The sequence below is a fragment of the Nylanderia fulva genome, unplaced genomic scaffold (assembly GCF_048542155.1).
Source record: "Nylanderia fulva isolate GAGA-0341 unplaced genomic scaffold, ASM4854215v1 Scaffold206, whole genome shotgun sequence".
Classification (NCBI taxonomy): domain Eukaryota; kingdom Metazoa; phylum Arthropoda; class Insecta; order Hymenoptera; family Formicidae; genus Nylanderia; species Nylanderia fulva.
The window spans coordinates 119,587-191,675 of record NW_028190271.1 but is presented as its reverse complement, the minus strand read 5'-3'; the positions used below and the strand labels follow the sequence as shown (position 1 = coordinate 191,675).

The following is a 72,089-nucleotide window of genomic DNA, read 5'->3' as shown; positions in this document are numbered from 1 at the left end:
TAATTTGCCTAATAACATAAAAACAATTATAAATGTAGATACTGTCATAAATGTAAATACTACAAATATAAATGTACATACTGCAAAGAAACATAATGAAAAACAAGAACAATGTGAAAACCATGATAATGTGATTCCCGAGATTCCAGAAAAAATTGAGATTGAACCATTGGAATATATTGATGTGATTGAAGAAATTAACTGTTCAGATACTTCTTTATCATTTGAAAATTTATGTAATAATCTCCCTATTGTAAATGATTTCATAGTTAACGCTGTGAAACAATGGTTTTTAAAATACAGACATTTGCTTAGTCAATCTGCCATGAATGAATTGTTGGGTATTCTACGAGTGATATTTCCACAATTAGCAAAAGACTCGCGAACTCTTTTAAAAACACCAAGTTCATGTCCATATGAACTTAAAAGTGTTCCTCCAGGTTTCTATTGTCACATTGGCATAGAGAATGGACTACGTAGGATAATTAATAATAGTTTAAATATGCAAAAACATTTGATGCAAAATGTAGAAATAGTATTACCTCTTAACATAAACATTGATGGTTTACCGATATCTAATTCTTCAAAAAGTCAACTCTGGCCTATTCTTATCTCCATAGATCTAAATCTGGTTGATAAAAATATTAAAAAACCTTTTGCGGCTGGGATATATCACGGACACAAGAAACCAGCCTATGTAGACCAATTTTTAACTGAGTTTATAACAGAGTTCAAACATTTAGAACAAAATGGTTTTAACATAAATAAAAAAATAATAAAAGTAAAGGTTGGTAAACTTCTTTGTGATGCTCCTGCAAAATCATTTATTTTATGTATTAAAGGTCATACAGGCTATAATGCCTGCACAAAATGCATTCAAGAAGGGACCTTTGTTAATGGAAGAATGACTTTTTTACAAACAAATGCACAATTGCGGACTGATTTCAGTATCAGAAATAAATTAGATGAGGAATTCCATAAAGATACAAGTCCTTTCGAAAAGCTAAATATTGGTTTCGTATCTCAAGTTCCTCTCGATGGCATGCATCTTGTATTTCTAGGCGTAGTTAAAAGATTAATTATGTTTTGGATAAGAGGGAAAAAAAATCATCGTTTACCCGAGACTGATAAAAATGATATTAATAATCAATTATTGTTTTTGAAGAATTATGTGCCGAAAGATTTTCCACGCTTGCCAAGAAGTTTAGAGGACATTGAATACTATAAAGCCACTGAATTAAGGCAATTTTTATTATACACCGGACCAATTGTTTTAAAAAAGATTGCAAACAAAAATATATACACACATTTCATGGCCTTATCCTGCGCTATTCGAATTTTATGCAGTCCTGCATTATACAGAGTTTATAATAATTATTCATTGAAACTACTCGAATACTTTGTTCAAAAATATGCAATACTTTACGGAAAAGAATATATTACTCATAATGTTCATGGCCTTATACATTTGCCCATAGATTGCTTGCAACATGGTCCACTTGACACTTTCAGTTGTTTTAAATATGAAAATTATTTATTTGAGATAAAAAAAACAATTCAAGCTACAAGAAATCCTTTACAACAAATTTGTAATAGGTTAAAAGAACAAGAATATATGCAAAACAATGATAATGAAAAAACGTATCCAATTTTACGTCAGCAATGTACTGATCAATTTCATAAACAAGATTTTATATTCTACAAAACAGTAATCATTGAAAAGTTTGAACTAAGCACATGTGATAAAGATAATTGCGTTATGTTAAAAAACAATTGTGTATTTTGTGTCGAAAGTATTTATAAAGAAATCAAGACTTCAGAAATCTTTTTAAAGGGAAGAAAATTCATTGAATCAAAACCATTTTTCAGTTCACCTTGTTCCTCAGAATTATTTAATATTCAGCAAACACAACATTTGTCATATGATTTGTACACAGTCAATATTCACGACATTAAAGGGAAATGTGTGAAATTTCCTTACGACGATGGTTTTATCATCATGCCAGTGATTCATATGCAAGAATAATATAAAATATAATATAATTGCAAATAATAGTTTAGGTACTTTTAGTAGGTACGAGTATATCAGGAGACGCGGTAGCGTCTCGCTAAGTTATATCTTTTATTCGTCAAATTAAAATACAATCTACAAAAAAACAAAAAAAATATCGAAAGATATCGAAAAGATAGCGAAAATATCGAAACAATAGCGAAAATTATCCGTAGGACGCTACTGTGTATCCTTTACCGGACGTAACACGATTTTCGTAACCTTGAAAACAAAAATTTGAAATATTTCATGAACGGAAACATATTTTTCAAAAGATGACCATATCAATCGAAAGCGCGATTTTTTCCGAGTAAAATGAGACCTTAAGGAACTTGATAGCTCTATTGGTTGCGGAGATATGAATTTTTCAAGTTATTTTTTGGTCGAAAAGGTGTCACTTTTTTTTAAGATACGGCGTCGTACTTGTCCCGATGACCCATCCCGACAAAGTGATTCTGTCCGAAGCTGCTTTACCTTATCCGCGGTCACCCATCCTAGTATAGTGACATTTTCCTCAGCTGCTTAACCTTTTAAGCAACCAAACAAAAAATAAATTCTTGCTTTCTCTCACTCTCTCTCTCTCTCTCTCTCTCTCCCCCTCTCTCCCCCTCTCTCTCTCACCACTCTTTCACCCTTTCTCTCTTGCTTTCCCACGTCTTTTTTCGCTCTCTCTCGCCCTCTCTCGCTTTCTCTCGCTGTCTCTCGCTCTCTCTTGCTCTCTACCGCTCTCTCGCGTTCTCTCGCTCTCTGCCGCTCTCTCTCGCGTTCTCTCGCTCTCTCCCACTCTCTCTCGCGTTCTCTCGCTCTCTCTCGTCGTCTCTCGCTCTCTCTCGGTTTTTTTCGCTCTTTCTCACTTTCTCTCGCTGTTTCTCGCCTTCTCTCGTTCTCTCTCGCTCTCTCGCTTTCTTCCGGTCTCTCTCGCTCTCTCCCGCTCTCTCTCGCGTTCTCTCGGCCTCTCTCGCTCTCTCTCGCTCCCTCTCGTCTTCTCTCACTCTCTCTCGGTTTTTTTTCGCTTTCTCTCGCTGTTTCTCGCTCTCTCTCGTTCTCTCCCGCTCTCTCTCGCTTTCTTTCGCTTTCTCTCGCTCTCTCCCGCTTTGTATCGCTCTCTCTCGCTCTCTCTCGCCCTCTCTCGCTGTCTCTCGCTCCCTCTTGCTCTCTGCCGCTCTCTCTCGCGTTCTCTCGCTCACTCTCGTCTTCTCTCGCTCTCTCTCGGTTTTTTTCGCTCTCTCTCGCTTTCTCACGCTGTTTCTCGCCTTCTCTCGTTCTCTCCCGTTCTCTCGCTTTCTCTCGCCCTCTCTCGCCCTCTCTCGCTCTCTCTCGCTCTCTCTTGCTCTTTCCCGCTCTCTCCCGCACTCTCTCGCGTTCTCCCGCTCTCTCTCGCTTTCTCTCGCTGTTTCTCGCCTTCTCTCGTCCTCTCCCGCTCTCTCTCGTTCTCTCTCGCTCTCTCTCGCTCTCTTTTGCTCTCTCTCGCTTTCTCCCGCTCTCTATCGCTTTTTCTCGCTCTCTATCGCCTTCTCTCGCTTTCTCTCGCTCTCTCTCTCGCTCTCTCTCGTCTTCTCTCGCTCTTTCTCGGTTTTTTTCGCTTACTCTCGCTCTCTCTCGCTTTCTTTCGCTCTCTCTCGCGTTCTTTCGCTCTCTCCCGCTTTCGCTCGCGTTCTCTCGCTTTCTCCCGCTCTCTCTCACGTTCTCTCGCTCTCTCCCGCTCTCTCTCGCGTTCTCTCGCTCTCTCCCGCTCTCTCTCGCGTTTTCTCGCTCTCTCCCGCTCTCTCTCGCGTTCTCTTGCTCTCTCTCGTCTTCTCTCGCTCTTTCTCGGTTTTTCTCGCTCTTTCTCGCTTTCTCTCGCTGTTTCTCGCCTTCTTTTGTTCTCTCCCGCTCTCTCTCGTTCTCTTTCGCTCTCTCTCGTTTTTTTCCGCTCTCTCTCGCTCTCTCCCGCTTTCTATCGCTCTCTATCGCTCGCTCTCGCTCTCTCCCGCTTTCTATCGCTCTCTATCGCTCTCTCTCGCTCTCTCTCGCTCTCTCTTGCTCTCTCCCGCTTTCTCTCGCTCTCTCTTGCTCCCTCTTGCTCCCTCTTGCTCTCTCCCGCTCTCTCTTTTGGGTCCTCTTGCTCTCTCTCGTCTTCTCTCATTATAAATATAAAAAAATATACATTTATTTAATGCATTTTGTTTAATGATCTTTGCAAAAATATGTGAAATCCCACAAAAAAAGACATCACAGATGTAAAAAAAAAGCGCTAAGTTATATCTTTCGTCAGCAAAAATAGTTCTTTATAATAATAAAAAATATAATCTTCTCAAAAATTATGTTTATAGCCAAAATAATTCTTTGCAAAAATTAATCATTATCAAAAATATTTTCTCAAAAATTATATTTATAAATTATATTTTATTTTTGTTAATAATACTAGAAAAAAATTAAAATATTAGCATCAAAAAGTAGTGAAATCAAAAAATTGCGCTAAATAATTATATTGATAATACGAGAAAAAAGGTTAAAATATTAGCATCAAAAAGTAGTCAAATCAAAAAGTTGCACTAAGTAAGTGACAACATAATATATAATATTTAGATAAATTTCTTATAATGATACAAATGTATAATTATTGCTTTATTTTAAAACGTTTATAATATATACAATAACAAAATAAATTCAGTAAAATATATATATATATATTTATTCATCTTTATATTTAAATAACATGAATAATTATGTAATTAATTTAAACTGGAATGTATATACATTGTGAAGTTATTATATATTTTTATAAAATATTTAGATAAATAGATATATATAAAAAATAAATTATTTATCTCTAAATAATTATTTAATTCAAATATATTTAAACGTATATTCAAAAAAGGTAATATAAGGCACAAAGAATTAAATTTAGGAAATTAAAAAAATTTAAAGTTAAATAAAAATTTTTAATTTAAATTAAAAAATAAAAGTAAAAATAAAAGTAAAAAAAATGTAATGTACAAAAAATACTTAGCGCTGTTTTTGTATTATAGCCCTTTGACTACGAAACGTCCTTAAAAATGATGATTAGTAACGAAATGTGTATATACAGAATATATCACACACAGAAGTCGCATCCTATCTTTGGAGAGTGAAATGATGAAGTCAAAATAAGTCGAAATTAAAGAATCATGAAATTATATTTGAATCTTTTTTATAAAAAAATTCATAATGAAAATAATGCGCTTTAAACATCTATCTCGAAACTTTGATTGCGATCAGGAAAACATTGCAAATGCTTTAAAACATGTATCAGAATAAAGAAATTTTTATTCATTTATATTTTGATTGATCAATTAAACACTTTGAAATGCTCCATATACATTAATTAATATATGTATACATCAGGGTTGGGAAAGTTACTTTGTAAAAGTAACTAGTTACAGTTACAGTTATTTCATTGAAAAAATAACTAGTTACAGTTACAAGTTACCGATTTTAAAAAATAACTCGTTACAGTTACAGTTACTCTAAAAGTAACGAGTCGTTACTTTTCAGTTACTTTTTAAAAATAATTATACATTGTTTTAAATATAAGGAGCTTACATTTTATGCACAATTACAGTCAAGTATTTAAAAAAATTCTTGAATGTAATATTGATCGATTTGCTTGCGACTTTGCAATTAACATCAATGTATGAATGATCTTTATATACAACAGTAAAAATAGTTATAGTAAGTTACTAAATGGTAATCGCAAAGTCGCAAGCAAATCGATCAATTATTACCTTTAAGAATTTTTTTAAATATTTGACTGTGATTGGTCGATCTTAATTATGTGTTATATTATTTTATGTACACAAAATGAAAATTTTAGGTAAAAGATTAAATCATATGAAGATCCATATGCTACTGTTATCAAAATTTAATTTAATAATGTAACGGCTACCATACTTAAACAATACTTTTAGCGCATGTTTCCAAAAAAAGTAACTAATAAAGTAACTATTAAAATAGTTACTAGTTACTAAAAAAATGTAACTAAGTTACAGTTACAGTTACAGATGGAAAAAAGTAACGAAGTTAAGTTATAGTTACCGAAAAAAAGTAACTGTAACTGTAACTTCTGTTGTGCCTCCGGGAAGGCACGGAAAATTTTGGGGTCTCAGTCGACTGAAGGATGAGGATCCTAGGATCGGCGGGCGTCTCCACTTTGATTAACTTCGCTTGTGTATTTGAATAAATCTTTTATTTCGCTTATTTCTTCAGTTGGATTAATTATGTATAATCCCACCTGGGTGATTAGTTAGGTGTGCTCGCTCTCGATAATCAGATTACAGGCGATAGTTATATTCTGCGGCTTGTCTTCGACTCCTAGTTAGGTTCTAATTAGCGACTTGACTTTTTGGATTTTCGTTAGCGACTGACTTCGTCGCCTCGCTTTCCGTTCGCGGTGGTCTCCTGCTCTTTTCTACATCTTTCGGGGGAAGATGTAGAGAAGCTCTTTCATTGGCTAATTTTTATTCACACGCTTTTATCTAGGTGCAAGCGAAGCAGGTTGATTCTTCGCTTGCGATCCGCGGGTTTCGGCGTAACGCTTATATTTCATCGCGTTTGCGTCTTTTCGCGATAAGCGCTTCGCGAGAGCGTGAGAACGTTTCTCAAATAATTATATAATAGCTGACTTACTAATTTATTATTAAAACTATGTTAATATAATATAATATAATATAGTTATAGTCATTCGGACTATAACATTCCTCCCCCGTTGAAAAAGAAAAACGGAGGTACGAAGTTTTTCGTTCTTAATTTCTTAACTTACATATAATAGTGGTTTCCCGTTACAGTATAGTATTACAATCGTTTCTTAAATTCTAGTACTTTGACTTCTTCTTAGGATTGATCTCGGTATTTCGAAGTCAATATTTGTTGTAGTTTTCGGTTGTTTTTTGTTTTTATTTTTTCTTTTTATTATTATTATCCATGTTAAAATGAATATTGTAGCTACTGTCATTACTGTTCCGGTAAATGTCATTGGGTAGACAAATTGCTTCCGTGCATAAAAATTTTGTTCGTTGTTTTGTAAGTCGTTGTCTATAGTTTCTATTTTGTCTCTGAGTTTTGTCAATTCCAAACGATGTTGTGAGATGTTTTCTAATGTGTCCTGATCATGTCCTATTTTTCCGTCTCGTGGAATTGTTATATTTATATTTGGTAGGAAAGTTTCTAAGGTATTTCCGTACAGTTTTCCTGCCGTTTGTAATGTTGTGTCTGTTGTTGTCAGTTTACAATTTTCGTTTAATGTAATCTCGCCTGTGTTTTTGATTACTTTACTTTCTGTTCGTCCGTCGCATCGTATGGTTATTGTCTGTTCAGCGGAGGTCGAGTATAGCCAAGTGTCTTCTTGGTGTAAGGTTATCCATATCGTGCGGGACGAGGTATATTGTCTAACATTACATTTGTCCTGATCTTGAATATGCTTTCGTTTGCAATTTTTTATCAAGCAAGAGGGGCGTTCGGTCTATATGTCTCCTGTCGTCCCTTTAGTCTTATGACAACCTTTGATTTATTACTATTGTTGCGTCTTCAAAAAAAAAAAATGGTTGGTTCCGACATGTGGTTCGATTGTTCGCGATGCCATGTGGAGTTTGTGCCCTGGTGGGAACCGCTATGCTTCTCGTGTTTGAGATTTCTTCGATGTGTGGGCCCAGTTGTGGGGCCCGCATTGCCGACCGGCCGTTTCGAACGGGCTTTGGGGGCTGTCGCAAGATATGCGGCTAGCTCTTTTCCATTTTCTTTACACGTAAGTGTAAATGTGAGGTCTGGTGTGCGCGTTGTGCGCGAAGTTGCTTTGGTGCCTCCCGAGGAGGGATTTATGATTCCGGCCATGCAGACTTTGAGAGCTTTGCAAGAGGGGCGGCCTCTTCCTTTATGTCGCGAGGACGAAGCAGACAATTAGGTAAGTCCTAATTTTCAATAAATAATTTTAATCTATTTGTGTGTATGCGTATCGCTCTTCTTCCTTTTTTTACTGTGTAATTTACGCTTGAATTTTTTTCTATTATTGTATACGGTCCTGCCCATAATGCGTCTAATTTCTTGGATCGTCCGCGTCGGAGTGTCTCGTCGTATACGAGTACTTTGTCGCCTATTTTAAATTCGGTTTCTTTCGCGGATTTATCAAAGTATTCTTTCGATTTTATTTTTTCCTCTTTAATATTTTCTTTCGCAAGTTGATTTGAGGCACGTATTCTTTCCCTTAGTTCCTGTAGATAGTCATCGTAATTATACGTCAGTTTAGGCGGTTTTGTTAGTGCCGTCGGTAGTTCGACTTGTCGTCCATATATTAGTTCAAAGGGGGTATATCCCGTAGCTGAATGAGGAGTGGTATTATATGTAAACATTGCGTATGGCACCCATTCATCCCAGTCGGTTTGGTCAGCATTTATATATTGTCGCAAATATTCGGCTAATGTGCGGTGCGATCTTTCTAATGCTCCATTACTCTCGGGGTGATACGCGGTTGTTTGTATCTTTTTTATTCTTAATAATTTGCATATATTTTTAAATACTTCGCTCATAAAATTTGTGCCTTGGTCTGTTAAAATTTTTTCGGGAATGCCGTGTTCGAAAATTATTTTCGTAACGAACTCTTTCGCGACGGTATTTGCTTCCTGATTTGCGATCGGTATCGCTTTACTGAGTTTCGTCAGGCTATCCTGAAATGTTAGTGAATATTTGTTTCCGTTAGTGGTAACTGTTAACGGTCCGACGATATCTAATGCACATTTTTCAAATGGTTTATTCGGAGTATCTGTGATTACGAGGGGTGCTTTTATTCGGCGCGATAATTTATTTTTTTGGCAGGATTTGCATTTTGCGATATATTGTTCGACATCTTTTGTCAATCCTGGCCAGTTATAGTTTAATCGAATTCTTTTGATTGTTCGTTCGATTCCTTGATGCCCTCCTGTGGGTGCATCGTGATATTCATAGAGTATTTGTTTCTTTTCCTCTTCAGAATATTTCCTTGTATTATCTGCGAATTCTTCCTCTTCTTTTTCTTCTTCGTCTTCTTCTAACGTGAAGATTCTATTTTTTGTCTCCTCGTTGATATCTCGGGTTACTTGTCGACTTAGCGCGTCGGCATTCGCGTTTGCTCGTCCGGCCTTGTGTATGATTTCATAATCATATTCCTCGAGTTTCAGTCTCCAACGGATTAATCTAGACCCGGGGTCAGTTACATTGAATAGCCATATCAAGGGTTTATGATCGGTAATTATTTTAAACTTTGTGCCATAAATGTATGGTCGAAAATGTTTAACAGCCCATACAATTGCCAATAGTTCCTTCTCCGTAGTATTATAATTTTGTTCCGCGCGAGATAATACTCGGCTGGCGTATGCGATAGGTCTATCCTTGCCTACCGTTCCTTGTGATAGTACGGCTCCGATTGATAGTCCGAGGCATCGGTAGTAGTAGGTATACTAGGAGAGTTCTAACTCAGGGGCAATGAGGGGGGGTGAGGGGCGGGGGGGAATCGGTGGCGAGGGGGGAGACGTCACGCGGGGGAGGGGGTCTTATCAGTAGATAAGCTTATCTTTTGTTTATAAACATATCAGATAACCTGATAAGGGGATCATGTTACCTGATATATTTATAAACAAGATAAGATAAGGGGATCATGTTACTTGATATGTTCATAAACAAGATAAGATAAGATAAGCGGCGTCTTTGAGCGGTATCAAAGTTTTCATAAATTTTCTCCGAAAATCCAAGATAAGATAAGCTAAGTTTTCGAATCCAAGATAAGCGGCGTCTTTGTAAGGTATCAAAGATAAGCGGCGTCTTTGTAAGGTATCAAAGATAAGCTTGAGCGGTATCAAAGTTTTCATAAATTTTCTCCGAAGATAAGATAAAAATTCTGCGAATGGCTGCCGCCGTTTCAGAATCCAAGCTTGAGCGCCGACAATCGGATATCTAAGTTTGATAAGATAATTCTGCGAATTACTAAGAACAAAAGGTTCGCCGACAATCAAGCGGGTTGATCCGTACAGGTTGCGACATGTTTGCGCGGCGTGTCAATCCGACGGGGTGAAATTTATCTATGTATTTCTAAGAATTATCAGCGATATCTAAATTTTCTCCGAAGATATCACACAAATATTTCTCGCGAATTAACAATTGCATCATCATCCCCACGAACAAAGGGATGATCGGGATATATAATGAGGACCGATGCAGCTGCCGGGCCATAGTACCACTGGCGAGCGCACGCTTCATTCGAGGTGCAAGAAAAAAAGTTTAGTGTGCAAAGAAGTTTTTTTGTAATAAGTGAATTTTTTACAAAAATGGAGAACATTGAGCGCGACCTGTTGGAGCGTTCCCGCCAAGTTGCTAACTTGGGCGAATATTTCGGATGGTTGCAAGAGTGCGAAGAATTTATCGAAGAGCTGGAAGAACGCAGCCGTGCCAAGCGTCCGCGTCTCTCGATTGGACATAGACAATCTCTCGTGGCGAGAATAGCGCGACTCGAGGGTGCGAAGGTGCGCTTGCAGAGACAGTATGTCGGTGAATCCATGTTTAGTGGTGGATCCATACCTAGTGGCAGCGGCGGCGGATTCAGTGGCGGCGGCAATAACGCGCAAAGACTCGTTTGGCGCGAAATCGATACGGCGTTCGATAGCCGTATACTGACCGGTGCGGTAATTAACGCAGACCACATCGAACCGCGTCAGTTTTTGGAAAATGCCGCAGACATTGTAGTCGAGAACGTGGAGAATGTGCTACAGAGACACGCCAGTGTAAAAGTGAACACTGTTTTCAACGGTGAATTTGTGTCCGGTGACAAGCGCGCCAATAAAAGTATTAACACGAGAAACTTTGAACTCTTTCGCACGTCCGATGTACGAGAGTGGTACGAGCGCCGCGTAATCGAGCCCACGCTAGCATCGCTAGAAGAGTTCCAGGAACGCGATAGCGGTTGGGCATTGTCGCGGATAATAGATTTGACAGTAAATATCAACAAGTACAATCCAATGCGCGCGGGATGTCATGTCAAATTACCGCAAAAAATTATGGCAAAGAGAGCGGTGGTTAATGTGCAATCAGCGGACAATGCGTGTTTCGCATGGTCGGTGGTGGCCGCTCTTTACCCTGCTGAAAGAAACACGGGTCGAGAATCCTCTTATCCACATTACACAACAGTGCTGAATCTCCAAAACATTGAGTTTCCAGTGACTGTGAATCAAATTAAAAAGTTTGAACTTGCAAACGACATTTCCGTGAATGTGTACATCATCGAGAACGAGAACATCGTCCCGTTGCGTCTTTCGGAAAAAAAGAAGGACAGGCACGTCAATCTGCTGTACATGGAGGACGAAAACAGCGTTGGACATTTCGCGTGCATAAAAAATCTGTCTCGTCTCGTGAGCTCGTAACTGAGCAAACACACTGGTCAAAAATTTATTTGCGATCGGTAAGTATATAGTAAACTTAAATTATATTTAAAATATTTCTAATTAAATTTTTTATTTTTTATTTTTTTTTACAGATGCCTACATTATTTCAGAGCGGTGGATAAATTGCAGGCGCATATGGAAGATTGCGGGAAACTGAACGACTGCGCTATTCGGTTGCCGAGCGAGAATGACAAGTGGCTCAGCTTCGACAACTACACGAGGAAGGAGCGGCTGCCGTTTGTAGTGTACGCCGACCTCGAGTGTGTTTTGGCAAAGACCGAAGATGCCAAAAATCATCAACACCATCAAGTGTTCAGCATCGCATACTATTTACAGTGTTCGTACGACAGTTCGTTGTCCGCGTACAATTCCCGCCGTAGTGTCGATTGCGTCGCATGGTTCGCCGAACAGCTTAAAAATTTAGCAATCCGCGTAAAAAATATTTTAACGACCAATGTCCCCATGGTAAATTTAACGCCTGACGAGTGGTTAAAATTTCGCATCGCGACGCATTGTCACATTTGTGAAAAACCGTTTGACGAAGACGATACACGCGTCCGCGATCATTGCCACCTCACCGGGCGGTACAGGGGTCCTGCGCATTCAAATTGTAACTTAAATTACAAAGAATCATTTTGTATCCCTATAGTCTTTCACAATCTGTCCGGCTACGACGCGCATTTTATTATCGAGGACATAGCCACAGCGTTCGAAGGGGAAATCGAATTATTGCCGATAACAAAGGAAAAATACATTTCATTCTCGAAGACTGTTAAATTGACACAAGATAATAATTCGAAAAATTATATCAAATTACGGTTTATCGATTCGTACAAGTTTCTCAGTGCTAGTCTCGACAAATTAGCGTCATTTTTGGATAAAGAAAAACTAAAAATTTTACATTCGGAATATCAAAATTTAACTAGTGAAAAATTCAATTTATTGACACGGAAGGGCGTCTTTCCATACGAATACATTGACTGCGTGGACAGATTACAAGACACACGTTTACCGCCGCGCGACTCATTTTACAGTTCCTTAACCGGCGACACAGTATCCGAGAGTGATTACGCGCACGCCGAGACCGTCTGGAGCCGATTCTCCCTTCGAACGCTAGGCGAATATAGCGATTTATATTTAAAAATTGATGTCTTGTTATTGGCCGATATATTTGAGAATTTTCGCGATAGTTGTATAAAAAGTTACGGACTCGATCCCGCGTATTATTATACTCTCCCCGGATATACATGGGACGCCATGTTAAAACATACGAATATAAAATTTGAATTATTAACAGACATTGACATGGTAATGTTTGTCGAACGAGGTATACGCGGCGGCCTTAGTCAATGTTCAGGCCGATACGCACAGGCTAATAACAAATACATGCAATCGTACGACCCATCGAAACCCTCATCGTACCTCATGTATTTCGATGTAAATAATTTGTACGGATGGGCAATGTGTCAACCATTGCCGTATGCCGATTTTCGGTGGGTCGACGATATATCGAATTTTGACGTATCATCTATCGCGTTCGATTCGCCTATAGGCTATGTTCTTGAAGTAGATTTAGAGTATCCGCGGCATCTTCATGACGCGCACATTGACCTACCGTTTTGCCCGACGCGCGATAAGCCGCCCGGCAAGCGGGAGTATAAACTCCTCGCAACGCTTTGCGATAAGAAGCGCTACGTGATACACTATCGTAATCTACAGCAGTGCACGCGCCACGGGCTACGCATAACAAAAATATACCGCATACTACAATTCACGCAGTCAGCGTGGCTGCAAAAATACATCGAACTCAACACGCAGTTTAGAACACATGCGAAAAACGATTTTGAAAAAAATTTATATAAATTGATGAATAATGCGGTATTCGGCAAGACGATGGAAAATGTGCGCAATCATGTTGATGTAAAATTATTAACAAAATGGGACGGACGGTACGGTGCGGAGGCAATGATCGCGAAACCAAATTTTCATAGTACTAGCGTATTTTCGGAAAAATTAGTTGCAATTGAATTACGCAAACTCGAAGTTAAATTCTACAAACCAATCTACGTCGGCATGTGCATACTCGACATATCAAAAGTATGTCTTTATGAATTTCATCACGAATACATGTCACCGCTCTATCGTGACAATTGTAGAGTAATGTACACCGACACGGACAGTTTAATTTATCAAATTAAATGTCAGGATGTCTATGAAAATTTGAAACGCGATATCGCTCGATTCGATACCAGCGACTACGCCGCGAATAATGCGTACGGTATACCACTCGCGAATAAAAAGGTGCCAGGTCTGATGAAAGATGAGAATAACGGCGCGATAATGACCGAATTCGTCGGGCTTAGAGCAAAAATGTATGCTTTGCGGGTGGACGGTAAAAAGGACACTAAAAAGGCAAAAGGTGTCAAAAGTAACGTCGTAGCGCGTAGTATAACATTCGACGATTATACGCGTTGCCTTAATGACAAAATTGAAATGACGCGTCATGCATAAAATCGAAATTGCATAAAGTGTATACCATCAGCGAGACAAAAATTGCTCTAAGTCCCTACGACGACAAACGGTATGTCGTACCTGAGTCGACCGACACCTTGCCGTGGGGACATTATAGAATACCGTTGTAAATTATATTTATTATATTTATTATATGTATTATATTGTGAGGATGTATTAATGAGAAGTATATATTTTTTGTTATATATTTTTATATATTTTTATATATATGGTATAATATATATTATGTTATACAATGATTGAATAAAATACATTAAATAACATTGTTTTTATGTATCCAAGAATTGTGCGAACTGTCGAATCCCAGCCATTTCACGTAAACCTCGTCACCCCTCCTGCGCAGTATTTTCTCCACGAGGTACACTTCCGGACAATTTGCGCGATGCAGCTCGTGCTCGTAAAACGCTCCAGCGATAGATGTCTTGCGATAATCCTCGAGTAGATATGTTACGGGATTAGTATGCTGCACTTTAACAATCTTAAACACCTCGGTTGTCCAATTTGGCGTGTAACCCTTCTCGAAAAGTTGTTTGTACTTGCTGACGCGTACTTGATCACCTACTTTAAACTTTGCCGGGCCCGCGATTTTTACACGATTGTACACGGTAGCCAAGAGTCTTTCGGCGATCGCGGGGGTAACGTCGGCGGGTCGCATACCAATCGTTCGATGCTTGCGTCCGTTGTAATCTGATACGAGGCGTGGCAGTATGTCGAACCACTTGTAAGTGCCATTCAGCGTAAACATCTTCCACATGTCGTTCTTTAACGTGCGATTGAATCGCTCGACGACCGACGCCTTCAATATCGAATATGTCGAATAGTGATTAATGTCATGTTTTCGCATAAGTCGTTGCACATCGGCGTTGTAAAATTCCTTCCCGTTATCGGTTTGCATGTTTTTTGGACATCTCTTGCTGTCTCGAATTATCTCAGCGATTGCGTCAGCTGTCTCGCTTCCTCCTTTACTCTTGAGTGGTACAGCCCACGCATACTTGCTCAACACATCGATGACGGTGAGTATGTAGTGGTAACCTCTGTTGAAACGGGAGTACGGACGCATCTCGACAATGTCGGCTTGCCACAGATCATCGTATCCTCGCACTATGACATGCCTTCGAGGGAAATTTTTTCTCGCTGACGCGTGCAACTCGTTTACCAACTGCCTTCTCTCCAAACTATGTTGCTCGTTGTTATTTTCACTATTCATTCTCGTTCGTTCACGTTGTTTCACGTTGTTTCGGGGTTTGTTTACGTTGTTTCGGGGTTCGTTCACGTTGTTTCGGGGTTTGTTTACGTTGTTTCGGGGTTCGTTCACGTTGTTTCGGGGTTCGTTCACGTTGTTTCGGGGTTGTTTCGGGGTTCGTTCACGTTGTTTCGGGGTTGTTTCGGGGTTCGTTCACGTTGTTTCGGGGTTCGTTCACGTTGTTTCGGGATTGTTTCGGGGTTCGTTCACGTTGTTTCGGGGTTCTTTCGGGTTAGGTAGTCGTTATAGCGTTGTTCACTCCCGTCCTTGACCCATTCGAAAATCGTCTTTGACTCGTTTGCAGCCTTTTTCGCAGTCGTTTCTGATCCGTTCGCAACCGCTTTTGAATCGATCGTAACCGTCCCTGACCTGTTCGCAACCCTTACTGAGTTGGTGATAGCCTTGTATGTAACCTTTAAGGACTTGTTCGTAGCCTCGTTCGCAGCCCTGCTTGACATGTTCGTAACCTCGATCGTAGCGGTCGCGTTCACCACCGTTTCCAGGTCGTTCACTGCTGCTTCCGGGTCGGTCACTGCTGCTTCCGGGTCGTTCATTGTTGCCACTCATTGTTGTTTGGTAGCACGTCGATCGTAACCACTTCTTCTAGACGTTTGTTTGATGGACGTTTCCGAGCCAACCGCTCATTAGATGTCTGAGGTAGTGTTTGGTGCACGCAAAAGTTCTTTTATCGCAGTCTCCAACGCTCGTACATCCTTCTCTAACGCAGCCAGCTTCTCATCTAACTCTTTCTGTTGGACCATCAATGTTTTAAAGCACTCTTCCAGGTACAATTTGTTGACGGCATCGGTATCCGCCTCAGGTTGCGCTACACGGCGAATCTTGCGCGATCTCGCGTCATAATCTGTAGCGATGCGACATAGAGCGTTTTTACGCACACATCTTCTCATCAATGTGTGCCAATGATCGCCGGTTGTATCAATTCTCCTCTCGAATAATCCAAATTTATTGATAGACATTTTTTGCAATGCTTTGTAGAGTGTCACGCGATGGACTGAATAGATTGTCGGAACCCTTGTTTAATTTATAATAATGCCCGCTTCCCGCAGTTCCTCGATGATCGACAGGATCTCGTTGTCGTGCGCGTTGTTGCCAGCTTGGCGCGAAGCGTCGAGCAATCGTAGGCGATCCACTAGCTCGTTGGGGTCGTCCCAGTGCACGTAATCAATCTTATTGTTGGTTAGCGTCATAGCGCGAGGCATTCCAGTGCCAGATTTTGGGCTCTCCACCCGCGTCAACGGCGCGATTATATATTTGTACTTGTCCCCCTTGCTACCCTTCACACGACCTTGCGCATCAAAATTGCGTTTATGCACGTTTGTCGCCAATAATATGCGCTTGTATTTTTGCAAATCGTCATCCCGGTAATCGGGTCTTTTCTTGAAGATCAACTCGTACAATCCGGGCGTTCCAATGTACCGCGTGTCGCCTATGATTATATTGTCATCTTTGTCAATCACAAATCGCTTGCTGCCGAGCCGCATTTCATTCTCGCCAAAGTAGACTCCGTATACATTATCAATTTCTTTCTTCTCATCAGCACCGAGGAGAGCGTCCATGTACTTTTGTCCTAATGGCCCCCAATCTTTTCGCATCATTTGTCGACCTTCCGACGATCGTAACCAGTGTCGAAGGGATATTTCGGGCGGGTTACGCGTGGTTTCGAAAACATTTTCGTCTACGAGCACTTTGGGTATCACAGGTTGTGCGCTTATCGGTGTAGATGTTGTCGGCAGTGAAGCGTCCAATGGCTTCGAAATATCATATTTTCTCTTTTTCAATTCCTCCTCTTTATATCGCTTGATAATTTTATGTTTTCTCTTTTTCGGTGTCTCCCCCTCATACCGTGTCTCGATCTTCACACCGTCATCGTCGTCGTCGTCGTCGTCGTCGTCGTCGTCGGTGTTAGGCTCGTTTTTCACCGAAATCGTCGCGTTGTCGACAATCTTTTGTAGCGGCTCGATAATAGGTTTAAAGTGAGTTTTGACGGCGATATCATCATCGATCTTTTCGGTCTTCAGAGCGCGGTGTTTCTTGCGGATCAATTCGGCCGTCTTCGCAATCTCCTTGGCAACCTTTTCACGCTCGCGAATATTATCAGCCATCCTAAACTCTAGAGAGTGCTGTCGACGACTAATGGCTCTGCGGTATCGCGAACTCGTTAAATCCTTTTCTGTATCGCCCGTTCGTAAGCGAGCTGTCCTTGTCTATCACTAGAAATCCATACTTTTGTTGCCAGCATGTACGACATAACTCCCCGAAATCCTCATACGACATGTCGGTATTCACGTGATCGTTGTACACGTGCTTCAAATTGGTGGCGTCCTGTTTAAATAGGATTAGCAGGTTCGCGTTGTCGCGTATAAGATGTTTCGGTATTCTCGCGTATGTCTGACAGAGATAGAAGCAGTCGATGTTCGAGTGGCGCCCCATTGAGAAGTACTCTCTTATCGTATCTTGCTTGTCGCATGCCACGTCATCAAAGACAAAAATTGAATTTGGACATGCCTCGCTCGGTGGAATGACGTCACTGTTATTTGAGAATGTAAAGTAGCCGATTTCGTCAATCGACGTCAATAAATCTTCCAAATAGCGATATTTCGGCTGTTGCAGCGATTTCGAGTACACGTACACGTTCTCGAAACGCACACCGTGCGGACTTTCCAGCAGGCTTATCAACACGTTGGTTTTACCACAATTCGAGGGGCCGCAAACGATCGCGCGTATAGTTGTCGGCAGCATCGTACCGTGTTTGCGCACACCTTCGTTCACGCTGCAGCGTACTCTATCGTCGTAATTCATCACTCGTATCGTCAGAGGTTGTCGCACGAATTTCATTTTCTCACTCCCGATTTGACCTCCAACGTCCGCCTATTTATAGCTGCGCGGACTCGCGCTTTGCTCAGTATCGTCTAGAGATTGCGGCGGATGTCAACGAAAATAGGCACAGGTGTATTAAATCGTGCGATAAACGCACTTCCGGTCGAGCTTCATATCCCCGGCTATCAATTTTGCGGCCCGGGAACTCGTTTGGAAAAGCGATTGGCTAGAGGTGATCAAGGCGTCAACCCATTGGACGCGGCGTGTCGTGAACACGATATAGCGTACTCTCGGAGCAGCGAACTCACCGAGAGACACGCGGCGGATAAGGTACTCGCCGAGAAAGCGAAAACTCGCATTGTCGCGAAAAACTCGAGTCTCGGTGAGAGAGCCGCGGCCGCAGTTGTCTGGACAGCGATGAAGGCCAAGACGAAGCTCGGCATGGGCTTGAAGAAGAGGACGAAAAAGAGGAGGAGGAGGGTACTTTCAGCAGCAAAACGAGGCGGATTTTTGCCGATTTTACCAATGCTGGGCGCGCTTGGATCCCTGGTCGGCGGAGCGGCTGGCGTAGCAAAAACGGTAAACGACAATAAAGCCGCGCAACGTCAGTTGCAAGAGATACTACGCCACAATCGCGCCATGGAAGGCCGCGGACTGTATCTCGCCCCTTACAAATATGGACGAGGAGCGAGGAAAAAAAAAACGTCAAAAAAACGTTAAAAATGCCGCAAGGTGTAACTACAAATGTGCAATTGCTACAACTTGCAAAACGTATGCACATTCCATATTTTAAAGGTGTATTTATGCGCAATAATTTACCGATAAATGGCGCGCGAGAAAATGAGAGCGGTATCGTCAATCTGGACAGCACAGACGGTCCTGGCACTCATTGGGTGGCGTATGCAAAAAGGGGAAATCGCGCAATCTATTTCGACAGTTTTGGCAATCTTCGACCACCCGAGGAATTGGTGCGATATTTAAACGTGCCGAAATTGGAATACAATTACACCTCTTTTCAAACGTATGATCAGAGTATCTGTGGACAATTGTGTTTGCAGTTTCTCCGAGAGATTGAATTTTAGTTCAACTTGCAGCGAATTTAAAGACTGACATTGCGCTATTTAACTCAGTTTTGTCAACATGTCGCTAACACTAACATTGACTGGGAAGAGTAGCGTCCTCGCGGCGACCTACTTTCCGCCCATAGATTTGAGCGACGCGGACTACGAGCTCGGTCTGACGGATTTTGAAACTTATCACACTATATCGAATGTGAATTCCTCGAATAATAAATTTTACTACGGCAAAGACGACGCGGAAATTACGATTCCCGAGGGATCGTACGAGCTGCAAGCGATACATGAATTTTTGAAACGCGCACTTTCCCGAAAACATAATGCTGTTAGTGATAAAGGTGTCGACGATGAAGATTACCCAATCGTGCTCCGCGCTAATTACAATACGATGAGAAGCGAGATCAAGTGTGCCTACAGAATAAACTTTAGCATGCCCAACAACATTGGATCGCTGCTGGGATTCTCGAATCGTATACTGCAACCGCGAAAATGGCACAAATCGAACATGGCGATTAATATTATCAACGTGAACATTATCCGCATAGAGTGTAACGTGACCGCGGGTGCATACTGCAACGATAAACTCGTTCACACGATACATGAATTTTCACCGAGGGTACCACCAGGATATAAGATATCGGAAACGCCGGCGCAGATCATTTACCTGCCGGTCTTCGTACGGGGCATTACTGATTTAGTGTTACGCGTTACTGACCAGGAGGGACGATTGCTCGATTTTCGAGGTAAAGAGATAACAATTAGATTGCACGTACGACGGCGGGCCACCCTCGTGCAACGGGATGCTCGTGTTGAATAAAGACACGAAGAACACAATCAGGCCAGCAACAACATCATTCGCTAATATCAAATCAACCGCGAAGAAGAGACTCACCTCGTCAAACGTTGCGTTTTTACAATCTTTGGGATTTGCGGTGCGCGCCATCTGAACAATGACTGAGATTCTCAACATCGAGGAAGAGCCAGTCTTTGACGATCGCATCGTCAAGATTGAGACTCACACATACAACCCGTTTGCCAACACAACATTTGGATACAGCGACGAGATAAGAATACCCATACAACAACAGGATTTATATACGTTGCCGTATGAGAGTTTCCTCTACATCGAGGGTGAACTGCGGATAACTCATCCAATTGAGGGATCCAATGTGATGCTGGGAAATAATTGCGTCGCATTCATGTTTGACGAAATTCGCTACGAGCTCGATGGTGTGGAGATTGATCGCAACAGGAATGTGGGAATAACAAGTCTGCTGAAAAACTATGTGACAATGTCATCCGATAGAAGCGTGATTATGCGAAATGCAGGCTGGGATAGCCCGACTACTGTGAATGGATACTTTAATTTTTGCGTACCGCTGCACATGTTGCTGGGATTTTGCGAGGATTACAAACGCGTGGTTATTAATGCGCGTCATGAGTTGATCCTAATACGAGCGCGCAACGACAATAATTATCTGTATGGAAATTCTGCACTGGAGCCTGTGATCAACATATTCAAGATACAATGGCGAATGCCACACGTGTTGTTGAGCGAGATTAAGAAGCTGTCGATGCTGCGCGCTCTGGAAAGCGGACGTTACCTCAGCATGGGTTTCCGCTCGTGAGATCTATACGAATTTCCGCTATTGCAGCGTACGACCAAGCATTCGTGGGCCATTAAGACCGCGACTCAACTGGAGAAGCCGCGATATGTAATTTTTGCTCTGCAGACAGGGCGTAAAAATGTCATGTCCGAGGATACGAGTCGATTCGACAACTGTAAATTAACCAACGTGAAACTCTATCTGAACTCGGAATGTTATCCGTACGACGATATGAATCTGGATTTCGATAGAAACAGATGGTCGATTCTGTATGACACGTATGCGCGTTTCTGCAAAAATTATTACGGATACGAGTATCTCGAGCCGAGCCTCACCATCACACGGTTTTTACAAAACGGTCCGTTTGTGATTATCGATTGTTCTCGACAAAACGAATCGGTCAAGAGCGCAACGGTGGATGTGAGATTGGAATTTGAATGTAAGGAGAATATACCTAATAATACCACTGCGTACTGCCTCATCATGCACGATCGCGTGATCCAGTACAACCCGTTGACCAACGTTGTGCGCAAAATCACCTAAAAAATGTTTACACAACTACGCGTGTGAGGGAGGGGGAGGAGGATACATAATCATGATGATGCGAGATGTCTGATGTTAGTGAAATAATACCTCTCGACTGACTCACATCGAAGAGATCATGTCCGCACCAACGTTTGTCGACCTGCAAGGATTTATCCTAAACAAGCGATTTATCGTGAAGGAAGCGGCAATCCTGAGAAGAGGATATATCATGTCACACTATTTCTTCGCATGCCCTGTGCCGTGGAGCGTGCTTATAAAGTCGGAAAGGCGCCAGGCTTCATGGATAACTCAGCATCATCACAGCTTGCAATGGGAGGATGGAAATGTTCCATACTGCATGGTTCAGCGCTTGATCACGGCAGCTATCAATGGCATAAATGAACAAGACGAGGAGGAAGAGTCCTCTCTCGTGTATGTAAAAGGACTCGAAAAGCGAGAGTGGCTTGCCGAAATAGTGGACGATGCGTGCAGCGGTTTCATGATTGAGACCTTGGATGCCATATATGAAGATGTGCCTGCATTAAATAAATTAGATCCCACATATACTCTACGATGTAATAAACATGTAAAAAATTGCGCGTTACAAAATGTATTTAAATTATTCAATTGGTGGTCGGCTAATCGCGACGATCATCCGTTTTTTGAATAAACATATTATTTACATACTATTCTCTTTATTATTTTTCCTAACCAGATATTTCTAAGAATTCCTTTCTCCTAATATTTTAAATATTTCTCACGCAATCGTATTTCTAAGAATTCCTTTTACCCCCCACTACTTTTAAAAATTTCTCACGCAATCGTATTTCTAAGAATTTCTTTTACCCCCACTACTTTTAATAATTTGTCTTTCCCTCCAGATATATTTCTAAGAATCCCCCTCTCCTAATATTTTAAATATTTCTCTTTGTTCTTTCCCTCCAGATATATTTCTAAGAATCCCCTTCTCCTAATATTTTAAAAATGACCGTTACTCGATTATTAGTACCTTATTATACAATCAGTCTTTCGTCGACCGTTCTAACTGACGGTTCACTTTTTAATACCCTCGGTTCAAAGAAGCAGCAGCAGCATGAATTACTACATGCCGAGACATGAAGAAACGTGCGAGAAGAAATGCGACGAGTAAGTATAACTTTTTTGTATCTTTTATATTTTTAATTTTATTTTATATATTTTTTTTTTATATTCTATATTTTTTTTATGAGTTATAATTTCTTTTTTTCCTAATTTAGTTTTAATTTTCATCTAATTTTTACAGCGTTTCGCTGGAGCCTCGTGCGGTTCGCATACTTGGAAGACGATACGCATTGACGGCAACGGAATTCAAATTCCTCGAAATCGGCATCAGAGTGGATCCGCCGAGTTACGTGGAGATCGCCATAGGAGATCATCGGGGAAAACAGCTATTACTATCTCTCGAAACGTGGAAAGGACTCTACGAGCAACGCCACGCTATTCACAATTACCTGAACAATGACTCCACCTCCAACAACGATGTGTATAATTGCATAAGTGTCGGGCCGCTAACAGTGCGATTTCACAAGATAAACGGCACCAAGCTCATAAGTCTCGAATCGGCGGACGTGCGCATGATGATGGTCGAATCGACGTTACATCGTATGTTCGAGCTCGATTCATGTATCGAAATAATGTACGATCGATTGACGAGGCTCGTCGCAACGGTTGATATCAAATATACTCAATTCTTTAATATTGCATCCACTGTAACGAATGCGAGAGAATTGTCGAATGCGATACGCGCTAGCAATGCCTTCAACATGCACCAACTTGTCGATTGCGAGCTGGTGGCTTTAGTTTTTAATATGTAATAAAACTACATAATTATGTATTAAATATAAGACGAATAAATACTTATATGTATATATCATGGTGTACTTTATTTGCGCGCCACCCGTTACATACTTTGCGAGATATAATTATTGTGTCAAGGACAATGCATTCAGCGAGAAAAAAATCGATATTTTTATCTTACGAGATAAGACCATCCATGCTGCGGCAGAATCGATAATTTTATCTTACGAGGCGCATGCGACATTAAGAGTAAGAGAGACGCACGCCTTCGAGAGAGAGAGAGAGAGAGAGAGAGAGAGAGATCCAAGCCTGGATGCAGCATGCATTCAAGAGTGAGAGAGATCCAAGCCTGGATTCAGCGCGCGGCGGTATACGAGCTCTCCCGTCGGAGCGAGAGAGAGAGGTAGCGCGCGGCGGCGAGAGAGATCGGATGTGGCGGCTCGGGCCTGCGGCGAGAGATGCAGCGGCGAGAGAGAGATTCGGCGGCTCGGGCCTGCGGCGAGAGATGCAGCGGCGAGAGAGAGATCCAAGCCTGGATTGACACGCCGCGCAAACATGTCGCAACCTGTACGGATCAACCCGCTTGATTGTCGGCGAACCTTTTGTTCTTAGTAATTCGCAGAATTATCTTATCAAACTTAGATATCCGATTGTCGGCGCTCAAGCTTGGATTCTGAAACGGCGGCAGCCATTCGCAGAATTATCTTATCTTCGGAGAAAATTTATGAAAACTTAGATACCGCTCAAGCTTATCTTTGATACCTTACAAAGACGCCGCTTATCTTTGATACCTTACAAAGACGCCGCTTATCTTGGATTCGAAAACTTAGCTTATCTTATCTTGGATTTTCGGAGAAAATTTATGAAAACTTTGATACCGCTCAAAGACGCCGCTTATCTTATCTTATCTTGTTTATGAACATATCAAGTAACATGATCCCCTTATCTTATCTTGTTTATAAATATATCAGGTAACATGATCCCCTTATCAGGTTATCTGATATGTTTATAAACAAAAGATAAGCTTATCTACTGATAAGACCCCCTCTCCCGCGTGACGTCACCCCCCTCGCCGTCGATTCCCCCCCGCCCCTCTCCCCACCTCATTGCCCCTGAGTTAGAACTCTCCTAGTATACCTACTGGTAGTCACGTTGAATTCTTCATTGAAATCCGGATACTTTAGCACTGGCGCTGTCGTTAATTTTTCCTTTAATTTTTCAAACGCAATTTGTTGTTTGTTTTTCCATTCGAACGTTTCCGTTTTCTTCGTTAATTTTGTTAACGGTTTTGCGATTCGCGAAAAATTTTCTATAAATTTCCGGTAATAACCCGTTAGTCCGATAAACGATTGTACGTCTTTTACTTTCCGTGGTGTCGGAAAATTTTTTACCGCCTCTAATTTCGACGGATCTGGCAGTATACCGTTTTCGGAAATAATATGTCCAAGGTATATTACCTCTTTTCGTAAAAATTCGCATTTGTCAGGCTGTAGTTTGAGACTATGTTTCCGTAGGCGTTGTAATACTTCCGCGAGTCTTCTGTTGTGATCCTCTAAACTGGATCCGTATATAACGATGTCGTCGAGATAAACGAGACATCGGAGTCCTTGTATCCCGGTTAGCACTGAGTTCATAAGTCGTTGGAAAGTCGCAGGCGCGTTTTTAAGTCCAAACGGCATTCTATTAAACTCGTAGTGTCCGTAGGGAGTCGAGAAGGCTGTTTTATTTTTGTCGCGCTCGGCCATCGGTATCTGGTGATATCCAGATGCAAGGTCGAGCGTCGTAAAATACTTCGCGTTTCCCAGCTGATCCAAAATATCGGTAATATTCGGCAGTGGGAATGAGTCGCCTATAGTCAATTCATTTAACTTTCGGAAATCGACTACTACTCTTAATCGCGGTTTGCCTGTTGCGTCAGTCTTTTTTGGCACTACTAATAACGGTGCATTCCACTGGCTAATGCTTGTACTAATAATTCCGTCTTTTAGCATTTCTTGTACTTGTTTGTTCACTTCTGATTTGTGTTTTTCGGGAAGGCGATACGGTCTCACATTGACGGGTGAGGTATCGGCGCGCGTGCTTATCTCGTGTTTTAGCGTTGCTGTGCATGACAGTGGTTCTCCGCTTAAATAAAACACGTCGCTATATTCTTCGCATATTTTCTGTATTGCTTTCCTTTCTTCCTCGTTTAAATGCTTTGTGTGTAACAATTGTCAAATTCGTTCGTCACGCGTTAATTGATTCGGAGTCTCGTCTATATGTATCGTGTACAATTTGTGCGCGTTATCTTCGCAAGCGTCTTCTACGGTTACGAGGGGTGTGTGTATCTCGACCGGCTTATCAGTTGTATTAATTACACTGATGGGACATTGGTAATTCTTCGGTTCTACCAAACATCGTCCGATATAGATTCCTGGGGCGGTTTCTTTGGCTCGAATGATCCCTGTTTTATTATCATTTGTTATTGCGTGTATAATTGTTTCACTACGCGGTTTTAAGATAATTTTGTTGTACGGTTGCAATTTTAGGACGGCGTTTCCGATTTGTAATTCGCGTTTTTTGTAATCGCACGTGACTTGCTGCTTCTGGAGGAAATCGATTCCTATGATCCCGTCATATTCCATTGGGAAATCATCTTTCACGACGTAAATCGCGTGTTTTATCTTGTTTCCGTTTAGCTCAATTGTCGCGTATATTTTTCCGATCGTCTTTGCTTTATGACCGGTTATTCCAACGAGGGTTATTTTATTATTGTAAATTTTGGTCTCGCCCTTCAAGTGTTTCACTTTTATCAATGAAATCGTAGCTCCCGAATCGTAAAGCATATTTACTCTTCCGCGTTTTGCTTCTCGCATAGGCAGAGTAATTATATTTAAACTCGCTCTTTCTCTCGGCGTTCGGCGCACGTGTGTCACCTGATATTCGAGCGCGCGAGTCTTCTTAATCTTATCTCCGCGCTCTCCGTCTTCATCGCTGCTACGTTCGGACTCGGAATTTCTCTCCTGTCGGATTTTTTGATTATCTATTTTATTAATACTTCGCGGTTTTTTTCGATCCTCTGGCTTGTTCCGTGGGGGCGTATTATTTTTCGGTCGTCCGTTTAATTCCCAACATTCTTCGCGGTTATGTCCACGTTTTTTGCAATGGTTGCAAAATTTTTCGATGGCGGATACGCGCGAGGATTTTTCCGGTTTCGGCAGAACGTTGATTGTGCTACGACAGTCTCGTCCGTAATGTCCGGGTTTTCCACATCTATAACATTGTCCCGTCGTTCGCTGTCCTGACCGCGTTGATTCAAACTTATTTAGCGAGGAATTAGTTGCCCGTGACGTGCTAGGTCCGATAAATCTCTCTTCCGCGCTCGCGCCGGCTATCGCTTCTTGAAGCGTCGTATATCGTTGTGAGCGTACGAGTACCTTTAAGTCGCTTCGTAGCCCTAATTGAAAATTTAATAATGCTTGGGTTTGGATCGTTTGTAAGATAGTGCGTTTCTCTGAGCTCGTTTGGTTTTCTCCCTCTATCATTGAATCGTATAAATTCATAGCGAGCTGGTCGACGCGTTGCCCGAAATTTTGTGCTGTCTCATTATATTTCTGCTTTAGCGAATTAAATTCTAATTGCAAGTGGGCAGTACTTTGCTTGCATTGGTATGCGGTCTCTAGTTGTTGCTTTAATTCTTCAAACGTTTGTATGTCTCGCGTTTCGATGACTTGCATGGCTTTACCTTTTAATTTAGTAAATAGTATGCCCTGTATCAGAGACTCTTCGTCTCCGGGATGTATGTTTTGCATTGTATATGTGCATGCGTTTAGAAATTCCTGAAGGCGGTGTCGCGATGTACCGTCGAATTCGGGTATCATCATTCGCGCTTCTTTTAGAGACATATATTGTCGTGCAGTACTCCGTCGATTTCGTACGTCGCGCTCAGTCCGTCCGTAAGTCATACGAGGCTCGTAATCGGACTCCCGCTGTTCGTCTGTGTGTGTGTATGCCTGTGCGGCTTCTATCCTATTCATACGTGTGTTTAGTGTATGTAGCTCTGCATGTATAGCTTGTATTATATTAAGCATTTGTGAAGTTTCTCCGGGCGCTACGACGGAGGGTTGTTGTGACGTGACGTCTAAATTCTGTCCCATTTGTGCAAGGGTTTGTCGGAGTATGCTTATTTCGGCATCTATCGCGGTTGGCGGAATAGTTGCGTTCGCGTTTGTATTTTCTGCCATATTTATTTCGCTATAAATTTCTTCGGGATCGAATATTTCGCTGTCGTATGACGTTAATGAAAATTCTCTTCGCGAAGATACTCTACTTGGAGTTCGGCTGATATACGGTCGCAATCGACGCGGTTCGTTTTGAGTTACTTGAACGGAGTCGCTTGGATTTTTTGCGAATATACTCGCGTCAAAACTAGTAAATGGAAATTCTCGTTCGTTTATTACGTTCGGAGGTAACTCGGTATTATTTTCGTTTGTCAAGTCGCTGTCTAAATTTCTACGAACGCTTTCGAGATTTTGCGCAGTTAAAGGCAATACTCGCGTCGTTAACCGTACAGGTGTACTATGCAACCACGATTGGTTTTTAATCGCTTGTCGGGGTGTTTCGTCACCTTCCGACATTCACGCAATCAAATAAATTCGGACTTACAGTATAACGGCTCGCATCGTTACGCTCTATACGGGTCGGCTGCTGCTGCTGCAACTCGATCGCTCGTGGGCTGATAACGGCGGCTCCGTGTTGGTGATAGATACGGCGGGTCGTCGCTCGTGTTGATGCGCTGCCCGTGAGGTTGTCGTAGGTCGGCGTTGTCCTTGGACGTCGGCGATCCTTTTCGATTCTCTGCTGCTTATCACTCGTTGCACTGTTTATGTTGTCCGCTCTCTCGTTCTCTCCTAGTCGTGGCTTCTGCTTATTTCCGTCAGAGTTACTGACGTGCCCGTCTAACACTTGTTATAATTGTATGTGTTTTTACAGGTCTTCGCCGCTGTGAAAATTTTGGAGACGACGTCGGCCCTGCGGCTGAGATCCCACCGTTGCCACCAAATTGTTGTGCCTCCGGGAAGGCACGGAAAATTTTGGGGTCTCAGTCGACTGAAGGATGAGGATCCTAGGATCGGCGGGCGTCTCCACTTTGATTAACTTCGCTTGTGTATTTGAATAAATCTTTTATTTCGCTTATTTCTTGAGTTGGATTAATTATGTATAATCCCACCTGGGTGATTAGTTAGGTGTGCTCGCTCTCGATAATCAGATTACAGGCGATAGTTATATTCTGCGGCTTGTCTTCGACTCCTAGTTAGGTTCTAATTAGCGACTTGACTTTTTGGATTTTCGTTAGCGACTTACTTCGTCGCCTCGCTTTCCGTTCGCGGTGGTCTCCTGCTCTTTTCTACATCTTTCGGGGGAAGATGTAGGGAAGCTCTTTCATTGGCTAATTTTTATTCACACGCTTTTATCTAGGTGCAAGCGAAGCAGGTTGATTCTTCGTTTGCGATCCGCGGGTTTCGGCGTAACGCTTATATTTCATCGCGTTTGCGTCTTTTCGCGATAAGCGCTTCGCGAGAGCGTGAGAACGTTTCTCAAATGATTATATAATAGCTGACTTACTAATTTATTATTAAAACTATGTTAATATAATATAATATAATATAGTTATAGTCATTCGGACTATAACACTTCGTTACAACTAACTCGTTACTTCCCAACCCTGGTATACATATATTAATAACATATATATGTATATGTATACGTCTTTAGCATATATTAATGTATAGTAAATTCATTTTTATAATTTTCACTCAGCCCATTCACATTGCTCAATCGTTGAATCTGTTTAATATGACAATTATTGCATGTTACATTATATACATATATTTCATACATGTATATCGATATGTTCAGCTAGCCACATGTCATTCGAATATCGAGCCACGTAATATGTTTATAGATTTCTATTGAAGCGTATTGCAGTAAAAAAATTAGTCTATACTTTGATTTATATTTTATTTTATTTACTAATGTGTTAAAATAACAATACAAAAACAGCGCTAAGTATTTTTTGTACATTACATTTTTTTTACTTTTATTTTTACTTTTATTTTTTAATTTAAATTAAAAATTTTTATTTAACTTTAAATTTTTTTAATTTCCTAAATTTAATTCTTTGTGCCTTATATTACCTTTTTTGAATATACGTTTAAATATATTTGAATTAAATAATTATTTAAAGATAAATAATTTATTTTTTATATATATCTGTTTATCTAAATATTTTATAAAAATATATAATAACTTTACAATGTATATACATTCCAGTTTAAATTAATTACATAATTATTCATGTTATTTAAATATAAAGATGAATAAATATATATATATATATATTTTACTGAATTTATTTTGTTATTGTATATATTATAAACGTTTTAAAATAAAGCAAAAATTATACATTTGTATCATTATAAGAAATTTATCTAAATATTATATATTATCTCAGAAATAAATATTTTTATCGGCTCTCAATATAAATAATATAAGTATGCTGTCTTCTAAGCTGGGCAATAGAGCCAAGGAAACGAAACGAAAAATTAATTAAACGGAACTGTATCTCAATTTGTTTGAGATCCCAAAGTTCCACATATAAATTAATTTCGAAACTTACATATGGAGAAATAAGCGAGAAAAATATAGGTCCGAAAAGTCGCTGAAGCGGGAATCGAACCCGCGTCTTTCACTTTCCGGGCGACTGCTCTTACCAACTAAGCTATTCAGACCCTTTCGAACCTATATTTTTCATTTGCCTTTTTAGTAGATGTTAGTAAATACCGCCGTGATTAGCCCAAGGCGTGAATAAACTCAGAAATAAATATTTTTATCGGCTCTCAATATAAATAATATAAGTATGCTGTCTTCTAAGCTGGGCAATAGAGCCAAGGAAACGAAACGAAAAATTAATTAAACGGAACTGTATCTCAATTTGAGATCCCAACGTTCCACATATAAATTAATTTCGAAACTTACATATGGAGAAATAAGCGAGAAAAATATAGGTCCGAAAAGTCGCTGAAGCGGGAATCGAACCCTTGCTGACGAAAGATATAACTTAGCGTAGCGCTTTTTTTTTACATCTGTGATGTCTTTTTTTGTGGGATCATATTATAACATTATAATAATGTTTATTAATTGAAAATTAAATGGTTTATATGCTTTGCAGACTTGGTCAGTGATTGAATTTATCAATATAGAAGGCCAATCAAACGCTGTAGAAGTTGTACCAACCTCATGGATGACATTTACAAATGATCAAATAATGTGTAAATGGCCGGAAAAAAATGTTAGGAAATATATATTACGGAAAGAACCCCCAAAAGACAATTGGCAAAAATACATAGTGCAACTAATATTTCAAAGTAGTAAGTATTGTCATAAAAATATTGATAGTATATAATAAGATAATATCTTAATTAAACATGTTTTATATTAAAAAAATGACTTTTTCGTATTTAATATATCAAATCATAACTTCCCAATATTTATGAATACGGTTATGGAAAAGACTTATATAAATCATGTAATACAAATGTATGTATATATATAGACAGACAATTAATAAAATAATTTGTAATTACAGATTCATATAAGGAAGCTATAGATGTTGTACATAAAAAAATTCGAACCGATACATCAGATACATCATGTTCGCAATTAGGCCGAGGGAAAAGAAAAAAGAAAACATTCCAACCAGTTACAGCAAACAACTTAAATGATGACGATTCAAATCCGCGAATGACACCATCTCCGTTAATGACTGTCATGGATTTGCATTTAGAAAATGAACAGTTGACAAATGGTATAACAATAAATAAATATATATATTATTTTTATAAATCTTTAACATTATTTTTTTAACTTGCAAATAAAGTAATGCTTAATAGTGTAATTTTTTATACATTTAGATTTGATTAATGATGATAACCAAAACTTGGACAAGGATATCGAAAATATGGATGAAACAGCAATAAACGTGAGTCAAAATAAAAAGAATAATATTGCCTCTGAAGACCATGTAACTTCTGATGAAGGTATAAACAAATTTTTAATTTTTGGTACAATAAGGTATTAAACAATACAAGTCGATTTTAAGTAATCCCGCTTAATATATATATAGTGTCTATTAATTTATTAATTTAATATTAAATAAATACAATAATGATACAAAAAATTTCCATTATTTAGATCCTAAAGATGCTGTTAATCCAGTAAATAATATGATACCAACCGATATCATTTTTGAAAATTTTCCAGCAGGTAATCATTCATATTTATTGTTCTTTTGTTTATAGTAATATAATTTGTAAATTTATATTTCAGATAGTCAGAATATTGTTTCAATCCTGCAAAACACGATTGCGATTAAAAAATTATTGGAACAACAAAATGCATTTTTAAAGCAATTAGAGCGTACAAATAATTCGCTTCCACTGCTCTCAGCATCTGGTTCAAGCTGTAGTAGTACTTTTTCTCTTATTCCGAACAAACCTTTCAAGAAATTTACAAAATTACTTGATTTCGATTCGACATCGCATTAAAAACTAATGAGGAAGGACAAAAACAAATGGTAAAAATAGTCTACATTTCTTATTTCTTGTTTTTTGAATATTTGAGACAAAATTCAAGGTTCGAGCTGGTAAAATAATGTAAATGGTTAGAAAGAAATTGCTTTCAAAAGCAATTTTGATTGTTCAAGCTTGATTAAACTAGGATTATTTTATAACATTCATTATAATTTCATTGTACCATTGTTGAATATGCCAAAACTACTGATATCTATTTTTAAAAAATATATATTTAACCCTTTTTCCTTCTGACTAACTGACTTTAATTGAAATTAAAATAGACAAAAAGGATGCTCAATATTTACCAGAAAAGGCTCGAACAATTGTATATATATATATATATGTATTTACATTTTTTTCGTAGGAAACATTTGTCTATTTATTAGGAGGCACTTCTCCCCACGATCAAATAAAAGCTGGACTAGAAAAAATATTTACTAATAAATTGGGTACAATACAAAATGTTCTTGGATGGGTCGCAAAGGCTACTTCGAAGTGAACACACTAATAATTATGGACATTTTAAAACGTATATAGAAATGTAAAAATATATAATTATAAAAAATTAATGCTTTTAATAGCATAATAATTGTACCGGTACTATATTAACTTTTTTTTTGTTACATTTGTAGGATCGACTAGAAAACACTTTCCATTTTTGACAGATAAACAATTTCAGAACTATGTGTCAGCTTGGTTAAGGCACTCAAAAACGCGCTACGACAGAGAACTAGTATGTTTTACGTTTTACTTGTATATTTTAGTTTTCGATATAACAACATATTTATTATTACTTTTATTTTTTACAGGCAAAGCAACAACGTCAATAAGTTTTATCATTTTTTAAGTATCACAATAATAGTTACTTGTGTATTTAGTGTAATCATGAATTTTTTATTTTTACGTTAAAATCAAAGAGAAATTAATATTTTTATATTAAAATGTTGGCTTGTATTGTATTAAAATTATTTAGCGATAAATGAATGCAATTAGATGATAACTTATATATATTACTAAAACTTCTTATTGCCCACATTAACAGCACTGACCATATTAGTTGTGTTAGCGATTTGTGTTATTATGTATCTTATAAGTTAATTATATCCCCCATAGCAAAAAATGTCACAGTGACATCACAATAAGCTCACAATAGAGTCACAAGGTGACAAAAAAATGTAATGTCACTGTGATGTCATTGTGAGATTATTGGAAGGTAACAGTGATATCATTAATCACAATTGAAGTGATATCATTGTAAAATGTCACATTGATATAACTAGTATATCACGAAATGTAACAATAAGGATAAAAAAATCTGTCATAGCAAGAAAATGTCACAGTGACATCATAAAGATGTTCTGCTGTGACGATAAAATATATATTTAATCGTCACAGCACAACATCTTTATGATGTTACAGTGATATCATCAAAAATGTCACATTGATATAACTAGTATATCACGAAATGTAACAATAATGATAAAAAATCTGTCATAGCAAGAAAATGTCACAGTGACATCATAAAGATGTTGTGCTGTGACGATCAACAATTAAAATTAGGAAAATAAAGTTTAATTTATGATATATTTAATAAATAATTTATATTTATTTATTTATATTTATTACTGCTATAACTAAATATATATTAGGGTGTCCAATTTAAAATAACACGTACACCACTTCAAATATCTCTTAAAATATTCATCAAATAAAGGGCATCATCTACTTTATGACCTCCTTTGAATCAAACAACTTTTATTTGAAATATTTTTCTTTAAAATAGTCGCGTTCAGCAGAATGACTGCTAAGTTGTCATCTTGTCAAGACTTGACGTTGATTTGTTCTAAAAGTAAAAGAATCAACACGTCACCGTTAATGGACGCTACTTAATGTAACCTAATCTTACCTAATCCTAATGCAAGCGTGACCGTGTAGGCGCGTACACGTTGCCCAAAACGCTCTGCAGCGTATACGCAGTCTGTTGGTGTACCAGCACGTGTTTTTTATTTGCATAAGAGGACATTTTGACTCAAAATAAGTGATCTCAGAAGATCACTTAGCAATAAAAAGTGATTTAACAAAGTGAAAAACATCAACATAAAAATTAAGGTTAGTATATACAATATTTTTTATCTTATGTTTGTCTTATATTTTTTTCATATTTATTGTAACAAGATATCTTTTTTTCATTGTATATGTATATTTAGGAAAAAAAATATATTTTGTGAAAAATATGGGTCGCAAACGAAAACACTCAATATTTTATAGTGCAAGACATAAACGAAGATTAGTTGCAAGAAACACAGTAACAGATATGAATATGATAACTCATCAGACTGATTCTGCGGATTCTATGGCAATAATTAATAATAATAATGATCAACTAATTGTTGTTGATGAGAATGCTTCGTCTTTATGTGATTCTGATAAAGTATACTCAGATAGAAATCTAAATCAATATTATGATGAAAATAATATTAACTTTCTGAATGAAAATAATGCCTGTATGATACAAAATTACACGGATGCAAATAAGCTGCAAGCTATAGTCGATAACAATTATGAAAATCTGTGTTTAAATGATAACGAAACTTTTATACATGACATAAGTAAATGGGCTATTGAAGAAAAGATATCACTCAAATCACTCCGTCACCTTTTACAGATATTGCAAACACACACTAATTATACTTTGCCTAAAGATCCACGTACATTATTGCAAACTCCTAAATCAACTGAAATTATACAAATTGAAAACGGAGATTACTGCCACTTAGGTCTCGAAAAAGCTCTTCTAAAAATTATTGAAGAACGTAAAAGATTGAATTTTGCTCTTGATAACATTCAATTATTTATAAATATTGATGGTTTACCTATATATAAGTCTTCCACAAAGAGTTTATGGCCAATATTATGTGCAGATAATATTATAAACAATGTATATGTCATTGCCTTATATTATGGTGAAGGAAAACCAAAAAATGCAAATGAGTTTTTAAAAATGTTTGTAGGTGATGCTATTGCTTTTATAAATAATGGGATTGATTATGAGGGACAGATCATAAAAGTCGAAATTAAAGCAATAATTTGTGACGCTCCTGCTAAATCATTTATTTTAAATGTAAAAGGACACACTGGATATAATAGTTGCACTAAATGCATTATTGAAGGTGATAATATAGAAGGACATATATGTTTTCCATACACATCTAATATGATGTTACGTAATGATAAAGAATTTTTTACTGGATCTTATAATCTTGATTATCAAACTGGTGACACAATTTTAAAAAATATACCAAATCTAGGCTTAGTTACAAATGTGCCACTAGATTATATGCACCTGGTATGTTTGGGTGTTATGCGTAAACTTATTATGTTATGGCTTTCAGGACCACTTAAGATAAGATTATCAAATTCAGACAAAGAACAAATTTCTAAGAAACTAATAAAGTTACGCAATTATATTCCTTCTGATTTTGCTCGAAAACCAAGATCATTAAAGTATATCAAACATTGGAAAGCCACAGAATATCGGCAATTTTTATTATATACAGGTCCTATTATATTGAAAGGAATACTACAAGAAAATGTATATTTAAATTTTCTAACATTACATGTAGCAATCACAATTCTTGCACATCCTACTTTAACATATCAAACTTCTATTATAGAATATGCAGAAAATTTATTAAAACATTTTGTAAAATCATTTCAAGTTATCTACGGTTCTAAATATATTTCACATAATATTCATAATTTATTACATCTTGCTGCAGACGTAAAACAATTTGGTGCTCTGGATAAATTTAGTGCATTTAAATTTGAGAATTATATGTCTACGTTAAAGAAATTAATTCGTAAAACTAACCAACCATTACAGCAATTAACAAGAAGATTTGCAGAAATTGAGACAATACATAATAATGAAACATTCAAAATATATTCAAATTCATACGATATGGAAAAATGTTTTACACGCTCTCATTGTGATGGTCCTATTACGAAAGATTTCATTTCTGTACAACAATATAAAATTTTTTGCAATAATCAATATTATATTAACTGTGATGATCCAAAAAATAATTGCATTTCTTTTGAAAATGGACAAATAATGTCAATTTTAAATTTCATTAAATCTAATGACAATAAAATGTATGCTATTGGCAAAGTACTTGTGTTAGTGGAAGATTTATATACACAGCCTATTTCGTCATTAACTTTAAATATTGGTATCATGTCTGAATATTCTCATCTTCAGACATGGGAGTTTGATAAAATTAGAGCAAAAATGTTGAAAATGCCTTATAAAAAAAATTATATTATATTTCCGATGTTACACACAACTGAATAATACATGTTTAATATTAATTTGCATTTGTAATTAAATAATTAAACGTAATTATAATACTCTAATATAAATTGCAAATATTATTATTATTATTATTATTATTATTATCGTCACATTTTTATCATATTATTTACATCATAGATTATTTATAATTTCAATGCTGATCAATTTTTATTTACAGTTATTATGGCGTATAATATTGGGGTTTTTTCGAAGATTTTTAAAATTTTTCCCTTTCTAAATTTTTAACTAAAAATTTAATTTAAGGAAGTAAAGGGGCCTTCATAACAAGTCAGTAGTAAAATGGCAGGAAAGGGCCCGTAAAAACCAAACCCCCCCCCCCGACCCTTGCCCCCGGGTTTCTTCTTATCTTTCCCCCCCACTGGCGTTGGCTTTTCCGAGGGGGGGTGTTAAGGGGAAAGGGTGTTGGGGGAAAAAAAAATGGCGACGGGCCCCAAAAGGTGGGGATGAGAATTTTTTTTTTTTATTTTTTTTTTGATTTTCTTGGATTTAAACCCGGGACCCCCGTTTTTCCGACGGGGCCCTAGATGTTGAGAAAACGAATCTTATAGTCAAAGGTTAGATGTGGTTTTTAAAGCTAAAGTTGCGAAAGAGACGGCGGGGGGTTCGGGTATACGTATGGAAAGGATGCTGTCGAAAAAAAATGTCGTTTTTGGGGGGGGGTTTGGGGAAAAAACAGTTCGGGTATACTAGGGAAAGGATAGCTCTTTCAATCAAAGGGTTTCGATATTGGGACGGGGGGGGGGTTAAAAACTTTTTTGGCCAAAGAAAAAGCGGTGGGGTTTCGCCCCGGTGGCGGGGGTTATTTAGCTAAAAGGGCGTGGGAAATTAAAAAAGGAACAAGCAAATTTTTTGTACACGAGTTTTCCAAACTCGCGTCCCGATAAAAAATAATAATACATCGTCGTAGAAAAGAAAAAGGTCAGATAAAATTTTTTTTTAAAAACCGCTGCAATGAAGGTAAACAGGAACATCATTGGAAAAATTTTTCAAAAAAGGGGAAGGGAAGTGAAAAAAAATTTGAAAAATAGTTTTAAAAGTAAAAAATTGGTTATTTTAAAAAAAATTTTTTACAGAACAAAATTTTTTTATTCATACTAAAATTCATATTAATTGTTATAATTCGCTTTTTTTTTTTGGAGTAAAAATTTTACAATAAGTGTTTATTAAACATCGTTATTTTTAAACAATCTTCGGGAAAAAAGAGAAAAAAAACTGATTAAGATTATAACCGCTGAAACATAAATTAAAAAATCCCCAAAGCAGTATTGTCCGCAAGTCTTAAAAAAAATTCCCTTTTGAAAATTTTGAATTTCCAACGAGGGGATTTGGGTTTGGGTCGAAGTCGGAGGGGAGAAACCCTGGATAAAGGGGGAAATCCGTAGCTTTTCGAAATAATTTGGCTGAAACCCGGGTTCTCGAGGTAGAAGGCGATCCCCCAAGGTCTCCCGGGTCGTCGTAAATTTTCGGTTTTAGCGACGATACCGGGTCGACCTGGGACACCCCCCCTGGGGGAACTCTGTCGGCGCATAGACTCCAACATGTCGGATCGAGTGATGAAATGCTTGTAGAATTTCGCGGGGTTTTTCCCTTTTTTTTTTTGTCCCAAATACGAACGAGTGAGGGGATTATTTAAACCCAAAAACCGGTTTTTCCCTTTTTCGTTAAGGCGTCTTTTTCATTTTGATTTTGTTTGAGGGGTTTTCAATGTCAGTTTGCGTCGAGTTTGGGAAAAATTGTTTCGTTTTGTCCCCCAACGCCCGATGACGATTCAGAATCACAAATCTTCTTCTTTTTTTTTCAATTTGGGGGGTTCTTGTTGGGGGGGGATTTTTTTCCTTTTCTAGGGGGGTGTATTTTGGGGTTATATTCTCTTTTAAATCGAAAAAAAAAGGCGGTTTTGTATTTATCGTCGCTATGGGCAAAATTTAATTTCCCCCCAAAATTTGGGGAAAAAATAACAAGTAGTTGGGTTGAGGTTGAAACGTTCCCCGCAATTATTTTCCCGCATTTAGCCCCATTTTAAAAATTTATAAGCTTTTGGTAAACGCGCAATAAAAAGGTTCCAAATTTTCGAACCCCCGTGATGACCGAAAATATTGTACAAACCCCTTCCTTTAACCCGGTTAAATTTTTAAACGCTGGTGAGGTACCCCCCAAAATTTTTATATTTTGGGGAAAGAAATTTTTCCTCAAGTGGGTTTGTTTTTCGTTACCTTGACAAATTGCGGGGGCGTGTTTTTTGCAATTTGCGGGAGATAGGGGTAAAATATTTGGGGATTAACTACCGTGAACCACTCGATGCCGTGATAATTTGTGAGAGCCAAGGTTTTTCGTCTCTTTTGGGGGAAATTTTCCCAAAAACGCGTATGGTGGCACAAATCCAGTGCCGACAATGGAGTTCGAGGCGAAACTGGGGATTTCCTTCGGGGATAAATTTTTTGGGTTATCGGGGGAAAACCCCTTGTATGTGGAGGGACTTGTCCATTTTTGTGAGTTTTTTCGTTGTTTAGGTCCAAGCTTAGCGAAACGTCCCGCGTTTGGTTTTTTGTCCTTTTTGTTAACAAAAATTAATTTTTTTTTTATTGGGCCCCCGGTTCCCCCCCCATGGGGGTTTCCCCCCCCCCCCACTCCCTTTTTTGGGAAAAGTTTCATCAAAATTTTCCCAAAAGGGAAAGGGGAGGGGGGAAAAATTTTTTCTAATCGCGTTTTTTAATTACGGGGGATGAAAAAAAGTTGGGTAAACGAGTGTTAAAAGCAAACGGAAAAAAATCGAGGGATAATTTTACCGATGCATCGATTTTTTTTAAATTTTCAAATTTGGGGTTCGTCTTTAAACGAAAAATTTAATTGTTTCGGTGAGGGGCCTTCTCGAATCTCGTTTTTCAAAACCGTAGATTTTTCCGGGGTTTCCCGAGATTAAAAGGGACCGGCGCAATTCCGGTTTAATCGGGGGGGAAGATCAAAAGCGAAAAAACCGTATACCCCGAAAAAATATCTCTACTTATAAAATTTTCCCCTCTTTCCCAAAAATAAAATACCCGCCCCCCTGAAAAAAGCGTATGATAAGTTCGATGTAAACGGTTCGCGAGACGAAAAAAACCCGGTTGTAAGGGTCTACGGGTATTTTTTTAAACCGTAAACGTATAGGGGAAAAGGGAAATTTTATTCCGAAATTTTTGGAAATTAAACGGATTTTTTTTTCTGTCACCGTTAAAAGGGCTTTTATCGACGAAACCTCTATTATTGTTTGGGCCCAATTGCCCCAGTATTCCCTTACCCTAAACGATTCACCACAACCCCGGGTGTGAATCGTAAATTTTTTAATTTCAACTCTCGTAAGGGGAAATATTGGCAAAAATTTTTGCTCACCCCATTCTAGAAAGCGCTAGAAATACTCCGGGGGTTATTTTCGCTTTTCTCCCCATTGACTTGCATGAGTATCAAAATTTTCGACGTGAAATTAGTTTCTATAAAAAAAAAACGTTTTCTTTCGAACGCACGAGTTCAACCCCCACCCGACCCTTTAAATTTTAAAATTTTATCCTGATTGAAAACGTCGCAAGGGAGGTGCCCATAAGATCTAGCGCGCCCTCCGGTATTTTAACGAGTCGTCTCGCTAAGCGTTTTTCCCTTTCCGCCCCTCCCGTATCGTCCATGTTTTCCGGTGTATTTTCCCACCCACCCCAAAAAACAGGGGGTTTTTGGGAGGGGAAATTTTTTGCGGGCGATGAAAAAATTTTAAAAATGTTTTCGATGTACGCCGGTACGCATAAGCTTTTTGTTGGAGGCGACACGACTTTTGATTGAAATCCCCACGTCAAATTTGATTGAAGAGGGAAAATAAAGGGAAAATGTTTACGGGGCCACGTTGACGCCTGACCGCGGCGAGACCGGGTAGCGGCTGGGGTTTCTCCGCGTCCCCGAAGATTTTTAAACGTGTGTGTGAGATCAAATTTATTTTCTCCTGCCCCCGGGATGACAAATTTTAGGGGGGGGTCTCCAAAACCGAGGTCACGGGTTTGTAAAAAATCCATTGCGAACTTTCGATGTTATTTTGCGGGGGGCGGTAAAGAGAAGAATCGAGCTCGCTCTTAAACACTCGCTCGGTGTGTGTGTAAAAACCATTCTTTTCTTCGTGGGCCCGTCTACCAGCGTTTTTTGTCAGGGGAAAAGCGTATTTAGAAATAATGGGGGTTATAAAAAATATATCTATCTGGGGCCTTTTTTAAAACCGCTATGCTTTCCCGCGTTTTCGCGGACGATTGACCCCCTTTTTACGGGCGGGGCGTTTTTCCCGTATTTTTTTTTATTTTTTTTTGTATTTTTTTTTTTTCCCCCAATAAACAAAAAATTTGGGGGGAAATTTACCCCCCCCAAAAAAATACACGTTCGTAACCATAGCCCCCCTGTAAAAAAACTCCTTTTTCGTAAAAAAACCTTTTTTAAAAAGAAAAATTAAAGGGAGTTTTTTTTTTTGGAATTTAAGCTTGGGGGGTGGGAGCAAAAACAATAGATATTTTCCCCCCCCTTAGGGGGCGTTTTAAAAAAAATCAGCTAAAAAAAATCATTTGAAAAAGTTTGGGAAAAAATGCATAAAATGAATAAGTTTAAAAAACCAGCAGGACACGCGAGGGAAAAAAAAAATCCCCCCCCGCCTGAAAATTTTTTCTTGTTTTTAAAAAGGGAAAAAGGGGAACCGACTTCTTTCAGGGGGGGTTTTAAATGGGGGGAAAAAAAATTTTCCGTTATTTTTAAATCCCCCCGGGGTTTTGATTTTTCCCCTTCAAATTAAAAACCCCCCTCATCTTTTTTATTTTTTTTTTTTAAATTTGAGAGTCGATTTCGACAAAAACTGGGGATTTTTTTTTCCCCCCCTTTTACATAAAAAAAGGTTGGGGGAAATTTGGGATTTCGCTCAACGCGACTTCCCATCCCGTGTAAGTGCAGCGTTTGGGGTTTTAAAATTCCGAAATAAAACCCGGGGTTTTTTTGTGGGGAAATAGGAAGGGGGGCTATTGTTGGGAAAAAACCCCAGAAAAAATTCCCCCGCCCCATTTCGAAAAATTTTTTAAATTTTAAAAGGGGGGTACCCAGGATTAAAATTTAAAAAAGGGAAAACCCTTCCAAAACCCAAACAAAAATTTGGGGTTTATTAAAAACCCCCCCCCTTTTTTTTTAAAATCACACGTGGGACAAAAAATTTTCCTTTCCCCCCCGAAAGTTTTTAAAAAAACCGGTGCTAATTCTTTAAAAAAAAAATTTCCCGGGTCATAACTTCCCCCGGGAAAAAATTTTTTAAATTTCAATAGGGGGGGTTTTTTTCCCCTTCGAGAACCGAGGAATTGGGAAATATCCCTCCCCCCAATTCCCCCTTCGAATTTTCTAAAGATTCTTTTGCTCTAAAAAAGAAAAACGAGATCGCCCAGGGTTTTTATTTCCCCCCTTTTGGGTTTACGCCCACGCTTTTTTTTTTTTTTTTTCCCCTTTTCCCCCATGTCGTTTTTTTTTTAAACGGGGGACGACTTTTTCCCCCCGGCGGGGGGCCCGGGGGTTTTTCCCTTTTTGGGGGGTGGAATGAGGGGTTGTTGCCCCCGTGAAAATACTTGTAAAACATCAAAGAAAAAAACCGTGTATTTTTTTTGGGGTTTTTTTTAAAATGGGGGCCACACCCCTTTTTTTGGGATTTGTTTTTTAAAAATCTTTCCACTTTTAGATTTTTAAATAAGGGTTTTTTCCCTTTTTAAAAACAAAAACGGATGTTTTTTTTTTTAAAAAAATTTTTTGTATGGGGGGGGGCAAAAAAATTTTTTTTTTTGTCGGTCTGAAAAAGTTTTCCCGGGAGTCGCCCCTTTTTTTTTTTGGAAAAATTTTTAAAAAAGGGGCCCTTTTTTTTAAAACATTTGGGGGCTTTTTGCCCCCAAAAGGTTCCCCCAAAAAAAATTTTTTAAAGCACGGGGGCCCCCGGGGTAAAAAGGGAATAACCGTCATTATAGTTTTTGGGGTTTTTACGAAGATCGATCAAATGGGTTCCCAAAAATCATAAATATTTGTTATTTATAATGAAAAACGGGGAAAAATTTTCTTTTTTTCCCGGGCCTTTTCCCCCCCGTGTATGCCCTTTTTTTTTTAAAAACCAACCCCCAAAGCTTTGTTACGCGTAAAAGGGGGTTTTTAAAAACTTTTTCGCAAAAAATTTGTCCCCCCCCAGAGAAAACCCCCATAATGGGGGGGTCGAAAAAAATTTTTTTGGGAATTTCCCAAAATTTTTAATTTTTTCCCCCAATGGGTTTTAAACCCCCCTTTTTCTTTTTGAGGGAAAAATACGTTTTTCCTTTTTTTCAAAGGGGGTCCCCGCGTCAAAAACCCCCCCCTTTTTTTGTATCTTTTCCGCTGTTGGCCGTTTTTTTTCAAAACACTAAAAGGCGCAATGTTACCGTCTTGGGGGAATTAAAATTTTTCTTTTTCCAAAAAAAACCCCGTCATCATGGTTTTTAATCCCTTTTTTTTGGTTTCGTCCTGTTCCCACCCCCGGGGTGCGCGCTTTGCGTAATCGTTTTCTCGCAGCACGAAAAAATTAAAAAACCTGAAAACCTTTTTATCATTTTCCATTTTGTCCTCGCGCCTGGGGGGAAATTAAATCGCCACTCTCTGTCGACCTGAAAAAGGGGTTTCCCGGGTCCGTACGGTTTTTACATCATTTTCCCATTTGTACTCGAATTTTTTCGATGAAATTTTGGGCCGGGCTTTTAGAGGAAATTTTCCGGGGTTTTCCGCAGTTTTCGGATTTTCCGACAAAATTAAAAAACCCTTTTTTTGGGGTTTCCTTAAAATTTGAAATTTTTATTTTTTTTACTTTTGACGGAACAAAAAATAGAATAGCGCCCCTTTTTTACCCAATGCCCGGGGATAATAAGCCCGATATAGGACAAAAAAAAGGGAAAAAACCCCCCGCGTTTCACCAAAATTTTTTCTTAATTTTAAAATTACCTTTTGCAGCAAACCCTGGACGATTTTTGTCTACAAGGGTTTTTTTTTTTTACTTGCAAGCGGTTTTGTTCCTTTAAGGTTTGAAAACCATCTTTAATACCCCTAGAGATTATCACGACTAAAAACGTGTTCTTGATTTTTTTTTTTAAAAATAAAGTTTTTAAAATTTTTTTTTCTTGCCCAAGTCGTTAGCGATTTTTACCCGCCTCGGGTTTAATTCTTGACGACGTGATCCGGGTTGGGTTTTTTTTTTTTTTTTACCTCCAGGGAATTGCACAGTGACAACGTTTTGGAAAAAAAAATTTTTTTGCCCCTTTTTTATCTCTCGGGAATTACGGTAAGCACTTAAAAGTTGGGAAAAAAAACAAGGGCCGAAACGATATTTACGGGGCGATTTTTTTAAACGAGCAATAAATCCCGGGGCTTAGGGGGGTGTATACTTTTCCATAAACTTGGATCGTCCCCGGATTCTTGACGACTAAAAGCCGAAATTTTTGCGCGATCCTGGTTTTTTTTTAAACTACTATGTAATTTTCAGAGAGTTTTGCGTTGTCCGCGTCCCTGATGGAAAAGATTTTGCGAAATGAGAATAACACTGAGATTCTTATGATGGCTTCCTTTAGTAAATAGATCTACGATAACATCGCACGATGACGACTCTTTCATAAGATCGTCGATTATCACTAATTTCGGGGTGTGTGGATCGTAAGAATAATCTTCCGGGCGCGGTAAACCCTCGTGAAATTCGATTATATTTTTCTTCGAGTTTATCGGAATGCTATTTGCATATACGTTCTTTTTTCTTACGCTACTCTTTTCTTCTCTTTCATTTTCATCGCATTGCAGGCGTTGATAGGCATCTTGCCACTCGGCGTAATAAAATAAAATTCTCTCGAATCGAGTATCGGACACGTTGGACAAATAACGAAGAAATGTTTTCACGAAAATCGTTTTTCCACATCCCGTAGGCCCGCAGACGATCGACGTCCAAGGATGTTTCCAGCGTACATCCATTTCCCCAAAATGAACGCGATATTCACCGTTTACGTACAATCTCGTAAATGAAAGAAAGTCTAATCCGGCGCGTTCTTAAAAACAAAAAATTAGCGTAAAGAGCGTCCGTGTATTTAAATTTTAATATTACTCATAGTATGAAATGAGTTACGACGGAAAAAGCTTATTCGCGCACCGGGGGCCAACCCGCGGCGGTCGCATGCTCGTGCTAGCGAATAGCGCCGATCAGCTGACGAGCGCCGATCAGCTGATGAGCGCCTGGTTAGCTCGCAACTACCGATCAGCTGATGAGCGCCTGGTTAGCGCACCGCTACCGATCAGCTGACGAGCGCTACGTTGCGCTGCCCACAATCAGCTTTTAATCAAATGTTCTCGTTGGTGTGTATGTCTTGCGATAGCGGACGTATGTGAGTTCGGCACGAATATATTTGAATATATAAAAATTGTACGTAACAAGAATTTTTTTGAAATTAAATATTTTTATGTTAAAGTTTTTCAGTCAAAAAAAAATTATATTAAAAATTTTGTTAAAAATTTAATATTTTACTAAATAAAAATGATTTTGCTTAAAAGGATAATTATTAAAACTAAAATGGGAAAACAATATTTTTATTAAAATATATAAATTTTATTAATAAACAATATTTTTTATTAAAAATATAAATTTTTGTATTTATATTTACAAAGTATTTTTTCTTATTACTAATATCTACATCTTCTAACTTTAGTTAAACTACTCCTTGTCCTTCCTATTATAAAAATAAAATTAAAACTACGGGTATTTTAAAACTACGATTTATAAAATATAATATAAAGTATAATATTTTATAATATTTTATGAAATATATATATATATATATACATTTTACTTTTACAATATTTACACTTTTATATAATATTTGCATTTCTATGCAAGTGGCGGAAAACGTACGCGTATCTTCGTAAAGATAGAAGTGCGAAGAGGAGAGCTATGTCATTGTTCCGGTAAATAACCGTATGGAAGAGAATATCGATTTTTGATAAATCTTCGTTTTAATAACACAGTCTTGCATATTTTTGTTTCGTCACGCGTTATTATATCGTGAAATGCGGTTCGCCGAATGGCTTTAAAACGAAGATTTATCGATGTCCCAGGAATCGCCTCTTCAACTTGCTCTCCGCGCGCTCTCTCTTCCCGTTCCTCTTCTTCTTCTTCTCTTTCTTTACGTAGCAATAATTCTCTAATACTATTAAAATTAACTAAACGCGAGTTTTCAAAATTCAAGGTTATACCCTTTACTTTGCAAACTTCGCGTGTGAGTCCTTCGGGTGTACGGACCACATATGCGTAAAATTTCGGACCACCGGATACGAACGACTCAATGTAACTACCTTGTCCGTAGCTAGCGAGTTCATCCGTCATGTCGCCTAAAAAATTACCCGTATGCGGTTCGTATTCCTGCGGATCTCCGCGACTTACATAAATACAGGAATCCGTGTCGTAATATAAAACGCGCTTGTCTAATTTTTCTAAATAATCATACAATTTTAATCGCGCTTGAGCCGTCGTGTAAGCCGCTATTATAACATTAGTAAGAGGCGAAGGTACGATAGCCTCTTCTCGTAGTCGAAACGAAACATATATCACCTCGTCGTTTACAGGCAATATATCGGTTATTTCATGCTGAGGGCTAGTGAGCAAACTCATTAATCGTTCTTGTGTTTTGACAATTACGGTATTCGGTAAGTTTGCACGTTGACCAAATTTACCCCAAAAAGAATTCAAGCATAATTTAGCCACCGAGCGTAAACCGGAATTGTGTGCAATGTTATCTTTTTCAAGAACGATTCCTTCTACTTCCTCATACTCGCGGATGTAACGCTCTTTAGCAACATTATCGACACAATCGCTCGGCCATCCGGTAGCTTCTTGCTTTAATTGTAAAAATGTATTGATGTATCCCGTAAATAGACCCCCTTGCCGCGTACCGGGTTCGTAACGAGTGATGTTATATTGCCAAATCTCACTAACCCCTGTCACGAAATATCCTTTCTCGATTGCTTTTCGTAATTCGCACGATATCCATGTACCTTCGAATTCGCGTTCGTGAGCTTCGTGAGTACACGCAATCTGAGAAAATGTTTCGCAGCAACTACGACATAACGCAAATAATAATTTGCCCTGCACGCGATAGGGTAATACAGGATGAAAGAGATCGCGGGGAGGAAGTACTTTACATCGCACGACCCCCTCGACTGAATCGAAATTATATCCCGGTGATAATCCGATTAACTCCTCGCATTCCTCACCTACGTATATTGTCGGGTGACCAATCGGAAAACCACCGGTCTTCAACACAAACGGATACAGAGAACATACATCCACGTAACGTATTTTTTCCGTACCCGTGATCTCGTATCGCGTCACGATATTTCCTGTGCGTCCGCCGTAAAATGAGTCTCGGGGATCGAGCGGTTTGGCGTCTATCATTTGATGTCGATGTAAATATTCGCGCATCTCGACATTTTCATTCATCTCGCGATCAAAGTCGCATTCCCATTTCTCAATCACCCTATATCCACGCTTTCGAAGACGAAATGTCGTTGCAACTGTGTGCTCGTAACGTGAATCACACGTATCTGTACGATCCGTCGAAAGCAGTCTGTCGCGATTTACCCGAAAACATCTTGGACAACCATGCCAAAAACAACCGTGAAATTGTAATGCGTAATATTGCGTTACGTTATTTTCTACCGATTTGTAGTATCCATCGACTAGCGTACCATCGCGTAATCGATATTCTCGAGCGCGACCGCCATGGATAATATGATGTCCGAGCTCCCGCTCTTTCCATATCAACCATTGCAGGGCTTTACGCGAGTGAATATTCGCATGCCTGTATCCCCCCGTTGGAATAATTCCGATCTCTCTTTCGCGTAAAAAGTTTTTTCTAAATACGCGCATACACGTTGAGGCGATGGTTGTGCATTCCTCGAATGGACACACGTTTCCACGCTCTAAGAATATTTTTCTAAAAGCCATACACGCTCGTCTAAGGATATCTACATCGTTACGACAATAAAGCAATATTTCACGTTGAAAATCAAACACATAATTCGCGCGTGTCATCTCGGAGTGCCACGCGAGAAATTTTTCGCGTTCTTTTATTTGCATAGAATCGGGTGAATAATATTGAACACCGGGTAACGCTCCGACATAAGACTGATTATCGATAGTATTAAATAAATGTGGAAAAATGCCTTTATTCGTACCTTCTGCCAGTCCGAAAGCTTTGGGTAATTCGGATAAACGCATCGGCATGTAATTGATACTATCGATAAATTTCGTATGACCTAGCGTTAATACAACTATTTTCGTTCCGTTTAAAATTACTTGAGGCTCTAAGACATGGTTTTCCACGATATATTTCAAAATAAATTGCGCGTCGAATGACTTCGCGTTATGCGCGATGCAGATTATTTGTTTAAAATATTTTATCGGTCGCGTTACGAAATCTACAAATTCCTGCACGGGGTTGCGACAAAATATAAATTCGCGAATACCGCACCAACGACATCGCACCGACATTTCATCTATTCCTGCACACTCCTCGCAAATTTGTTGAGCGACGCAGAGCGTAGGTACGTGAATTTTTACATTTGTGCTACCTTGGAGCGTTTCGTCTTGCCTCGTCTCAAAGTCATAAAACACGAATGCGACCCGGCTTTCTACGTGTTCGCGAGTCTGATTAATCGAACCTTCGGCGTCATCGTCGTCGTCGTTTCTCCGGTGATGCTGTTGTTGCTCGCTATTTCGATCCGCGTGTTCGGAAGTGCGCGGATCGGGACGATTATTATTATTATGTCGACGAAGGGGAAGCATGTAACAAAGATGATTCAAAGGCTGAAGAGAACGACACGTAGCGCAATAAGTCGTGTCGCATTCGTGTTGTTTATTTCTTTGAATCAAACGTCCGCAATTTTCGCAAAATCGCATAGTTTCACAAACACTCCGACGTGATTTACCGTCGTATGATTTTGCCGCGCGATGACGCTCCAAGCAGGCATGATTGAAAAATTCACGTCTACAATTATTGCACCTAATACGATCCGCGAATGATTGCTCACACGGTGGCTCTCCGTTACATCGCGGACATTTATTAGAACATCGATGCTCTCTCGCATCGGAGCGGTAACTTAAATTACACGGTATGCAATATCCTCGCCCGCCTGCTGCTGCATTTAAATTTAAAATTACATCGAAATGTTTATTATTTGAACGGTATAATAAATTTAGACAAGCTTTTATTTCCCGCTGCAGAGTGGTTAGAAACACGTTTCCATCGAATAGCGGCTTACCGCCTCGACCAAAAGTATCGTCGTTATATATTATTATCGCGACATTTTCGCTCGCGAGATATTGCTGAAAACGCTCGATTTCAACAATTCCACTCCCTTCCTCCGGAATCGTGACACCGACCTCCCTCGTAAGTTGCAACGCTAACTCGCGCTGTAACACCGAGTTTTGTCTTCTCACCGCATTCCATTTTGCGTGTAACTCTCCCGTGCGTAAATTTCCACGCTCGTTAAAAATTAGAGCCGATACAAGCGCGCGAGGAAGACATAAATTATCGGTATTGGAAATTGTTAAAATCGAACGTTTAGCAATAACATCGGGCGTAAGCCCGTTACGTCCGCGACCAATGGGTGGAGTGACTTTAAAAATCCGAATGTTAAATTCTCGCGCTATATCGTGTCCTCCGCAGCTTTGCGCTAACGAGCTTACGAGTTCCCAAATATTTTCGTAAGTCAAATCTCGCGTAGGTCGGAACGATATACCTGCGGGGCCACGAGTTAAACTTGCGGAATCAAAAGACATACCGACGTAATCCCTCGGTTCGCACGAATGCAACGCGTACTCGTGAAGTTCGCGAAACGCATTTTCTAACCACTCATACGCGTTTGCTCCTTCGGGTATCGGCCGAATACGGAAACTAATTTCCCGTCCTTCTATACCAAAAGTTCTAAACCGACGCACGTTTTCCGCTAACATTATTAAATATCTAAAATTACCTTCGAGCTCTTGATTCGTTACTTCCTCTTGTCCACCAGCAGCCGCTAAATCTCGCTCTTCGTCGGAAGTTTCCTCACCGGAGCGGGTTTGAGAATCTTCTCGGTGTATTCTGACGTTCCTTCCCCCACCACTTTGTACTGTGAGAAATAAAAAATTATATTAACAAAATAAAATATTTAATAAAATATTACTCTCTTACGTTTGAATTTTTATTAATAATGTGAAACTGTTGTTATTAATAATTATGTTATGTTCACTTACGTTTTAATATTCTTTTACCGGGGCAATTGTGTCACCCTGCGAGGGTTAATACTCCGGTGAATATGAAATTTCGGGCGCGATGTTAGGAGAGAAAGAAATTCCTAATAAAATTTTATTTTAATTAGAATAAACAAAAAATTTAAACGTAGGAGAAGATTAAGTATAAAATATCTAATTATTACCTTCCTCAGCCATCTCCCCGCTATTTTCTTCTTCTTCTTCTTCTTCTTCTTCTTCTTCTACAGAAAACGTGGTGTTGTTATTTTCATCTTCTTCTTCATCTCCCGTTTGTTCTTCTCGTTCTTCCGGCTCTTCTTCTTCATCTTCCGTTTGCTCTTCTTCTTCCGACTCTTCCTCCTCCTCCTCCTCCAGATCCTCTTCATCTTCCGGAATCGTGTTTACTTCCTCATCGATTTCCTCCCCCCGTTCTCGATCCTCTACGACCACGTTTTCATTTGCCGCGTCATCTAATATTCATCAGACATATATTATTAGTATTTCACATAATTAAAAAATCTTTTGTGTTGATATATACCACTGTAGTATTTTTCTTACTTACTTTCAAGCGGAGTAAATATGGTCGCCTCATCGAACGGACTTACTTCGCGAACCCGCACTTCTTCCACGTCGTTATCGCTTTCGGCTAAATCAATAACCGGATGCTCCAACTCCGGCGTTAACACGATGCGTGCACGGCCTGGAACGTATAACATTTTTATTAAAAAATTTCCTGTTTAATATAATGTTTTTCTAGCAGCGTGATATAATTTATAATGTTAAAAACTTACGCGAAGGCCCGGGCTCCGGCGAAGAATCCGCTCGTCGTCTTCTATTTAACCTTAGCCTTAGTGATACAGGGCGATTCTCCAGTACGCGCAGCCGGTTTCCTGTAACGCGTGCGACAGGGCGTACGAAAGCTAAAGTTTTAGCGAATTAAATAAATAAATAATTGGGGTAGTTTTGATTAACGAACGAACGAGACAAAGTAAAACGAAACGAAACGACCGGAGCGACGACGAGGATACCGATGATGATGTTCCTGAAAGAAAAGAAGCCGCCCTTTGGCCCCCGCGCCTCCGGGCCAGAAACCGGGAGGCGCGGGGCCCATCAGGCGCAGACAGAGACCCCTGCTCCCCCGCCATCGAACCGCAGCATGAGGAAGGCAAGCGGACATGTAATGGGTCTCCGGGAAGGCGGAACTTGGTGTAGGTAGGACAGGGATTGGAATAGATAGGTACGGGAAACGCACCCGTACCACCCCCAGCACTCCAGTCCTCGGATGAGGAAAAAATTTTGCTGTGCGAGCGACACCGAGTGCGCTCCTCCAACGCATCCATGTGCGCGTGCTACTTGTGAGCCATTTGGTCAGTGACGCCGACTTGTCGTAGCAATGCAGTGTGTAAGCCTGAGGGTGGAAGTCCTGAAAATGATAATGATAAGCTCCCTTCATTCGCCGCGGCGTGTTGCTTTAGAATCTTGGAGAGTTTTTGGGGTTCCCGGCACTACTCGGGAGACCTTTAACGCTTGTGGACACTCGCTGGCCATGATGTGGCTGGAGGTCCCGCCCATTCCTTTCAATCCCTTGCTTTGTTGTCCCCAGGGCCGCACCCATTTGCATTTTTCGTTTTCTGTCAGTCTCAACACGCATCGCGGCAGCCCCCGACAGCGACGCCGAAGCGCACCCCAGGGAGGGGGCCGAGTCCCCACGCGGCGTGCCGCTTTGCAATCCTGCATTGGGTTCAACTGGGTCCTTAAGGCGTGTTGCCTTTAGCCTTTTTTGAAACCCACCGCGTGGCTAGCCCCGTGAATTGCACCGGAGTGCACCCCAGGGGCCAAGTCGCCACGCGGCGTGTTGCTTTTCAATCTTGCGTTGGGTTCAACTGGGTCCTTAAGGCGTGTTGCCTTTAGCCCTTTTTGGATCCCACCGCGTGGCCAGCCTCGTGAGTTGCACCGGAGTGCACCTCAGGGGCCGAATCGCCACGCGGCGTGTTGCTTTTCAATTTTGCGTTGGGTTCAACTGAGTCCTTAAGGCGTGTTGCCTTTAGCCCTTTTTGAAACCCACCGCGTGGCCAGCCCCGTGAGTTGCACCGGAGCGCACCCCAAGGGCCGAGTCGCCACGTACTGCTTTTCCGGATGTTTTGCTGACTTCCAACGCGTACTGCCTGACTTCCTTCCGTCCTCAAGGTCCGGGCCCATAGCCCGTGGGACCGGGTCCATTTTGCCCTCAGTCTGGGTGACTGCCCCTTTGGACAACTCCCGGCGAACCTCCCCGCGTGCCGCATGCCGCAGAGAGAAACACCGAGTGTTCTTAGATTGTTCCACTGCATGTCCGATCCATCGAGCCGGTTTCCAGCCACAAACGTATGCGGCGTCCCGTTAAGGACACGCTTGCGACCTTCGCCCCGACATTCGACAGACCCGGCATGCGCGCCTGGGAACAATCCGTATTTTCGAAGCACCCAGAGTTTGTAAGGGGAAGCGGCGAGCTCCGGGCCGAAAACTCTGGGGCCAAGTCTTAGGACACCAGTTTTTGGGCTATCGGTTTGTTTACCGATTTTGCGTTTTCATTTCCTAGATTATTTGTCCAGAGTTTGTGCTGGTCAATCTAGTCATTCGCAGTTTCACTTTTTGTTTTAAACTCTCCTTCGACTCTTCGGCATTCACGCCTCGGCCTTGGCTCTGTGTGCGAAACAAGCAAGAGGGAGCCACGCTACTACACACTAGGTGTGCGCGCCACATATGAGCCATTTGGTCTTGCGACTCCGACTCGTGGCAATGCTGTGCTAGTAAGTAGATAGGGACAGTGGGAATCTCGTTAATCCATTCATGCGCGTCACTAATTAGATGACGAAGCATTTGACTATGTATCGTCTACGGTGCGCGACGACTGCTACAAAATCACAGTCGCCAAGTCGCCACCGACAACGATATTGCAGAGCTGTTTACTGTTGGTGTTCGCAGTCAACACCCTGGAGCGTGAAGGTCGGAGCTAGCCAAAGGCAGCTCGTACTTCACCTCGACCATTCACGCAATCATTCAAACTCGCGCGATTGATGCGGAGGCCCCCAACTCTACAGGCCATCCATCATGCACCACCAGATGAGGCCACGTTCCGCCTTTCTTCGTTAAAACGCGATGTCATTGCGTTAAAACGTTTCCAGTTCAGCCATGAGCCCCACAAAACTCGAGTCGTCAACGTTCGGAGCTGGGCGGACGTTAAACCCAGCTCTCGCAACTCAAACTCGCTTCGCGAGCTCAAGACACCTCGCCACGAAATTGTAATGGCGGTAAAACGAACATTACTTCGAGGTACTCCTGTGCGCTCCGCCACAGCGGCTGTCAGATCATTACATGATCGGTACTTCTCCACCTTACGCTCGTGGGACATCTCCAACGCGGTTTCGCTAGACACTACTTGCGCGTCTACGACCACTGCCTTACCACCCTTAGCGATGGTCAGTTCGGGCCGCCTCCGGCCGACAGACGTCGAATACGCTTGTTCCGCATCGACGCGCCATCCCTTCTGCTGTAAATAGCCACCAACTTGACGGCATAGGTCGTCATGCCGCAGGATTCTCCCTCCGTGAGTTCTGAAGCAGCGTTGCACGCAGTGAGCCGGCGTCTCGGTTTCGGGACAACCGGCACGACAGCGATTATCGCGCCCATCACGACATCGGGAGCATCTCGCTCTAGACGGTATGCAGTTAGCCCGTATGTGGTGATAGTGCACGTAGTCGGCACCTGGGATGGCATCGGCGCCAGCCGATACCCAGTAGGAGCTCAGGTTGGAGGCCGCAACCTCTCTGAGTCCACTCCCATCGCACGACTCGCGCAACCAGGCCGCACACTGCTGTCTGAGCTCAGCGGTTGTAGTCACTCTATGGCCCCGCACTAGCATCTGGTTTTCACACCAGACAAGCTGCCTAGCCACATACGTGGTTTCGGCAGCCGCGCATGCTGCGGGCAGAGTACTCCGACACAACCGCTGCAGTCGGTTATGCTTCAGAATTGGGATCAAAGTTCTCAATAGAGGCATTCCAAGCCCGCCACTCTGTATCGGCGCATGCAGGTATCCAGCAGGAACATCATGGGGAAAACGGAGCCATCGTCGCACCGCAGTGCGTACGATGATATCCTTACCCTTGAGGGTTTTGGCCGAGACCGTACCCACAGTCCATCGGTGATAATACCGTGGAAGGAGACAGTCACGCAACAACCTCAGCCGATGTTGCGGCTTAAGAGGTGCCCTCGTGAGTTGCTCGATGGCCTGAGCTAAGGGTGGATCGCTTGCGAGTTCCCTAGCACCTGTGTACTCGCAGCCCAGATACGTCCAGACATCGACCAGGGATCTTTGCGGTATCATCGCTCCCCTCACGGTGAAATAAGGTGTGGTGTCCACCTTCACCTTCTTGTCTCTGCCGGACGCCACCATGGACAGCACTCCGGTCTTTCTCGCGTTGATCTCGAGCCCATTTCGCATAAAGGCGTCATAAAGCCGTGTCAAGTTCTCCTGCAGCCCATCTTTGGTAGAGGCCAGGAGCACAATGTCGTCTGCGTAGCCCAGTGCATTGATAAGCCGGCCACCCAACCGATAGCCAACGTTCTCCGAGAGAATTCCTAGTGCTCTCTCTACGACCAGATTAAACAGCAGGGGCGACAACGGATCACCCTGTCTCACGCCACGGCCGATCTTGATGGCCGACACTTCCTTAGCGCTGACCCCCTGCAACTCGGTCAGCGCATTCGAATAGACAGCCCTTACGTACTCTCTAAACTCCCGAGGGAGCCCCAGCTCATCGAGAGTCGTATGAATAGCAGCGTGCGCAACCGTATCGAAAGCTTTCAACAGATCGACGCACGCCACATGCAGAGAACGACAGCGCCTCCGGGCGTCCCAAAGCACGGATGAAAGGACTGTGACGGGAGTAACTATGACTCTCTCGGTCCTCAAAGCAACACGCCGCGATGGTACTTAGAGAGAGTCGTGGTTGGTTCGTGATGCGCCAACGAAGTCCTCTAGTAAGGACCTTCAGCCTCTCACGTCCAAGTTGTACCTCCACCTCCTCGTGGTGCTCCCGGAAACGGCCTACTTTGGAAGTTTAGACTTGGTAGGTGTCGACTAAGCGAGTGTACAGCGAAGTGCGCCCCTAAGGGCTTCGGCCCATGCGCCTACGGTCATGGTGAGTTGTGGGGCCAAGAAAGACCGGGGTTTTTTGGGGGGCTTTCGGTTGTCAATCCGTTTGCCCCCCTACACGCAGTAAATTATGAATAAAGCTAAGAATGATTCTGATGTCCCGGGTTCTCGGATGGCCCGGGGTCTGCGTGCGAGTGCTCGCTTGAGTGAGCGCGCGAGAGGTGTGGAGGACCCTGACGGGGTCGCAGTTGGTCCGTCGCGAATCACTATAAGGACCAGCCAGGCTGAAGCGGACAGTCTAGAGGAGGAGATGGTCAACTGTGAGCATTGTTCGGCAAGATTCCAAAACATGCGTGGTCTTGGTGTCCACAAAGTACGTGCACAACCACTACAAGCCAACAGTGCTATCAATGTTGACCGCGTAAAGGCCAGATGGTCAGTGGAAAAAACTATATTCATGGCACGCGCTGAGGCTAAAGGCATCTTAGCCGGGGAACCTTTCATTAACCAGTATCTGGAGACAAGGGTCCCCAATAGGAGTCTCGAAGCCATCAAGGGTAAACGGCGACAGGAGCCTTACCGAGTGATGGTTAGAGACTTCTGCCAAGAGATCTAATCGCGTCGCGCGATTGTGATCGATGAGGGCGATAGGGATGGTGCGGTGATGACACGAGCCGACACCATTCCTGCGGCCATTGAGGCTAGTACTGACGATCAAAGCGCACATCAGCCTCCCCCTGAACAAAGTTCTCAGAAACTGCGGGACAAAATACAATCACTCGTAGAGCAGAGTGCGGCGTTCCGTAGCTACGAGGCTGATACTCTTGCTGGCACGGCAAAAGATGCTCTGACGGCGGGGAGGGTCGACGTCTTGGCTATCGAGAGATGGCTGGGCATGATCTTCCGTCGGCCGCTACAAGTGCGCCCTCCGCAACGCGTTTCGGCAAAGAAGCACTGTCCTCCAGTTAAACGAGAGAGCAAGGAGGAGAAGAGAAAGAGGGAGTATGCAATTGTGCAATCCCTCTACAGAAAGAACAAGAAGTCCTGTTTGTCGCGTATCCTCGAGGGCGACTCGGTGCGCGAGAGGCCGTCTGCTGTCGAATTCCTTAACTGCTGGCGCCCCATTATGGAGGCCTCCAGCGGTGCGGATGGAGACATGACGGACTTGCGTGAGTCGTTTGGGGAAGCGGCACAGGCTCCGAGTGCTGGCCGGAACCGTACGTCGGGCCCGAGAGGGATTCACCTCGAAGGTCTCGGCGATGGCGCTGCCACGGATCCAGTTCCTATGGCGGATAAGACCTTGCCCTGGGATTCTATAACACCTGCAGAGGTGAACAGGATTTCCGTAAGGACTGGCACTGCGCCCGGATTGGACCAGATTACGCCGAGGATGTGGAACGCTGTTCCTGCGATTCTTTGTGCGCTTCTGTTCAATCTGCTGCTCCTGGCAGAGACGATCCCCTCATCAATCGCCACAACCAGAACGGTATTCCTTGAGAAGGGGGGTATGTCCGATCGGCCAGGTCCGACGGAATACCGACCTCTCAGCATAGGATCCGTTATAATAAGACACTTCCACAAGATATTGGCAAAGAGATTGGCAGCCCTCGACATCTTCGACAGGCGCCAAAAGGGGTTCCGGCCGGTGGACGGGGTATGTGAGAACGTCCCAGAGAACGTTTACCCGCGCTTGCTTGAATTTCTTCACGTTGACATTCAGAGCACTGGGCAGAAATGACATTGCGTCAACACCCGCGAGGGCCATTGCAATGCTTTGTTTTAATTAGACAGTCGGATTCCCCTAGTCCGTGCCAGTTTTGAGCTGAGCGTTGAATGGCGGCCGAAGAGGACGACCACGACGGCTCGCGCCGCCACGGAAGCCTCGCAGCAAGGAAGATCCGCGGGAGGCCAAGGCACGGGACCGAGCTCGGATCCCGGGACCGGCGCGAGAACGCCGACCGTTCACCTCGCCCAGGCCCGGCACGTCAGCCAGACCCGCTTCCCGACCAAGCCCGACACGCCCCGCTCCTCAGAGCCAATCCTTATTCCGAAGTTACGGATCCAATTTGCCGACTTCCCTTACCTACATTATTCTATCGACTAGAGGCTCTTTACCTTGGAGACCTGCTGCGGATATGGGTACGAACCGGCGCGACACCTCCACGTGGCCCTCTCCTGGATTTTCAAGCACTGTTGGCTTGTAGTGGTTGTGCACGTACTTTGTGGACACCAAGACCACGCATGTTTTGGAATCTTGCCGAACAATGCTCACAGTTGACCATCTCCTCCTCTAGGCTGTCCGCTTCAGCCTGGCTGGTCCTTATAGTGATTCGCGACGGACCAGCTGCGACCCCGTCAGGGTCCTCCACACCTCTCGCGCGCTCACTCAAGCGAGCACTCGCACGCAGACCCCGGGCCATCCGAGAACCCGGGACATCAGAATCATTCTTAGCTTTATTCATAATTTACTGCGTGTAGGGGGGCAAACGGATTGACAACCGAAAGCCCCCCAAAAAACCCCGGTCTTTCTTGGCCCCACAACTCACCATGACCGTAGGCGCATGGGCCGAAGCCCTTAGGGGCGCACTTCGCTGTACACTCGCTTAGTCGACACCTACCAAGTCTAAACTTCCAAAGTAGGCCGTTTCCGGGAGCACCACGAGGAGGTGGAGGTACAACTTGGACGTGAGAGGCTGAAGGTCCTTACTAGAGGACTTCGTTGGCGCATCACGAACCAACCACGACTCTCTCTAAGTACCATCGCGGCGTGTTGCTTTGAGGACCGAGAGAGTCATAGTTACTCCCGTCACAGTCCTTTCATCCGTGCTTTGGGACGCCCGGAGGCGCTGTCGTTCTCTGCATGTGGCGTGCGTCGATCTGTTGAAAGCTTTCGATACGGTTGCGCACGCTGCTATTCATACGACTCTCGATGAGCTGGGGCTCCCTCGGGAGTTTAGAGAGTACGTAAGGGCTGTCTATTCGAATGCGCTGACCGAGTTGCAGGGGGTCAGCGCTAAGGAAGTGTCGGCCATCAAGATCGGCCGTGGCGTGAGACAGGGTGATCCGTTGTCGCCCCTGCTGTTTAATCTGGTCGTAGAGAGAGCACTAGGAATTCTCTCGGAGAACGTTGGCTATCGGTTGGGTGGCCGGCTTATCAATGCACTGGGCTACGCAGACGACATTGTGCTCCTGGCCTCTACCAAAGATGGGCTGCAGGAGAACTTGACACGGCTTTATGACGCCTTTATGCGAAATGGGCTCGAGATCAACGCGAGAAAGACCGGAGTGCTGTCCATGGTGGCGTCCGGCAGAGACAAGAAGGTGAAGGTGGACACCACACCTTATTTCACCGTGGGGGGAGCGATGATACCGCAAAGATCCCTGGTCGATGTCTGGACGTATCTGGGCTGCGAGTACACAGGTGCTAGGGAACTCGCAAGCGATCCACCCTTAGCTCAGGCCATCGAGCAACTCACGAGGGCACCTCTTAAGCCGCAACATCGGCTGAGGTTGTTGCGTGACTGTCTCCTTCCACGGTATTATCACCGATGGACTGTGGGTACGGTCTCGGCCAAAACCCTCAAGGGTAAGGATATCATCGTACGCACTGCGGTGCGACGATGGCTCCGTTTTCCCCATGATGTTCCTGCTGGATACCTGCATGCGCCGATACAGAGTGGCGGGCTTGGAATGCCTCTATTGAGAACTTTGATCCCAATTCTGAAGCATAACCGACTGCAGCGGTTGTGTCGGAGTACTCTGCCCGCAGCATGCGCGGCTGCCGAAACCACGTATGTGGCTAGGCAGCTTGTCTGGTGTGAAAACCAGATGCTAGTGCGGGGCCATAGAGTGACTACAACCGCTGAGCTCAGACAGCAGTGTGCGGCCTGGTGTTACGTCTCGTGGGGTCGCGGCTGCGAAAATTTGAATGCAGAGCTCGGCTTTTTCCACGAGACACGATCGCTATTACGGGTACGCGAATCTATGCGATTCTCCCCGGGGATACCCGCGATCTGAGGTTATTCGCGCTGGAACTGAGGTGATCGGATTATTGCGAGGGACCTACCTGTGACTCTACTGTAATAAAGATAGCTTCGTCGATTGCTCTATGCGAAACGTCGTTGGGGTTGCGTAAATAATCTTCGTACGTAAACTGACAAAGCTCGCACAAATCACCGATTCGCGTGAGGGTAAGTCGGAAGTTGCAGACTCCGCAATTTATTCCGATAGGTGTTCCGCCTATGATTAGAGTATGCTTCCGAATCCTTGTCCAAAGTAATTTCGAGACTCTAGGTAAGGTGGAGTAGCATGAAATGCAGAGAGCTGCCTTAGTCTCAAAATGGATGTACCCGACACCAACTTGGCAATAGAATAAGGGTTCAAACGGTACGAAGAGATTAACTTCTGGAGGAGGAGTTATACCTCTAAGGGTGAGTGGGCACATTTGTGTTTGTTGCGTAATCGAATTGATAATGCGTCATTCGCGCGTAGATCTTCGGTGAACCCGGCAGTTATCGAGAAGTTAGTAGTCGTCGGCAAAACCGTCGATAATTGTTCAGTAAAACACTGGTAAGGTGCCAGTAAGGTGTCGATAACCCGTTGGTAAAAGAACGTATGTCGGTATATCGTCGGTAATGTCGGTAAAAGAACGTATGTTGGTATATTGTTGATAACGTCGGTAAAAGAACGTATGTCGGTATATCGTCGGTAATGTTGGTAAATCGAAAGTGTTCTCAATTGATTATTGTTTAAATGACTACCTTGTTGTACGGATTTACGAAGTTATTTTTTTGAGACACAAGATTTTTAAGAGATTGAACTATTTGCTTTTTTCCGTGTTAGAATTCCGAGAGTGGCACCGCATGTGGTGGTCGACCCTAGTTTTATAGCCCGACCTTTTTTTTTATTGCTTCCGCAGTGACGATGGAAAAGAGGAAAAATGTGTCGGAGATTTTTCTAGAATGTTCTCTTCCACGTGGTAGAAGCGTCTCTGAATTTGCTAACACGCACGATTCCTTAGGTTAACGTGAATTTCACTTACCTTTAGTAGCACTTTCTTGATCGTGTCGGCTCGTACTTGGAGGTAGTGCGTGCGGCGAGGGTCGTTCACTGGGATGTTTGGCGGCGGCAGGCGTCGTGGTTGGAACGTTATTGGTATGCACTTCCACTGTAGGAGTTCGTCGTTGTTATTATTTTTAATGTTGAAAATGTTCTCGTATTCAGGATCGGCCTGATATTCCACTCCGAGGAATTGAGAATATTCCTCGGTCGCTGATTCGCGATAAAGTCGGTTTAGTTTTCGTAATTGATTCTTCCTTCCTGCGCGTCGGGTCTTAGGCATATTGAATTTGATGCATCCTCTGAATGATTACTCAAATAAGGAGGGTTGATATGCGGCGGACCTCACTATCAATTCCTTATTTTGGCAAATGCTGAGAATGTTAATTCTGACTGTGATGAGCGGTGGTCCGCTCCAAACACAGTTTGAATTATTCTGAATTCAAACGCCGTATGACAAATTTAAACGCTATCGTATTTTATCACGGGAGTGGAAGTTTTGAAGAATACTGAACACTAGTTTTCACACATGAATACACTGATTTATTCGTATAGTAGTACAAAATTCGAGACTAAAACTTAGAATTAGAATTTAGATTTAGACTTAGAATTTAGAGTTAGAATATTATACTTAGAGTTAGAATTTTAGAATTAGAGTTAGGATTTAGAATTTGGACTTAGAGTTAGAATTTAGGAGTGCGACTATACTGTTCGGTGTCGCGCAGAGAACTGCCAAAATTCGGGACTGCTCTGAGGTCCTTCGTTTCGGCGGCTCGGGCCTGCGGCGGCCTGGAGAGGGGGAACTCTCCGGAGTAGGGGCTCTCACCGTGGTGGGAGATCCTTAGGCGCTACGAAGCGCCACGCTTAGTTTCTAGGCGGAGTTAAGCGTCATGGCCGGCTTGGCGCGCTTTTCAAATAGCGTTTAAGGAACTTGGAGTAAACGAAAAAATTTATACGGCCGGACGTGACACCTCCCCCCTTAAAATAAAAATGTTGGAATTTAATGTTCCAACATTTTGGACTTAGTTTTCTATGCGCTACGATTAGGTTCTTAACTTAACATTGATTATGTAAATATTTATTTAGTTCGCCGTAATCTTTCATTGGGGGAACACTCGTAGGGTGAGTTTTTGCACACACTTTGCCACTGTCTGATTCGTTAATCGAAGGGGTTTGTTGTGTGGGCAGGGTTAAGGGTGTTTCTTCTTCGTTCGTTGGAGGGGGTTTCTGGTGTAGCAGTTCTCGTCCGTTGTCCTGTTCTCCGTCCGCTGATCTACCAAGGTGTAGGAGAACGTTGGTCACCGAGGTCCAAATGGCTCCGAGTAGATGTAGACTCCATCCGTACACCGAGTGGAGTGCGTACCCATGGATCAGGGTGTCGATTATTAATTTTATCAACCGTACGGTAACGAAGATGCCAAGTACTCCGGCGCTGGCGGATCCGAAGCTTATAAATCCCTTCCATAGCCTGGCTCCGGTATTCTTCGCTATTCGGTCGAGAGATTTCTCGTCTAATAAATTTAGCAAGGAGAAACTGCCTGTAGGAATTTCCTGTCCCATTGCTCCCCTGGCGATTGTGTGGAGCATGGAGGGTTTTTCCACGGGGAACATGATATGGTCGCGAAGACGATCAAGATCTTCGTTCGTATAGATACCACTGAAAGCGAGTGAATCCGGGCTTACGTACTTCCATGAGGGTTTGGTTAGAGGCCTGATAGTAGGCGGTGCCACCGATTCTACGGGTTTCGGTGTTAGTCTATACCAGGTGTTGTGTATTTGGTATAGAGTTGGTAATAGTTCATTGCAATCCCTCGATGTTCCGGCTTTAGTAAGTATCTTCGATCTTGGTAAGAGGAAGAGTGACTTATTTTGATGAGTGACGGGGAGTTCGTTGTAGCACTCCTCGGTAGGTCGTAGGCGGCATTTGACAGGTATACATTTGATGAGGTGTATAACTTCACCTGCAGTTATGGCGATATAACCTGGAGACTTCATTATTCGATGCGCCATTTCGTCAGGTGCTATGCTTGCTAGAGAAAGTGCGTTGAGGAGGATCTGCCTTTCCAGTGCACATTTTTGCTCCATAATATCCTTGTATAGTTGGGTCAGCTGGGTTTTCAGGTGTTTCTCGACGTATATAAATTTTGAATTCACATATGTGATGCGACCGCCTCTCCGTCCTCTCTCGTCAAACTAAGAGAGAGAGGGCGAGAGAGACTGCTGCGCAACCTCGTCGTGCCGCTCTCCGTTCTCTCGATACTTGCTCGGTATCACTGATTGCTCGGTATCGTATCTTTTTGGGCGCCAGGTGCGGTCAGGCCGCACCACTCAACAATAGCTCAACTAATAATCAGCGGACACGACGGCTCGGCCTCGGTAGCTCGGTATCAACAAGGGGTAGAGTGTCGTGGTTCTTTCCGTAAGGAGATTCGGAATCGCAGTCCCGGAGAGAGAGAGGAAATCTCGATATTGATTGTACTCAGAAATAGGATAAAATAAGAATATATTTTCAGTTAATAGTATATAAATGGGGTGAATCAAAGTAGCTATAATTTTATTATCGAGCCGTTGGGAGATCGCTGGGTGTTATCGAAATCTTTAGTTATCGTTACTCTCCTCCCTTTGTAACCGGCTCGGAATCGAATGGATCATATACCAATCCAGCGTAACTTATTCTCAAATTTCGTTAATTAATGACTCGATACAATGCTACAAATATAATATACTACGATATGACTGTCGACTCGTTTCGGTGCCCCTCGGAGAGGCGAAGAAGGCAAAGACTTACGCAATAATTTAATGACGCGGAAATCGACGTGAGTCCCGTGAGTCTCTCCGCTAATTCTCGGTACTAAATGATTTACAGCATAATTGCTCGGTATCGTTAATTTTCTCTAATGACTCACGGATCTCTGCCGAATCCGCGCTTACCGGACGATCGAGGAGGTGGCCTTACAATATTTCGCCGTCGCAGTGGGCTGTAGTGGGTCGTTGTCCCTGGGTGTGCTCGCAGGACACCGGCTTGCCGAACAGTGATTTCCGTTCGGGCCGGCGGGACCTCGGCAGGTACGCTGGTGGGGAGGGGGAAGACAATGCGCGCCACCCCGGCCCGGTTGCCAGGTTTCGCGGCAGCGTTGCGCCCCGCGCCGGACCCGGAATCGATCCTCGTATCGATTCCGGTGTCTCGCGGCTGGTCGCGGACTTCCGCCGCCAAATTCAAATTCCAGCCCTCGGGAGCGATGATGTAGCGGGTCCATTTTCGGCGGTCCCGTCCACACCTCGTATGGCCGTATGCTGATGTTCCAAACGACCTTTCTTGGCTGAGGGAAGTCGTTCCGGGGTGATCAATCCCGTTAGATCTCCGTGTTTCTCTCGAGGCGTGGTGGCGGGCCCCTCAGGGCATCATCCTTGTCGAGGGATGTAGGCGCCTTTTACTCCCTGATCTGGACTGCTCCTGTTCGTCCCATCGAAGCTGTAACGAGTTTCTCTGCAGTATCGCTTCCTTATTTTCTCGGTACCGTGTATAGGTTATCGTTCGTAATACTCACCGGGCCGGTCGCTCAGTCTCTGCTCCTCCCCTTTCGAGGTCGTTCCTCCGTCGCCTGTCCGGGTCCTCTTCTCCCTAAAACAATGGCCGTTCTCCTGGCCTACCACCTCGATCCCGATACAGAGTGCGGGCGAGCTAGCGAAAAGGTCGCTGCTCACCCGCACGAGACACAAAATAATATAGCGCTCTCAGACGCTTCCCGGCCGGGCGCGTCCGCCCTTGTGACGGGCTCAAAAAGACCACGTCACAACTCCCCCCTTCCTGGGGAGGACCGAGAAGGTCTTGGACATCGACCCACATCGATGACCACCCACTCGATCACTGCCTCAAACTCAAACTTTTCTCTCGCCATGCCCTCCACCCACGAGGTCCCGAATTCTGCCGACAGTCATGATTAGGTTTTACTTCCCGCGATATCTTAAGGGAGTCTCACCTCCCGAGACCACCACTCCGAAGGTGTCGCTCCGGGATGGGACAGACAATAGGGTGTAATTAACGGGGTCTCACATGTCTTATTACGAAAGTCCGTTTATTGACCTCCTCAGGTACAATTCGTGTACGCCCTACGGGGTGTTCTTGGCCCCTCCTCGGTATCTGGTCTCCCATCTCCTTCCTTTCGGGCCGTATGGGCCAAACAATAATAAAAGAACCAAAAAAAAACATCGGGGTGGAAGTCGGGGGGTCACCGAGAACAAAGAGAAAAAGGTGAGGGGCTCCCTAGGGGCGAAATAATAAAAAAAAATAAATAATAATAACAAAAAAAAAAGATTAATAGGGGCTGCCAGCCCCCCACAAAAAAACAAAACAAAACCCGTCATTCGGAGGGGCTAGGGGTACGGGGTGGTACGGGGTCCCCTGTGTCTTCCGCTACGCTCCGGCGGTGGTCCCCGGCGTGGTCCCCTCTCGTCTTGCGAGGGGTTGTCTCTCTCGTAGGTGGGTCCGCAGCGTGGGCAGGTCCTCACCGTGGTTCCCCTTTGTCCGCACCCGTAGCAAAAATCCGTCCTCCGCGGCTGGGGGCAGGCGGCGTAGCGGTGGCGCCCTCCGCAATTCCAGCAACCCAGGGGTAACTGGTCCCTTATGGGCTGCTCGGCTCGGGATCTGGTGTGGGATGGCGTGCGTGTGTTTGCACTTGGCGGCGTGGGGGTCCGACCGCGGTTCCTTGGTGGCGAGAACGTTCCGGGGCGAGGCGGCGACGTCGCAGCATCGACGGTCTCCCGGGCCGTACGGGACCAACGCAACACAAAATAGGTTTGGGTCGCCCGGTTCGTCCTCGCCGGCACCACCCGCACGGTTTGTCCGACGTCCCTCATCGGGGGACGCACACGGACCTCTCCGTCGGCCGCTGACAGTGCCGTCTGGCTCTCCGCTTCCCTCGTTGCTGGGAAATCGCGAACGACCGCGCCCCGCGTGGTGCTGACGAGGCGTCGGACGGTCTCCGCGGGGTCCGCCATATCCGCCCATACCTCCGGGTAGTGCTCGTCTATCTGGAGGACGAGATCGGCATATCTCCCCCAGAACTCTCCCCATTCCTCCTCTGCCGGATTCATCTCCTCTACTCGGGAGGATTTTCCTGTGTTTCTCTCGGTATCCTAGTCAGGGTCGGGGGAATAGTAGGGTTTTAAATATTGTATGTGGCTTTTACCGGCCGGTGACCCATCTAGACGAGTCAGCTCGTAAATTACGGAGGACAATTTCCTCCCGATTCGGAGGGGACCTTCGAATTTGGGTGCCAACTTTGCCGCGAAGTTATCGGCGGCCGACGAAAGGACGTGCCGCCTTCGCAAGACTAGTGCACCCGTACGAAAACTGCGAGTTCGACGCCTCAGATTATAGTACGTCGCCTGTTTTTCCTGGGCCTCCTCTAAACGTTCGCCAACCCATTCCCGAATCAACTTCAGCCGCTCCATTCTATCCGACCAAACCGAAGGGATCGGCTGCGTCGACCTGAGCCATCTCGTTACCTCGGTCTCGCAGCCTCCCTCTCGGTATCAACTCTCGGCCCAGATTCAGGAATGCCGGCGAAGTTCCCAGGGAGGAATGCTCCGCGGTATTATATGCAAACCGGAAGTCCGCAATATTCCGGTCCCAATCCCTATGATCCCTATCTATGTAAGCGACTATCATTGTTTTTAAAACCCTATTCACCCTTTCTACGGGGTTCGCCTGAGGGTGGTATGGAGGGGTGGTATCGTGCCGTATCCCGTTTTCGCGGGCGAATTCCTCTATCTCCCTATTCACGAACTCGGTACCGTTGTCCGTCAGTAAACATTTGGGCGTGCCCCAACGCGAAATAACTAGGTCTACTAAAGATTCCCTAATTTTTGGACCTGTCGCGGATCGGAGAGTCTTACACTCTATCCACTTTGTGAATAAGTCCTGAATCACTAGTAGGTATTTGAAACCTGACTTACTACGCGGTAAGGGTCCCATAATATCGGCGGCAACCACCGTCCACGGAGCTTCCGCTATTCGCCTACCCATGAGTCCCGCAGGACAGGCCTGCTCGACTTTTGTCAGTTGACACGTGCCGCATTTCTTAACATAACCTACTACATCTCGGAACATTCGCGGCCAGTAGTATGAGACCGCGAGACGCTGATATGTCTTCTCGATACCTAAGTGTCCGGATTGAGGAGCGTCGTGGGCTTCGCGTAACGCCTCCCTTCGTGACTCACTCGGTAGCACTAATTTCCATCGGTTCAGGTCTTCTACTATGTCCGAAACGACCGGCTTAGATCTTAGAAAATACAATTGGGCGTCTATTATTCGCCATTGATTGTAGCGATCCGGATCGCTCGCGACCTGTTTGAATCGATGTTTATACCATTTATCCGTGCTCTCGGGATCGGGATCTTCTCCTATCGCGCCCGCGGCCGCAACTACCGTTTCGTCGCTCTCGACTTCCCCCTCGTAGCTTCTCGATAAAGCGTCTGGTACGTGGTGTAAGGCCCCCTTTCTATGAATAATTTCGTAGTCGTATTCCAATAACTCGAGGGCCCACCTGGCTAATCTGCCCGTGGGATTCCGCAAGTTATGGAGCCACCTCAAACTACTATGATCTGTTATTACGGTAAATTTGTAACCCTCCAGATAGGGACGAAATTTCTTAATGGACCACACCACGGCCAGACACTCCTGCTCGGTAACTGTGTATTTTTTCTCGGGGTCCGTCAGAGCGCGACTCGCGAACGCGATCACTCTCTCCCACTCCTCAAAATTTTGCGTCAGCACGGAGCCCAAACCTACCGAACTCGCGTCGGTTTGGAGTACGAAGGGTCTCTCGAAATCCGGGCATGCTAATACCGGTGCCGTGGTTAAATGCTCTTTTACGATTTGTACCGCGCGCGACTGCTCTTCCCCCCACTCCCATCGCTTGTTCTTCTTTAGCAATCTAGTGAGGGGCTCGGTAACGGTAGCTAAGCGCGGTATGAATCGTCTATACCACGAGGCCATGCCTAAAAACCGTCGTAGCTGTTTAATATTTCTCGGTATCGGAAACTCTATCACTGGTTGAGTCTTATCCGGGTCGACTGTAAGCCCTTCATTCTGCACGATAAATCCGAGATACTTTACTTGTGATTGACAAAATTCGCATTTTTCCGGGTTTATTGTTAACCCGGCGGACGATATTCTAACCATGACCCTCCTAAGCCACGCCAAATGTTCCTCGAATGTCGGCGTCGCGATAATAATGTCGTCTAAATAGGCGAATGCGAAAGGCTCCATTTCTGGTCCAATTAATTTATCTAGCAGCCGTTGAAATGTGGCCGGGGCTCCCGTGAGCCCGTACGGCATCCGCGTAAAATGAAAAAGTCCCTTGCCGGCTACGCTGAAGGCTGTTATTTCACGGCTTTCCTTAGCCAGGGGTATTTGAAAATACGCCTGACTGAGGTCCAAAGTGGAGATGTATTTCGCGGCTCTTAACTTGTCGAGGATAGCGTTCATGTTCGGGAGGGGATACGCGTCCTTCTTCGAGATCTCATTAACCTTCCGGAAATCTAAACAGAACCTATACTTTCCGGAAGGTTTCCTCACCATCACTATTGGATTGGACCATTCACTGAAAGAGGGCTCGATTATTCCGCTTGTTAGCATTCTATCAACTTCCTCGCGCACGGCGTCTTGTATTTTCGGGGATACAACGTAACACCGTTGTTTGATCGGTTTCTGTGCCCCGACGTCAATACGGTGTTCTGTCAGGGTGGTTACCCCCGGGTTATCGTTTGGAACTATCCCCGCTTCTTTCACTACGCCCTCTATCTGTGCGCGCTGGGAGGAGTCAAGCTCGGGTAGCCCGCTACAGGCGTGTTCGGACGGCTCGGTAGCGTTAAAACGGTACCTATGTGAGGGACTTCGCGAGAAGAACCACTCGGATTTGGCTAGATCTAACCCTATTCCAAACTTGCACAAAAAATCCATCCCTAGGATGCACGGAACTGCCAAATTGGGTAATAATCCCACGAAAAGGGTGTGTTCTATGCCGCCTAACTGGAGTGGTACCTCGCTAACCTCGTTTATTTTCGCCACTTGGCCATTCGCCGTCCGGATTTTTCCGCCTCGGTATCGCGATATTGGTAATCTGAGAGATCGCACGAGCTTAATTCCCTCCGTCCCTATCAGCGTTCTACTCGAGCCTGAGTCGACAAGAGCTCTTAACGGTCGTCCTTTTATGTATACTTCGAAATATTGCAACGGGGGAAATTCGGTATCGTCTAAGGTCACGTAGGATTCTATACCCCCGGTGCCTGTAATTTCTCGAGTCCGTTCCTTTTGAGCCGATAGGACCCGATCTACCGACTCTCTCCCTCGTTTCCCGCGCAATTTGGACACGTTCGCGTCGTGTGCTGTTTCTTTCCGCACCGATAACAATGCAGATTTCGCGTCTGCGTACATTCTCGCGATCGGTGTCCCTTTTGTCCACAATTCCAACATTTCATGTCGGCTAATCGGCTACTCGCGGTGGATGAGGAGGGTGTCGTGTCCGTACCCGCGTTATTCACGGCGGCTACCGGGAGCCTCTTCGTCTCGGTAGCTTTCCCCCTTTTCTTGGGCGCGGTCGCGGGGACTGCGGCCGCGGTGACCGTTTTCGGGTGTCTAGGTGATCGCGATGCTCCCCTATACGCGAGTTCCGGAAAAATAGACCGCGTTGTTGTCGGCTGTCTATCTAGATCGTAACATTCCTCGATCTGCGACGCGAGGGTTTCTAATGACCGAAAATCATAAATTTCGTTACGCCTCACAGCTATACGCAACCTCGGTATCATGTTTCTATGCGCGTAATTTAGCTGTTCGTTTAGCTGCCATGGGGGGTCCAATCGTTCGAACAAGGCCTGCATGCAGGTTATATAATCGGCGACGGGTTCGTCTTCCCCCTGCTTGCGTCGCATTATCTCGTCCCGCAAGGTGAATTGGAAGTTCGGGCATCCAAATCGCGCACGCCACGCGGCCTCGAATTGCCCCCAGGTACGCCAAAGATGTTGATTCAGACGAAACCAATGGGCCGCGGTGCCCGATAAAAAGAACGGCAGACATTTAAATATTTCGTCGTCATCTAAGGGAATTAATTGCCGACCCTGCTCTATACGAATGAGGAAGGCCTCCGCCTCCCCGTCGCGTGCCCCGGAAAAATTTAAATTCCACTTTCGCATTACGTTATACGCGTCCACGGCGGAATTCGGTTTTACGCGAGGGCGATACGGCTCGGGATTTCTCCGCGGCTCCGAGTGCGTCTCTGTTGGCTCTGGGGGATGTATCCTGATTCGCGGTTTCGAGGACCACGCTAGGGCTTCGCCCCCGACAGCACCTTCCTCGGTATCCGACTCCTCGTCTGACGCTTCCGATATTTCAGGGGTCGGCATATGCTCTCGCCCTATTAATTGCGCGGCCTCGTATCTCAATAATCGAGCCCTAAGGGTGGGGAGGATCCCTTTGACGGACAGCTTTCTCTCCGCGAGGGCACACCTCACTTCCTCCTTTGATAACTTTCGAATCCACCGAAATTGTTCTTTTGTCGTCATTTCGTTTTATGGTTAGTGACGGTGTGAGGGAAATGAGATCTCGAAGGGGAAGATAGATAGTACGCGGACCGTGACCGGATTGACTAAACGTACGCTCCCTCCCTCAACTGTCTCGCCAACTAACTTTTTCTCGGTATCTTTGTGAGCGTTGTCTAAATTAGACACCGTCAATCCTTGATTACGCCGCTCGGTCACGATACCCCCCCTCCTAGAACCCGAAAATATGTCGCGAACGATATTCTATAAATTCCTAGTTAATAGGAAAGTCACTCACAGGCGTGAATATTCGGCGCGAATATCTCTTGAGGAGATAAAGAAGGGGCGAGAAGAAGAGAGAAGAAGAAGAGAAAAAAAATTCTATTCTTATTCCTAATTCGATAAACAGAAAGAAACTAACAAGTTCGCGAAAGGCAGCGTATGCGAGGAAGTGGGAGAAAAAAAAATGTTCCTTTGTATACACGGACGTCCGTTACTGAGTCGAGTCTCGCTAAGGAATTTCGGGAATTCGCGTAAACATCTATTCACCAATATTCGTTCTTAGCTCTCGGTATCTTGACCATAATATCTGAGGACGCGATAATCCTTCAAGAACAGTACGTGTTTACCCGCTTTTAGACTCGGCTCGACGAGTGGTAAATATTTCCGCGAAGAGATCGAAAGAAAGAAAGAAGAGAAAAAAAAATTCGTCGCTTTCCAATACTATTCCCCATACTGGGACAGGAATATTTGCCGACTCTGTATCACACGAAAAACTCGGTATCAATCAGGTGCCTATAATTCACTCGATATATCAAAGAAAGTCGTAAAAGGCGTATGAGCGCGCTACCTTTGTAATACTATACTACGCGGTCGGGTTTACGATGCCGCGCGCGACAAAGAACGTGTCGTCGTCTGGCTCCCTTCGTCTTCGACTTCCGTGGACCTAACGCTCCCCCTTTTAATTTTGATTCCACGGGGGAAATCTTAAAACCCAGAAAAAAAATGGGGAAAATCAAACGGCCAAAAAAAATTGGGGGGAACTTAATTAAGCAAAAAAAATAACCGGATTAATTTAAAAATACCCCGCTCCGGGGGGAAAAACCCCGTCCGGGGGTAATCAAGGACCCAAGAAAAAAAAGGAAAGAAAAACCCAAAAAAAAGTATTCCTCTCACCCACCCTGTCTCTCCTTACCCCAAACGACCGTATTCTCCTTTTTTAATTATCCCTCTTTGGGGCCCAAGGTTTGGGGGCCAAATGGGGGGTTCCTAATCCCCAACAAAGGGGGGGAGTGGGGGGAGGAGGCTGGTCCTGCGCAAATGTCTCCGCCCCGGGTCAAACTTCCCCCTCAATTGCTCTACATTTTAAAACCAGGTGCGTGGGCCCCCTCCTGCAAATTATCCGGAACACGACGGCCCAAAACGGTGTTGGTTTGGGGGGTGGTTCGTGGGGCTTTGTTTGGTTCCCAACGGGGTAAAAAAAGGAAGGGAAATTTGAAAAAGTAGTAGAAAAAGGGTTAAAAAGAAAAATAATTTTGTTAAGAAATAAATCCCCCGGCCGAATTTGCCCCGGGGCTTACCGGCAAGACGAGGGGGAAAAGGGTTTCCCTCCCCCAATAGTTTTTCGCCGCCGCAAATAGGGGCCCCAAGTTGGGGAAAGGCGTTGGTCCCTTTTGGTAAAAGTCGGAAAGGAGGACACCGCGGCTTCGCCTAACGGGGTTTTAGATTGGGTTTCCGTTTTTTTGGCCCAGGTCGGGGGAAAAAATGACCGCGGGACGGTGGTCGGGCACAACAAAAACCGTGTGGGGGGGGGGGAAAATAGCCCCGGAGGAAAAGGGGGAAAGAGGAAAAAAAGGAAATGAAAAACGAAAGAAGTGAACCAAAGTCCCTATCGTTTTTCCGAGCGGGGAGGCGGGGGACCAAATCTAGAATGATTCCTTGTAGGCGGGCCTCGGAAACCAAAGGAAACCCCCTAAAAGGAAATTTATCAATTCTTAATGACCGTTCCTTCCCAAAAAATATTTTACGAAGGACGCCGAACTCTTTTCCGGGTCCGCTGAACAAAAGGAAAGGTACCTAATTAATACCGGAAATCGGTGATTCCCGGGTTTTTCTCCTTTTCTCGGTTAAAGTTTTTACGCATAGCCGCCCTTTAAAATTTCCAAATGTCCACGGGACCCTCGTTGAAGGCGATGCAGGTGGCGGTCCCAATTTCTCCTCGGCAGGGGGTGAGGGCCTTTGCCCCGGGGGCTCCGAAAACCAAGAGCTTGCCAACCCATTTCGTTGGCCGGCGGGAAACCTCTCGTAGGTGTAGAAAAAGGGACGCCCTTATTTGGAGGGGGTTGGGGGCGGTGGTTGGGTCAAAATCTCGGACTCGCTTTGGGTGGGGCGGGGCCCCAAAAAGGGGGGAAGACCAGGTGCCCCCCCAGGCCTATCTGAAAAGTTTTAGGAATGGGGGAAAGGTTAGCCGCTCTGGGTTCGTCAACACACCTCAAATTGGACTGCGTCCTGTTCGTCCCATCGAAGCTGTAACGAGTTTCTCTGCAGTATCGCTTCCTTATTTTCTCGGTACCGTGTATAGGTTATCGTTCGTAATACTCACCGGGCCGGTCGCTCAGTCTCTGCTCCTCCCCTTTCGAGGTCGTTCCTCCGTCGCCTGTCCGGGTCCTCTTCTCCCTAAAACAATGGCCGTTCTCCTGGCCTACCACCTCGATCCCGATACAGAGTGCGGGCGAGCTAGCGAAAAGGTCGCTGCTCACCCGCACGAGACACAAAATAATATAGCGCTCTCAGACGCTTCCCGGCCGGGCGCGTCCGCCCTTGTGACGGGCTCAAAAAGACCACGTCACAGTGAAGATGTCGAGGTTGTCGATTCTGACCTTGGAACGGCTTTTGAATGTCCGTTCGGGCCTCGTTTCGAGGATACACA

General features: G+C 43.0%; 3 protein-coding genes and 2 pseudogenes across 3 annotated transcripts; 3 read left to right on the top strand and 2 right to left on the bottom strand.

Annotated features, from left to right (window-relative positions):
- Positions 1-10,126: 10,126 nt before the first annotated feature.
- LOC146723342 (uncharacterized) lies at positions 10,127-11,490 on the top strand (annotated as a pseudogene).
- An 81-nt stretch (positions 11,491-11,571) lies between these two features.
- LOC146723341 (uncharacterized) lies at positions 11,572-12,428 on the top strand (annotated as a pseudogene).
- Positions 12,429-16,281: 3,853 nt separating this feature from the next.
- On the bottom strand, positions 16,282-17,367 carry LOC146723340 (uncharacterized). Its single transcript, XM_085482462.1, has 2 exons — positions 17,125-17,367; positions 16,282-17,013 (listed from the first exon to the last, which is right to left on the bottom strand). The coding sequence occupies exons 1-2, from the start codon at positions 17,365-17,367 to the stop codon at positions 16,282-16,284; spliced, it is 975 nt and encodes a 324-aa protein (XP_085338588.1).
- A 4,726-nt stretch (positions 17,368-22,093) lies between these two features.
- On the top strand, positions 22,094-23,167 carry LOC146723339 (uncharacterized). Its single transcript, XM_085482458.1, has 2 exons — positions 22,094-22,436; positions 22,573-23,167. The coding sequence occupies exons 1-2, from the start codon at positions 22,384-22,386 to the stop codon at positions 23,141-23,143; spliced, it is 624 nt and encodes a 207-aa protein (XP_085338584.1). The 5' UTR covers positions 22,094-22,383; the 3' UTR covers positions 23,144-23,167.
- A 20,467-nt stretch (positions 23,168-43,634) lies between these two features.
- LOC146723338 (uncharacterized) lies at positions 43,635-50,381 on the bottom strand. The gene is made up of 5 exons (XM_085482461.1): positions 50,217-50,381; positions 49,988-50,125; positions 49,611-49,895; positions 45,486-49,304; positions 43,635-44,188 (listed from the first exon to the last, which is right to left on the bottom strand). The coding sequence occupies exons 3-5, from the start codon at positions 49,621-49,623 to the stop codon at positions 43,635-43,637; spliced, it is 4,386 nt and encodes a 1,461-aa protein (XP_085338587.1). The 5' UTR covers positions 49,624-49,895; positions 49,988-50,125; positions 50,217-50,381.
- Positions 50,382-72,089: the final 21,708 nt, after the last annotated feature.

Coding starts and splice junctions, on each gene's coding strand:
- LOC146723340 (XM_085482462.1), bottom strand. CDS start 17,367: ATGGCTGATAATATTCGCGAGCGTGAAAAGGTTGCCAAGGAGATTGCG. Junction 17,014..17,124: donor ACGACGACGACGATGACGGT/GTGAAGATCGAG, acceptor GATATTTCGAAG/CCATTGGACGCTTCACTGCC.
- LOC146723339 (XM_085482458.1), top strand. CDS start 22,384: ATGAATTACTACATGCCGAGACATGAAGAAACGTGCGAGAAGAAATGC. Junction 22,437..22,572: donor TGCGAGAAGAAATGCGACGA/GTAAGTATAACT, acceptor TAATTTTTACAG/CGTTTCGCTGGAGCCTCGTG.
- LOC146723338 (XM_085482461.1), bottom strand. Junction 44,189..45,485: donor ACTCGCTAGCTACGGACAAG/GTAGTTACATTG, acceptor TTTGTTTTTAAG/AACGCGCCGGATTAGACTTT.